Source organism: Mugil cephalus, chromosome 2 (genome assembly GCF_022458985.1).
Source record: "Mugil cephalus isolate CIBA_MC_2020 chromosome 2, CIBA_Mcephalus_1.1, whole genome shotgun sequence".
Lineage (NCBI taxonomy): Eukaryota > Metazoa > Chordata > Actinopteri > Mugiliformes > Mugilidae > Mugil > Mugil cephalus.
In genome coordinates this window covers 9,404,378-9,476,466 of record NC_061771.1, presented here as the reverse complement: position 1 = coordinate 9,476,466, position 72,089 = coordinate 9,404,378, and the positions used below count along the sequence as shown (strand labels likewise).

The window sequence follows — 72,089 nt, the reverse complement described above, 5'->3', positions numbered from 1 at the left end:
TCTAAATCAGTCAAAATTTGAAATATTTCGCTGTAGCAGAAGGCAGTTTGTTCAAGAAAGAGCTAGAGTGATACAATAAACAGTGAAGCATGGTGGAGGTTCCTTGCAAGTCTGGGGCTGCATTTCTGCACATGGAGTTGGGGATTTGATCAGGATTAATGGTGTCCTCAATGCTGAGAAATACCAACAGAAATGTATCCATCATCATTACCATCAGGGAGGAGGATGATTGGTGTCAATTCTGCGGCATGACAAAGACCCCAAACACACAGCCAAGGGCATTAAGAACTATCTTCATAGTAAAGAAGAACAAGAAGTCCTGGAAGTGATGACATGGTCCTGATCTCATGGTCCTGATCTCAACATCATGGAGTGTGTCTGGAATTACACAAAGACACAGAAGGATTTGAGGAAATCTACATCCACAGAAGATCTGTGGTTAGGTCTCCTAGATGTTTGGAACAATCTACCAGCCGAGTTCCTCCAAAAGCTGTGTGCAAGTGAACCTAGAGGAGTCGATGCTGTCTCGAAGGCAGAGGATGGTCACGCCAAGTATTTAAAATAAACTATTAACTCTTCCATTTTGAAAGCATTCTCAGTTTCCAGCACTTTTTTCACATCTGCCTAAAAGTTTTGCACAGCACTGTACATTAAAAAGAATGCCTGGCAACACAAGTTGCTTTTGCTACCTTAATTGAATTTAAGATCAATACATGACAATGAGATGAAAGTAGAAACTCATTTTATCTCTTAGATGAAAATTTCACAGCTGTGCTGCTATATACTGAGCAGCATACTGTATTTGTGTGCTATTTGCATCAAATCTAAGCCCCATCTGTACATTGTCTCATTGTCAGATTTAGATGCCTAAATTGCAAGAATTCATGTATTTCACTTGACAGTTTATGTACTTTTGAACGGCACTGTGTAAGACAAAGAAAAAAAAAACTGACGTGACAGCCAATCTTTTATATTTCCTCTTGTGTTCGTTTCTACATTTGACTTAGTAACGTCTGCACAAGGAACAGTAGTTATGGACCAAGTTATGAAATTATTTTCGGACAAAGGTGTTTCACTGCAGTCCGGTTTGTGGTTGCTAAAACACTTTGTTCAGGATGCTTCTTTTACTTTCTCACCTGTATAATTAGATGATGGCCTATGCAATGGTGTGATACGAGAAATGTCACTGAAAGGGCACAAGCCTTAACCAAGTGCAGCAATTTGTCCATCAAATTCTATGTAATTGCTTTTTTCTAGGGCACTTCCACTCTGCCACTTGAAAAAAAAAAAAAAAGCTAACTGCAAATAGATAGCATGTACTGAATATCAAACCCCCAACTGTGTTGTGTGCAGGTTTGGATTTTGAGGCAGGGGTGAACGGGTCCTCTGTGGCAGAAGTGTTGTTGTTAGCCAACATATGGTGAGGCCAGACAGCTTAGACCCTATTTGGATGAGTAACGGGGTCCGAGTCAGGTCAGGATGCCCAAGCACAAAGATTGTGCTGACATGACCTCACCAAGCAGATGATCCTAACTTGAATGCTCTCCTCTCACCTCGGTGCACACCCCTCCTACCCACGCACACACAGCATAAGGCGCTGTTGCGCTGAACACACTGTACGTTGTCATGCAAAGGATTTTAAAACCTGACGTAGACTTTTGTTTCCTGAGGTGACTGGGATCAGACAAATCGGATGAGGTGGGCGTTGTGGTCCAAAGTTGTTGACGTGTATGTATGTCCTGTCCACAGTTGTGTGCTTATAGGGAGGTAATTGTATTAAGTGATTGCATTAGTTAATTGGGGTCAGCTGAAAATGTAGTTGAAGATTAGATTGCAGTTGGTTAAATTAAAGTCCACTTAATGGACTAACAGCCATAAAGTCCATTATTCACCCGTTCTTCAATTTTCAAAATGTGCCTCTTCAGTACAGAGGTGCTTCAATAAAAGGAGCTCAGTGCCTCTGGATTCATTGTTTTTGTCAGTAATAATAGGTAAATTTGAACAAACAGATGTTTCCTGAACATAGTCAATGGACTGTATGCTACATAAAGTACAGAGCTGCACACACCGTTCAATATGCACACAATAAGGACCCACTGACAGAATTCAACTAAACTACAAAGTCATCTCAAGGTTGTCTCAGACAAAATGTAGACTTTTTGACTGTTAGTCCCTGTCGCAATCTTGAGTGTAACGCTGGTGACAGGCGATGTGATGATACTTAAGTCAATGCTGGCTGGTCAAAGCCTAAACCAACAGGTGTGCAACAGTTAACCAACAAGTTAAGCATTAGTCAAACTTTTGAATAATATAATTTCACTGGTGATTATTGGCACAATCAAGAGTTTCTTTTTCCAGTCTTCACATCAGTGCTTCAATGCATGTCTATGCTTATGAAAAAAATATTCAAAGAAGACTTTTGTGGCTAGTATGAGTTGCGAACTACAAATGAAAACTAAAAATGTGAAGTTAGAATGAAGTGAGCTATCAGACTTCATGGCCCACTGCTCTTATCTGTTTGAAGCCAGAGGTTCAAGGCTGGATCAGCTGCTGCTATCATAATGCGTCGCATCTTGGACGAAACCATGGTAATTAAGTTGCATTGTGGGTCATGTAGCTGTCATGTTGTGACAAGGACGAAGAATGCGAGGGGTAAAAAAGAGAATATCATTAGATGTGCTACACTGATTTTAATACTTGTTTTGAGCTGTCCATTGTGAGTCATTGCTACGTTTGTATTAAATTACCACATCAGTGGTTATCAACTAATACCCTTAATGTTTTACAGGTTTCAGCTCTCAGTGTCAACGCCAACATAGCGAAGCTTAACGAGTTTCTGGTCTATCATCATCCTCTTGGAAATGGTAACCACAAACTGGGCTATGATTTTATTTTTGTGATCAACGGTGCTTTTTTATACATTGTGAATGGAACTGGAGAGGTGAGCGTGTGCATTCCTTATGGGAATGAATAGATGTATTAAACTGAGCTGGAGCACATACCTGAACAGCTGTGTTTGATCGCATTTATTTAACTATTCAAGGTGCTTTTGAAAATTCTCTCCAAACTTGTGTAGTATGCTTGACATAGTTGGAGAAACAAAACTTCCAAGCACGCTGGTAGGGTCTTTCATGACAGGAGTCTTCATATGGCATTGATCTAATACTTCCACGGATTACTTTTTTCATCGGAATAAAAGTGGATGAAAAGGTGCAGAACTAAAATGCTGCAACATCTGAGACCTGGAAGTGATTGTAACAAATATGAAACTCAGTTGTGCTCGCGAGAGAGGTTCAGTCATTACCTCTTACTGTTAAGGCTGTTGTCAAAGCGTTCACGTAATGTATTATGAATTTGTAGCTCTGCGACGAGAGGCCTTTGTCTTCATTTCTATTCGCAGTGTGCTTCTGTGTTCAGCAAGGCAAATACAGCCAAGCTGAGAGACCCTCTCCAGCCGCTCCTCATTTGGCTCCGTACGACAAAGGGAGATGAGTTGCATTTTCAGATGCATTCATTATTCCTCTTCTGTCTCTCTTTCTCCCTTCCTCTCACTCTCACACACATACTCCGTCCTTGCTATTAAAATCTGTGGGTATTTTTGTTCCCATTAAATGAATTATACCCATTACTCTCTCTGACAACTCTGCATTGAGTGTGTGCACCCCGATTTAACATTGTTCTAATTCCTCTCACTATTATTGCAATAAAACATTCATCATAATAATTAACCATTTTGACATCTAATTTAAGCTAATTAATTTGAGAGGAAGAATGCTTGTGTTATATGGTGCATGGTGAATTGCCATGAAACTTGGGCTGTGGGGACGGAGAGAGCCATGATGAGCTTCACGTGCCGTGAAAGTGCAGAGGTGGGCGCACACGCATGTGGACACACACAAGTCCACAGGTCACCTGTCCATTAAAAGACGATGACAGTGATCCATCTTGCTAATGGCTCTAATGGGCGATGCCAGTGAAGATAGCTGAGAGTGGCCATTCTTCTGTGTGCAAATGTAAAGACGCTCCACTGAAATGCTCTATTCTTAGATTCTTACTATTTGGATAGATCTTTTCAAAATCAGGCTACTGGTTCTCTCCTATTGCTCTTCTGTTATAGTTCACCCGGGCAGCACGTGGATATGCTACAATTGCGCGACTTCATGCTCTAATTTTATTTATTTATTTATTTTGTTCAGAGAGACATGCGAGCACTAAAAACAGTGGGCAGATATATTTATTGGCACACTGTTGTATTTATGATGAGGCACACTCTTCTATGAAATGCATTTTGAATTCCTGTATTGATTGGGTCTTTGAAACAAGTCACTAGTGCAAAATATATGTGATAAAAAAAATACATAGATACGTTTTTATTTATTCCTGCACATCAACAAATCTCTGTCTACCCACAATCCACTACTGGTCTGGTACTTGGCTTGAGTACGCCACGGTGCTTGTGTTTACTGTAATATTGAATAGCACAGCCTGCATCTTCCACCACATTGACAACATTAGATGATATTTAATATGGGACATCCTCAGCATCTCTGACAGGTATATTTATCATACATGCTAATAGAGTGTGGAAACACTCATTTTGTCCCACGTAGCCCTAGCCATTAATTAAACTCTCTTCCTAAGCGATTTGTTAGCATATTGCACGGCAGCGTCCCAGTGATAAATACTTATGTCCCAAGCAGAACAGATTGTCAGGCTGCATGTATAAATACCTATTAACGGGTATGAGAGTGAGAGCTTAGATAAGTGCTTTGTCATATCAGACAGGCATATAGATTGTGTTGTTGAGGTTCATGTGCTCATTCCCGTGCTTTGGCTACGACTGAAATTCGTCAATAACTTTTCCACAAATTTTACTTACCTTTACAAAACCTAGTGAAATATTTCACCATCTATTAGAGAGATTAAGAGATCATGAGTCTGGTAAAACTTGGATTTCAGCCTATACGGGAGAAAAAATACCTCTGCACAGAGTTAGCTAGTCCTACAACCAATCAGAGTAAGCCTGTTACAATAATATGAACTGTACTTTGGACCAAGTGCAGTCCAAATGTGTTCTTGCTACACTCGTTTCATAGAGGAGGCATCAGGACTTGGAACAGTCAGGTATCCCAGAATGCAATTTCTGAGAATTATCTAGTATCCTGCTGTTTCCAGTTACCGTATGGCCATCATCCTGTCCTCCAGAGGAACTTTGAACTACCAGTACACAAATCCCAATCTCGGGTAGTTGGTATTGATAAATGTCCAAATTCTACTCCACTTTCCCCTGATGATGTGGACGAGTCACTGCATTAAGACCCTCCAAATCATTTGATTGATGTGGCAGATGTTTCCTAGCACATATTTGCTTCCCAACTGAGTGATCCGGCAGATAACATTTTGGTTAGACATTCATGATCCCCAGAAGATAAATCTTGCAAACTTGAGATCCCAAGGCTAGCTGTTTGGTGAAATGATCTGTATGCCATTGGAAACATTTGGTAAATGTATTCAGGGTGTCAAAAAGATAAATCAAAGTTTTCTTTGATTGTGACATATCTCAGTTTACTTGACAGATCAGCAGTGACACTCTTGTGCTGAAATTCACAGTACCCAGATGATGTATCCTAATGACTTTCATAATCCCTTGGCTTTGATGAGTGAAATGAGTGAAATGAGCCAGCATCTGTTGAACAGTCAGCAACATTCAGATTCTCATCAAGATAAGTTATAATCATTTTGGTTTTGGCTTTGCATAAATAGTAGAAGCACATGTTGCAGTCAGACATATTAGCCTCTGCTGCTCTGTGTTTATTGCTAAGTAGCAAGGTACTAAATGAAGATGGAGCACATTATACTTGTTAAACCTTATGTTATACCTGTTAAACTGTTCAGCCTCACAGACTCACTAGCATGGCGATAAGCTCTCTCATGTTTGTTTTTGTAAGGCACTGCCTTTGCCCAATGTGTTGCTCATGCGTATGTGGTGAAATTTCTGATGTTTTCTCCCTCAGAGATGGAAGGATTGTAAAGACACCCAGATAAGTGAAGCTTATCTGAATTTGAATGTTATATTTACCTCCATTTTTTTTATTTTTTTTTTTAGCTCAGAGATGCCTGAGCAGCACAATCTTTTGAAACTCTATCACAAGCTGAGAGGAATTTCAACCAGTTCTCTGTTCAGAAGTGATGAGGAAAATTGCACACAGTCTTGTGTTTGTTTCCAGCTCCTAGGGTATAATGTCGGGACGTCATGGAATGCAATAGTATTCTCATTGCCTGCACAAAGAATTCAGAGATGGCGTGCCTTAAATCACAGGAATCCTTATACTGAGTGCTACTTGTATTGAACCAAGAAGTGATTATTACTTGAAGGACGTGTGTTAAAACTCTTTATTCACTGGAAAAAAAATCTGAACCATTGAATGAAAATATATAAATAAATTCACCTTAAGCTTGCCTTTGTGCTCGTTTTGTCTCCTAGATGGTTTTCTCCTCTCGGTGCACTGGTCCTTTATTATCTAGGTTTGCTCTTGGGCTGTTTTGACACCCTCCTCTTTTCCAAGTTCTCAGTTCTATTATTGGTTTTATTTTCTCTTGAGCGTTGAAATATTTGTGGAACATTTCTCCTCTTGTGGTTTTATTCGTCGAAGGTCTCTTTGGACCAAAACATTGAGTTTCGAATGTAGTTAACAGCTAAAGCCTATTACTTATTATTATATATTTTTTTTTTGCGCACACTGATTTACATTTAAAGGTCAGCTATCTCCCTGTGTGGAGCGCTATTCCCGTGAAAACAGTTGTATAATCTGTTTTGTAGTTGTGGGGAAGCTGTGTGGAGGCAAAGTTAAACTGCTAATGTCATGGAGATGTTGTCATGGAGACTTCAGATAGAAATTTGTGTTGCGAAGTGTGATGGACGTGGGCTGTCAGTCAGGGCAACTTCGACGAACATGTTGGTTGCAGTGGAAAGTTGTTTCCATGTTTGACCTGCACTAGAGATTGGATATTCTTGGCTCAGCTGCTGGGTTGATTCATTTTCCCTCTTATCTCCTGTGAGTTATCTCATAACTTTATAAACTATAACCCTTAGTTGTTCGAGTACCCCTGAACGGAGTCTAAATGTTTCAGGCATGATTGTGCAGTTGTGCTCTGAATATTTCCATTTTTCTTTTTGTGTGTGTGCATCATGCTTGCCCTATATCACGCCTGTTAACCATAAACCGCTCTTGACATTGGCCCAAGTGCCCCTCATTTGAGCTCAAATGCTGTTCTTGTTTTGCCTTAAGGGGAAAAATCGCAACCTTGCCCCTAATTCTGCACATCGGAGAGGCAACCATTTTTGTTATTGCTTCTTTGAGAGTCTGTGCACACCTCTGTTCCTGTCAGTGAATCTTACTCATGCTTTCCTCTGCAGGTTCAAAATCAGATAAAATACCCCGGCAGAATACTTGCAGTCGTGACAAAAGTAAAATTCGCCACACTTAAATTCGCCCCACACATCACAGGAAAATCTCTCATCATGTCTCTTTCAACCCAGTGTCCTGTTGCCATCTCCAGACATGCTTATCCATTAGTGGCAGGGAAATTGATGGGATGCACACAGAGTGTATGTGTGGGGTGGGCACGCACAGGTACAGCACTAACGTTCATGACTCTGTCTGCCAGACTTCCGTGGCTAACTGCATTAGTTCTGCTTCAGTCACAGTTGGAGACCCCACAGAGGAAGAGACTTAGCCGCATTGAGCCACCCAGGAGAATGCGAGTGATCAACGGTGTTTACTTCGGAACAACATTTGTGCGCGTTGGGAGAGGATTCTGTGCATACATGTGTGTTCTGTATCTGTGTTTACAAGTGTTTGTTTTTGTACCGCCGTCGACGTCTGTGGGTGTGTGTGCAGGTGTATTCTTGGAAGGCATTTGAGACGAGGTGTATTTCTGGAATAGGAATGGTTTGGCATGCATATGCAGAGATGTCTCGCTGTGAATGTTTTTCAGGGAGATGATTAAGGTTTATTAGTATGGGACTGTACAGCCCTTCTACCTGATAGTCAGATGCCACAGCGGCTGTTGCATGAAATTCATTGACTTTATAAGGAGGGCATGCTGGGTTTTTGGCTGGCAGGGGGGCACCGACAGCTTTGTAAATGTTTGAGAGATAAAAAGCTGTGAGTCTGTGTGTGTTTGTGTGTCCGTCTGCGTGAAGAAATGTGTGTGTGTGTGTGTCTGGCTGGGGTGTAAACAATGGCTAAAGAAGTCTCGATAAAATGCCACCTGGGCATTTGACCTTGTTTGACAAATTAAGGAGCAAATAAATAAATCGGCTTGGATTGCATCACCACAGGGGAGTAATACACAAGCACACACAGAGAAAGGAGCAAATAAACACAAATGCAGAGCTCCAGGTGGCTGCGAGGGTTTGATTCAGACAAAACCGGTTGAAAAATACTTGGATATGCTAAGGAGGCTACGAGGTCAACAAAACATCTACATGGGAGGCGTCCACCGTCTGGTCTAACGAATGGTAGTCCTCAGGGTTGAGAAATTAAACCAATGTGGAAGTCCCTAAAAAAGCAGTTCTTCCAACTACAAGGCAACTACAGGCCGGCTCCAAGAAGTGACTTAAAAACCATAGACAGCCATCTTAAAATGTCCAACTTCACAACATTTGCAAGTTAAAGCCTAGGACAAAAAGAGTTTTGGTTTCAATTCACCATTCATGGCAACTGGGGGTGAACATTTATATCGAGTCAGGCTTAAAATCCTTTCAATTTAGTGGCTGAGCTGAGTTGTATATCAGTGTATTTGTGGCTGCTTTCGTGGGTTAGTTGGTTGTTTCAGTTGTTATTGGTAAAACAAAAGTGAGGAACATTCTGGTTTCTACTCTATTGGCTGCAAAGAATGCTGATCTGAGTACCCTAAGACAGGTTTGTTTCATAAAAAAACTTGACAAAAGGTCATCTTCATGACAGACCAAACGATGGTTTTTCTCAAAGCCATCATCTCATATATCACATCATAGTAATGTTTGTAGTTGCAATAAGTGTTTAGACTCCTGAAGCTGGAGTTGAGGTTTCGTGGTTTAAGCTTGTCAGTTTTGTAATTGATATTTCATTCAACGCTTCTCTCTTTTATGTCATTCTCAGATTGTGTGTACTGGCTGTGAAGGCTAATTAATCAAAATTGTTTTGTTTTATGCCTTCTCGGACAACAAACTGCCATCTGAATGTCTGAGTAATGTAGTTAGGGTTATTGATATTCCACAGGCTTGTGTAATTTGCACGTATGACTGTGGGGCTTGCAAGAAACATATTTATAAAGAAAATTGTCAAAAGGGACAAAAGCAGAGGCCAAGGTAGATGGATAGATCTCATCCCAGCACGCAGCAAGCTCGAAAATGATGGATCTTAGACTTCCTATAATGCGACTTGCTCAAGCCAAGATAACGGATGTAGTACTCCTCTTACAGGATGTGATGCAAAATCACCCAGAGTTTGATAAGTGAGAAAACGTTTTAAAATCGTTCCAGATATTGTCCTAATCTGGCAGCGCAGCTGTTAGCTTTAGCTTAGCATAATTAGTAAAAGTGATAAATAAACTCAAGAATTTTCCTAATTACTTCTTGTGACCTGTACATTCACATCAAGTACAAATGTCAATGCAATTAACACGAACGGATTGCCTAGGGCGGATATAGACTGCTTGGGACTGTATTCCAGCAAAGCACCAGCAAAGCACCGCTGACAGCCACAAAGACACCACGCAGCACCTGCACACCAGTCACGGCGGTGTGTTGACGGAAGTTCAAAATATGGAGTGACTAAATTTGACACCTAAAGTCACTCCATGGAGCAATACTTTTGCATAGAGATCACATGCTATCCACGAGCCGAGACAGTTACCCTACACTCTGGCTTATAACTAAATCACCAAGCTGATTTGTCTTTGAAAGAGAAACTGTTAGATGGATCCATCCATCCAATGTTATAACACAGCGTACCAGGTGCTCCCAGGAGTATCACCCTTAGATTTAATCAAATCAGACCCCAATATTGATGCTTTTTAGCCTGTTGTTGAAACCAATAGTAGTTAAGAAAGTAATTGTTTGGATTCAAGACTTCTGAACCGTTCAGTTGCTTATGACACTGTGATCCAGTAACTGTATATACAGTATGTATGTAACTTGTATTATAAGGTATTTTAAGAAAGTATACCCATTCAAAGACCAAGGTAAAACCTGGATAAAATCTGCCTTTTACTTCTCCTAGAGTCTCTTCTAAATTCAGTTCCTGCGTCTGACTCTTAAACTTAAGCTGTTAAACATTTCAAACTGTGGAATATCAATATTTTCTAATAAAAACTGTGGGCAGAATGTTAACATCAATACATCTTTCATTTTGAAGACATGGTTTAATGGCCAGAGGAAATAAAATGAGGTTGTTTTTTGGTAATATTGGTTTCTTCCTGAAGATGTTTTCTCTCTCTCTGTTAGTCCACGTGGGGATAATTTGGTGAGATGTGTGCCGGACTGATTTAACCCAAATGGAGAGAACTGTCTACTTTTAATCGTAGCATTTTAAATACATAGATGGTCCAGATGCTGTTCTGTCCCACAGTGCCCAACTTGGTGTGCAGCATGAATGTGTAACCAGTTATTGAAAAAGAGATACACTTTGCTATCCAGCTGCACTTTAGTGGGTAAGCTCTCTGTCCGTCCGTCTGTCTGTCTGTTTTAAACGTGTTAGCTCAGTCTAGCTCTGGCATTCAGTGACAAAATTATCTTTTGTCTCACATAGATTAGAAGCCACGGCCTTTTATGAAATCCTGCTACAAAGGAACTTCAGACACACTTCAAACTTCAGAGCATGTAGATCCTTGATGAGCAGCTTAATGAACAGTGGGACAGAACATTCATGTTACACAGGTCTATCTGAGCTGAAACTTTCAAGTCTTCCACGAAAGCCATGTCTCTCCTTTGCAGATCAGTGGCTGAGACGGTTTTCAGCTCTGTGGTAATTTCTTTCAGATAACATCTCATCTCAGGCCCCACACTGTTGATTGTTGTGAATAACCTGTTGATTATTTTCTGAGAAATCAAGGAATCGTTTTGTTAACTTGATAATTATTCAAACATTTTGTCATAAATAATATTAATAAAAAAGTCCTTTAGTTTCATTGGTTTATAAATTGCCTGGCCAAACGAAAAATGGATTTAACTAAGCGAAGGGTTATGAGCATTCACAAGCAGAGAAAACATCTAAGGAGATTGAAGCAGAAACCACTAAAACTGGGTCCAATGCATTAATAAATAAAGGAAGGATATGTACAGTGAGAAAAGAACTGTGACTGAACAGCTGTGTAGCCTTAAGAAAACCACTAATCAGTGAGACTAACCAGGGAAAAAGGCTTCAGTTTGATAGGGAGCATGATGATTGGACTCCAGATGATTGGGTTCCAGAGTGATGGGGCATTAGGGTAAGAAGAGAGGCAGATGAAGTGATGCCCCCATCATACATATTATCTACTCTACCAGCCTGTGGAGGCAGTGATATGATCTGGGTTTTTGCTGCAGTTGCTCAGGTTTAGGTTCATCAACATTAAGAATGAGGTCAGCTGACTACCTCAATATACTAAATGATGATTTTTAAAACAATGATGATTGATGATTGTTTCTGGGCTTTCAGGGGTAAAGCGTAACTGTCAGCAGTAATGTTGCATTCGTAATCAAGACACGTTTATCGGTGTGCTGGTATTACTTGGGATGACTCCAGCACGATGTCTTTATGCCTGCAACAATTATTTATACAATATGAACACTGCAGAAAGGCCCACTTACTCTTTATCTGATCTTAGATATATCTCTGCCCTTCTTTCATGGCTGTTTGTGTTGCCATCCCTGAATAATATTCAGTAACATATTCTTGTGTATTGATGGTGCATCAGTACCAAGTCTCACCAAGTCCAGCTGTAACATTGCTGTGGGCTCCAAAGAAAAACTCCATCATATGGTCTTTAAATGCGTATATTTTCCACGCACAGCCCATGACTTCCCCTGTGAATAACATAGAGTGGTGAAAATTTTAGATATTTTGTAATAGGAGTGTAATCCAACCAGTGCATGGTTCATTGAAGTGTCAGCATCTTTTGCAGCCATTGGGATTGGATTGGATTGGGCTTCAACCAAGCCTGAAAATTTGTATTCATTTGTTTAGGTCTTTCATAAACCAGAACTGATTAAAAAAAAAAAAAAAAATACATCTTCTACTTGTGTTTTACACAAAAGATAGCTAGCATCACAGCTGCCAAAAATCAAACAGAATAAAAAATCATGTGACTAAACACGTCTGATGCATGGAATTACTTTATTCTGGAAAATGAAGTCAGATAAACTAAACTAAATGCTTAATTAATCAATATCCTGACAAGTTTGCAGAAAATGTGTGTCTGTAGTTGCAGGACCTGAATAGTGAATTCACAAAATCACAGTGTATTGGTCTAAGGATCTGTTTATCTGAGCGTTCGCCAGAGCCGTCACACCTCCGTGCACACTTTCCTTCGCTTTTTTCAGCTGTCCATAGATGGGAGAAGACACTGTCCATCAATACACAAGAAGATGTCTGAATACCAAATACCATACCCAGCACAAGACAGAATACTATGTTCCTACCCCAAGGAACATAACAGAAAAATGGAAGGTGTTGTTTGTGCAGGATATCAGATGTGCCAAAGCCAAACAATGCGTTCAGTGCGCAGCATTCTCATCACATAATGATATACTGCAGCGTGGTAAAGAACTTATTAAGCGCGTCAAATTTAATGAAAAATCTATTTTTCAGTTGCGTGTGGAAATGCTGAAGCCCTGTGGGATATATTTGCAGTTTAATCAAATTTCATCTCTTTGAATATGGTATAAAAGTGCTACATTCAGCCCCCGCCCCCCAAACAAAAAAAAAATAAAATAGATTTACCTGCAAAGTTAACTAACTCACAAATAATGTACTGACACGATACAGGCAGATAACTGCCAGCGCTGAGATTAGTTTAAAATGGATTGGATGTTATAATTACTTCAGGTTCAGTACTTTAGAGAGACTTAAGATGCTTGAATAAAAAGGAGTGGAGGAGCACATCCACCGTAATTTGTACCATCTGTGGAATAGCGGCCTCTTTGAAAACTACAGTGTAAATTATGCACAATCTTCTACTCATCTTTCAAGTCTGTGAAGAAATATGCTCCAACACACACACACACACACACACACACACACACACTTTCCCAGAGCTTCTCTTCCTTTATCTAATCTGTGTTTTATTGAATATGGTAATTATAATGAAAGGCCTATCTTGCACTTGGTTTAATTTGTTTTTGTGCTTTTTTTTGCACTCCTGCTCACTCCTGCTGGTGTGTGTGTGTGTGTGTGTGTGTATATGTGTGTGTGTGTGTGTGCCGCTTGTGTGCTAATGAGTATGTATGTGTTTGCATGTGAGACAGTAGTCCCTGCTCTGACACACTGTGTTACAGTGGGACCTTTGTAATAGGGAAATAAGACGTGGCTGCTGATGTCACTGGGATTTAACTGTGGCTCAAAGCAAGAAGACACGCACACACACACACACACACACACACAGACATGTGCACACAGACAGCCCAAGACATCAACAAAATTCTTCCAACATCAAGCCTACGGGGGGTTCAAGGGATTAAATACAACATGTAACCTTGGAGACCTGCCTCTGGTTGGCTGAAACATTTTTGCTCTCAGCACTCCTGTGGGTTTGTTTTTGTTTGTGCGCTCGTGTTTTGTCGATAAAACCTAGAATGCTTGATTATGCTTAAAAAGGCTGAACCGTGCGGCTCTGATTCTGCCACCCAGGTGTGCACGCGTTTCCCGCTCCTTGCTCCTTCCTTCTCGCTCCCTGTTATTCACTCATCAGGACCTCAAAGGCAGGAGTGAAATTAGATTTGGAGCAAAAAAGGTTGTCGGTTTCTTTCCACACAATGTCACCGAAAAGTATTTCCCTCGTTTTCACAAGATACCGAGAAAGTCAGTTCCGCCCTTCTGCTCCTTATTTTTCGACCAACGCGTGTTTCCAACAAAAACAACCTCCTTTCAAAGAGCTTCTTCGAAATCCAGGCGCTGTAGAGAGATCACCTTCTCACCCTGCTTCTTGTAGCTATATATTTTAAGTGGCAATACAGTGAGCGGAAACAGTGGGAGACGTACAGTTACTGTAATGGGGGAGTCTTTGATATACTGGCTCCGTTTGACTGGGGTCTAAGGAGACTTTGTTTGAAAGCATTACCTTTAATGTTGAGCTGCTTCCATTCACTTCATCACCTCCGATGCTAGTCACTGTTAAGTAGTAGAAGTAGAAGAGGGTCTTTTCGTTTCTCACCGCAAGTCCCACTGAATGAGTATGAAACCAGTAAATCCTGCAGCTTGGTGTGCGTGAGGGAGAGGGAGCGAGAGAGAGAGACTGTAGGGAATATATCAATGCCTTAGCCTTTAGTATGGAATTACCGGTTCTGATTTCCAGACTGCACAATGCGCTCTCACATATGTGTATATCTGTTCACATGGTGTTGTAATGAATACATGTTGAATTTTAAACTAATTACAAAATGAGACCTTAGAGCCGGGATTTATTCATTTTTGAATTTGTTGTGTGGCTGTGTAAATGAAGGACTCGCGTCATGCAGGTCGTGGTGGCTGTCAAGCCATTAATAAACCAGGGTCTGGCCTTGTGTCATTGTGCATGTGTGAGGCATAAATTGTGCTTTAACCACTGTCTGTGCCAGCACTTGCCCACCACTGCTCCCAGCAACAGGTCACGTCCTGTTCTACGGTTTGTTCCTCTTTAGGCGCATTACTGATTAAGGCACAGACACAACAAAACAACGTCAAGGAAATACCGGCGTCGCCTCGCGGCGCCTCTACCAGCTGTAGTTTGAATCTGTCATTTAAGGGCAATCAGGAGGTGCTGCTGCCTTCGATTCTGGATGATCATGTCGTGGTGATGAGTGCTCTAAGTGGGCTGAGAACTGTCTTTTCACAACCAGTCCTCACCTTCCCTTATTGATTCACAATGGCGCAGCATGTCGCTTGCCTCTTTCTGTTCTCGCTGTTGTTACACGGCGCTCACTTGCGAAAGTGTAACGTGAGACAGTTACACATGCCTTCTCTGATCAAGTCACCTTGTTTTCATCACCCACCCACTGAGTCCTTCATTGCAGGCATGATGCCTTCATTGCACCACACACCAAACTCATTTTAAATAGTTTATGTAGTGAAAGGTTGTTGAATATATTCAAGTTCTGTTACTGAATGTAACATAATTATTTGCCTATTTTTCCACTGGTTGTTAAGATGTTTGTGTATTTGGGCGTTCAAATGAGATGAAGATGCGTGCCCTGTGAACTTCTCTTGTTTTTTTTTTTTTTTTTTTTTTTTTCTGGTTCTTTACGCTCAGCCAATCAAAGTGACCTCTCTAACTGTTTCGTCCTGCTGCCAATCCTACGTGTCAACGGTGTGGGACACACCACAGGTGCTCCCTGAGGGCCCGAAACCAGTGTCACAATCACTAAACATAATGATGCAATGGCATGGAAACGATTTGTCTGTTCATGTGTGTTTTCCAGCATGCTCACTTCCCATGTGTTGTTTGCATCCTGTGTCGTTTTCCGCTCCCACATGCCGCATCACTTAACTTGCACACTTACTCTTTTTCTCTCTGAGGGCAGACTTGACTTGTTTACTCTTGTCTCCTTTTGCGTCGTGGGAGTGAAGTGCCACAGGGGTGTCACACAAAGGGCTTGTCCATTGTGACTGACAGCGCTAGATTTCAATTTCTCCATGCACTGCGACTGTCTCACTCTTTTTTTTTACGTTTTCAGTGGGTGAACCTCTCCTCGGCATATACTTACCCCACCTTTCCGTCAGAAACGGTTGTCGAAGTTAATTTACCTCCCAACATAATCACTAAGTAAACAAATGTTTCACTGAACAAAGATCTGCTTTAATCTCCTCTTGGCACTGGTTAACATTATAGAACTCAGGGGGAATAAAACATAAATAAATGCTCATTTGCTCCATCACTTGTACCTCGCCGCGCTTTTCCATCAAAGGCACGCTCACGACACCTCGGGTTGGAAAGTAAGAGCCCGCAGCTGAAAGCCTAACAGCCCAGGAGGAATTAGATCTCACAGAACACTGTTCACAAAAGGGAATGAAAAATACGAAAGAACCAATCTACTAATATCTCACAGAAATCTTCCATTTTGCAGAGGGTGTGAGATTTTACCGAAAACCATTTGGAGGAATGAAAATATCATTTCATGAGACTCTGTGGATCATAAAGATCGAACTGTGGCTAACAGCATTTCCTGCGGGTTTCAGAGGAGCAGAACACCAGTTAAGGCTAATTTAGTGAAATGCGTTTATTCACACAATCGTGTTGCCCGGATAATAATGTTGTTAGTCAAGGGTGTTGAAAGGATGTGGTCAAACAAAGGAGCAACGTTAATGAGATTTAGAAGTGCTTCTGTACCTTGAACCTTGATCTCCTTGCTTCAAGTTCTTTATGTTACGCCAGACTAAATGCTTCCTGGCTCTAGCTCTGCAGTTAATGCACCAATATGACATTATTATCAATCTTCTCATGTCTTCTGAAGACAAAAATGACAAAAATAATAATAATACTAATAAAAAAAATGCAATAGCACTGCAGTTTTTTTTTATACAACATCAATCCCCGCCAACAAAAATGTGTTCATCAAGCGATATCTTTCTGCAGGATGCATTTATACTAAAAACGTCATCTTACGGTGCCCACAGTCGATCAGAAATTAACAGCTTGTAAATATGAAAACAAAATAACTTTTATCAGTATACTGACTGAAGCAGCTTTACTTCTGCTATATATTTTGTTAGCAGTGCACATAAAGGCTTTGATCAGCTGTGAGGCATATATTTCAGGCTTTGGGTTATATTACTTCTGACGGAGCCATATCATCAATAGCGCAGGTCCTGTTTTTTTGATGATTGATTAACAAGTATGTACTGAACTTTCAACACAAAGTTTAAAGTCGGCTTTCTTTGATCTTGTCAGCGTGTCATGCTGATAATGAAGGAGCTGTAAGCTCACAGGTTAGATGCTCCCTTGTGATCTGAGGAATCCAAGTCTAGCAGCAGAGAGATTAAAAAAAAAAAAAGAACGAAAAAACAGCGGTGTCAGAGAAGTGAGTTTGTGGGTATAAACTGTGTTCATACAGAATTGCATATTTTGTCGAAATTTGTAAGAATGGCTCAATGTTGTTACAAATATTAGTCTACTTGCCTGGAGGGTTAAATGAACCCATACCAAAAAAATCTATACTACTTCCATATCTGATTACATGTTGTGAAGCCAGCTTAGCTCACCTTAGTTAACTTTAAATAAAACACAACTAAAACAAATAGTCTGGCTTCATCCAGTGGAAAAGGTGCTACTATAATGAGTTACAAGCTGCAATTCCTTGGCAACCAATGACTTCCTGGAATCTTGCAACCTCACAGTGTTTCATAGCCAGAAAGTCACTACAATCAACTAAGAAATGGTCCTAGTAAAACAACTACCTGTAACACTACAATTTGCACTATTTTACATATTAGTTTCCATTTTAGAGGAATTAATAAAGTTGTTTTATTTTGTTTTTTTTGTTTGTTTTTGTTTTTTACACACCCTCGCTGTCCTTCTATTCCTAATTATCTTGATTATTTAAAGGACATAGACGAGTGTGTTGTTGAGGTTTTCACCTGTTCTTTTTCTACTATTCTGTTTTGGAAGTTACGGACCATGACAAAAAACATCTAATAAATACAGCTAGTAAACACAGTTTAGTATGCTGCATCTTTAAACGGAAAGGAAATGTTTCTTTTCTTCCCGGGAAGGCGCTCATCACTGCATCACAATTATGTTTCAACCTCCTCATCCAGTTTTGATTGCAATCAGCGTAAAATATCGCTGTAGATGTGCGTTTTTGTTATGTTTTCATATACGTGTAAGTGTGGCGCCGCTGCATGGGAAGAGGGTGTAGACATGTAGGCAGATTTGCAAATGTGACAAATGCCACTCATCTGAGCTACAATCACCAGTTTACTTTAAGTGATGGTTATGTCATGATATGGAGCAGTTACACAAGTTGTGCAGAGGACTGCAGGCATGGACTCGTACACACACGCTCAATTTACCGGTTATGTTTGTGTCTGGAGGCTGCCGTTCTTTCTTGCCCATCTCCCTAGGCAGACAACCCTTGTGCCGCCTGCCATTTCTCAGTCTGACAGCTGAGAGTTGCACTGCAGAACAGCGGAGGGAAAAGAGGGGCAATCAGAATGTGTGGGGGTGGAAAGAAATTGGTAAAAGGGGCAAAGAAGTAGACGCACAGAGGGTTTAGCTAGCGCTAGGTTTCCATCTTCTGCTCCATGGGGACCAGGTGTTCCCCTTCTGAGAGGGCATGACTGGAAAGAAAATACAGCCTACCCTCATGTTCACTTGGCATCTCTGCACCTGCATCTGCAGGGCTGGGAGGAAGGGAGGGGGCAGAGACAAGGCGTCAGATAAGGTTGGTCTCTAGAGGTTACTAGCTTTGTTGTTACACCACCCTACAGCAGACCTCTATGCCCTCAAGAACACGCTCTCCCTCTCTGCCTGACACATCTCCTTGAAATGAATGCCAGGCTTTGAGTCAGCAACTCAAGCGTTTCTCTTTTTCTCCGACCTCCTTCTTTCTTTTCCAGATTTATTTATTTATTTATTTTTTTCCAGCTGGTCAAGTATTTTCTGCTCAGATTTTAGTTTAGTTTTGTGCTGTCTTGTGACAGCCGGGAACAAAACAGGTATTTTCTGTATTTGTATTTTATGTCTCTCTCTCTCTCGCTGTTACTATTTACTAAGTTTTGCCATATTGTGCAGGAGTGTGTTTGGCGCCAGATCAAGCTCCAGAGCTAAACATGTTATGTTGTCGATTTTATATATGTAACTAATTATATTTAATGCGTTTTCACTAGAACTTAGTACACACCAAGGTTGAATTAAGACAGCCTTCCTATTTTCCATTGCTGCCTCTCGTAGGCAGGCAGCTATTGCTGTCAGTGATGTTTGTTCTTTTACGGTAGTCATCCTGGCTCTGCAGTTAGCCTGTTTGTCTCTGTCAGCCATGTTGCGATAGCCTGGCGCTGGAGGCTGAGGTCTGTCCTCCACTGGGTTGTTCCCCCCCTTGAGGTCAGGGCGTGAGTCAGAGGCCTGATTCCGTCACCCCAGGTTACCAACTCACTACTTCCTGTCCAGAATATGGAATGAGAGGGTGGCTGACGGCAAAACGTTTCGGGCCCTGTGAGTGTTGCTCTGTGGTGTTACTTGAAAAGTAGAGCCATTGTGATCCAGGCTGAAAACATTTTTTTTTTTTTTGCCATGAATTGACAGATCCATTTCATGTGTTACATACAGTTAAGTATTTGTCTTCAACTGCTTGGTCTTAGTTGTTACTACAGAATTAACATCAACACATAATCCATAAAATAAAAAAAAAATACCGTGTTCTTCAAAGTTTAAACAAAAACCAAAAAGGTGTTAAAGCTTGAAATTCAACACTCATTTAAATAATACATGACAGACACGTTGGGAAGGTGTTGCGCATAGTATTGGTAACATTCCCTGCCACAGCTACCTCAGTGCATCTTTTATATGTCTTGGTCTTGGTTTACAAAAGTACACTGACTTAAAAAAAAAGGTCAAACACAATATTTTTTCAGTGTGCCTTGAGGGAAAAGTGTTTGCCTCCTTCCTGATTTATTATTTTTCTGAGTGGTTCTCACACCTAAAATTTTCAGCAAACAAATTTAAATATAAGAAGAAAAAAAATAACACAAGTAAGCACAAAATGCAGTTTTTTGTAATGAAGGTTTTTATTATTAAAAACATCCAAACCTACATGGTCCTGTGTGCCCCCCAGTTAAAACAAATTAGAAAAAAAGTGTTTGTTCTGTTAGTCTGGAGAACATTATTAAGCCATTTCTAAAGCTTTGGGACTCTGAGTCTTTACACAAATGGTGAAAACATGGAACAGTGGTGAACCTTCCCAGCAGTGGCCAGCCGACCGAAATCACCCCAAGAGAACAGCAACGACTCATCCAAGGGGTCACAAAAGACCTCACAACAACCTCCAAAGAACTGCAGGCTTCACTTGCCTCAGTTAAGGTCAGTGTTCATGACTCCACCATGATAAAGAGACTGGGCTAAAATGGCCTCATGGCAGAGTTCAGAGACCAAAGCCACTGCTGAGCAAAAAGAACAGAAAGGCTCGTCTCAGTTTTGCCAGTCAGCATCTTGATGATCCCCAAGACTTTCGGAAAAATACTCTGTGGACTGATGAGACAAAAGTTGAACTTTTTTGAAGGTGTGTGTCCCATTCCATCTGGCATAAAATTAACATATACAATCTGGTGATGGTAGTATGATGGTCTGGGGCTGTTTTGATGCTTTAGGACCTGCAGGACTTGCTGTGATAAATGGAGCCATGAATTCTGCTGTTTACCAAAAAATCCTGAAAGAGAATGTCCAGCCATCTGTTCATGACCTCAAGCTGAAGTGAACTTGGGTTCTGCTTCAGGACAATGATCCAAAACACATCAGCAAATCCACCTCTGAATAACTGAAGAAAAACTAAAAGAAGATTCAGGAGAGGCCTAGTGAAAGTCCTGCCCGGATCCTGTTGAGATGCTGTGACATGAAAAGGAGGTTCATGCTGGAAAACCCTCCACTGTGGCTGAATTACAACAATTCTGCCAAGATGAGTGGGTCCAAAATTCTCCACAGCGCTGGAAAAGACTCATTGCAAGTTATTGGAAATGATTGATTGCAGGTGTTGCTGCTAAGGATGGACTAACCAGTTATTAGGTTTAGGAGGCAATCACTTTTTCACACAGGGCCGTGTAGTTTTGGATTTTGTTTCCCCTTAACAAAAAAAAAAAAAAAAAAACTTAATTTAAAACTGCATTTTGTGTTTACTTGTGTCTTTGACAAATATCTTTGATATTTAAATGAGTGGAAAGGGGGAAGGAGGAAGAGAGGAAGGGTGAAAACAATTTCACATCACTGTATGTGTGTATAATTTGACGTAATCATCTGGACTCAGACCACACAATTTTTACGTGTGGTGTGAATCACTGGCACCGACTCCTACTCATATAAAACACCAGGTAAGAAAAAAGCGTACACTGGCCTGACCTGAATGGATTTTTGGGTAAAGTCTGTGTACCTTAGCTTAGCAGACTGTAGAAGACACTATCAGCACCTCTTAAAAAGAACCGTGAAGCACTAAGAACAGCAAGGACAAAAGTATACATTCCTGCCTTTCCACCAAGTCAGACTGCAGCGTTGTGGTCAATAAGAAATGTTATCATATATGTTTTGTTATGACCGTGGAAACATTCTCGATCGTAAGAGTGATTTAAGGATCTAATTCGATCTCTCATGATGAATCATACCAGCAATATTTGTGCTCAGAGTTTAACGGTCTGTTTCTTGTATGTGGTCTGTTTGTTCAGTTTGGCCTGAAATCATTTCAGTGAGGCCAAATGAAATCGATTCAGGTTGCCTTTCTGAAACTTCTTGACACAGTGACATCATTCGGACAGCCGTTTAGCCCGGGTGGCAAACACAACGTCAAACCCGGCCTACCCGAGGTGAAATGAATAAAATGAACAGTTGTTGGATGGAGTTTGGCAGGTGGAAAGATGGCAGGCATTCCGTTAAATGCACACAGAATACGTCAAGGTCAACGGGGCAATAAGGCCATGTCTCAGGTCAGTAGGTTGTTGCGGACCTATCCAGCCAAGAGATAAGGAAAGAGATGGGAGGAGAAATGGGCATCAGAGCGCACACTGTAATAGCTGTCTGCTCCGGCCTGATGAGGTGGCCGGGGAATACAGCCTAAGGATGCCGGAGTGTTTGTGTGGAAGAGTGTGCGGTGTGTTGACTGATGGGGGCGGCCAAGAATAGGAGGCCAAAGGAGAATGTCTGCGTGGGCTTGCCGTGTAGTGCATGTGTGAAAGGCATGGTGCGTATGTCTGAAGAGGTAGAGTGGTGAAAGGTGATAGGGCTGAGCTGTGTAAATGATGGCTGATGGGGTCTCTTGAAAGTCTATTTAGCCAGAGTAATGAAGTGCGTCTGCCAAGAGAAGAATATGAGGGACAGGCTGGGAGGCTCAGACGGACAGCTAGGTCACCTCACTCAACCTTGTATGGAGGGAACAGACAGACAAGGTGATTCAGTTGTAACAAGTCTTATTGGCTCTCTCGAAGAATACCCATACCATACCATCACAACGCCACTGATGGAAGGTCACTCACCTCCTGCAGGTCGTCTTGCCTGCCGCGTAAAGTCAAGATGTTTGTCTCTACATTATTTTTTCCCAGCTTGTCAAGCAAAATGGTTCAAGCTTGCGTGTGCAGCCATAGGTCCCTTGCTGTACCACCCCGTCTCAATCCATGAAAGGAAATACGTTGGAAACGCCGGGAACATGTCAGGTTGAAAGTGAATATTTGGGCAGATGCAGTTGTTTTTTTACTTACTGAACATACTGACCAAAAACCAGGCTATAACCCAGATTTTAAGGCATACCTATATTATTTATCTGTAGATATTCTGTAATAGTTTTCTGTTTAGTAAAACAGATGAGGCATTTTTGTGATGTGTTCCTCACTAGGTTTAATTGCTTGGGTGTGGAATTGTGGGCATGGTGTTAGCCCCATATAACAAATTTTGAATCAACACCCGGCCCTCGACAGCCATTAAATTAGATGTCCCATCCTACAGCACGGTAGCACTGTGGTAAAACTAGGGTAATTGCATGTGTACGTAACCTAAAAATAATTTGTTTATATCACTGAGCAAAACAAAATAATTTCACAACGCAGTAGAAAATAATCCAAATGACACTTGATGCAGCAATTATCCGGTGTAGAAGCCGGCTCATTTGGATCTACATTCTAGTTGCAGGTCTGATCTAAGGCAGAGGTCTAACTTTCAAATGTTCTTTTAGGCAAAGTTATTTAACACTGGCACACTGGCCCGTTAGTTTTGTTAAATGTTGAAAGGAAACTGAGACACCGTGCTGAAGGCACTGAAAGTGGAAATATTGTCAAACGCAGCTCTTGGTCACATTTGACATTGCATCTGCAGTAAAGGCAAAGCCATAACACAACGGAGTAAACAAAGCAAAGTCGTGGTATTTATACACACAGCAGCCCATGCTTTCACTGAAAATAGCCTTGATCATTTTCAGAGTACATGTTGATGTTAAGAAGAATTCACAGGGCAAAGTGATGGATTCAGTGCTAGAAAATGTTCAAAGATCTAAATAAAGAAGATTGAATTAAATATTATGTTTTAATGACTAGGATATTCAGGTTATAAGGGTTTTAGTGAGTAATAATAGTCCACAGTAGTAAGTGGGACCCTGTTGTTACTAAAATATCACCCATATTTCACTGTCTGATCAAGCTAAAGCAACCTGTGACTTTTTTTCCACATTTCCCAGTCTACTAAATAATCATTCTCTGTTTTGTTTCTGGGTAAGATTTTAATCAGAACCCTAAAGGCTTTCCATTCACGAAGCCAACCACCAGATCAGTCACATGCACCGTCACGTGTATCCCTGCTCCTTAAAGAGGGGTATCTTGTGATCGACACAAACAGATCATTTCTGTTTATAGGACGTCGAGGCAGGGACCGCTGCGTCTCCCACATGACCCCAGACATCATTTGCGGCAGCACACCCAGACTTCACTGCTCCTCTTCTTCTTCTTCTTCTTCTTCTTCTTCTTCTTCTTCTTTTTTGTTTCTTTGAACTTGTGCCAGGCCATGTGAAGATCACACTGGAGTGAAGGGGTGGGATGGGATTGGGATTTTTTTTTTTTTTTTTTTTTAAGGAGCTATTGAGGTCAGGGAATGAGGAAAGTAGAGCAAAACCATGGTGATTACATCTTGAAAATCCAAGACATTCTTTTGGGATAGCTGAGAGGCGTTTTATGAAAGTTCACATAATATGACAGCAGTAAAAGCAACGGAAGTGTGCTGGAAATATTTTTAAGTTAAAAATTCTTTTTTGTCTTTTTTTACAGACATTCATGGTCCATAAAGTATAAAACCCTAATGACTTTACTGATCCTCTGACCTTTTCTTCAGTTCCACCAGCTTAACATTTTTCCTTTTTAAATGAAACATCAAAATAATTGGCAGATTTTCCAAAAACGTTAAAGAAAGGCGACTGGACTTATAGAGTTTCTTGAAGACGCTTCTTCCACTTCTCCAAGTGGCTTCTTCAGTTCTTAAAGACTGGTGGGGAGTTGGGCGGTAGACAGGGACATGTGTGGATGTCAGAAATATTCATTTTCCCTTAAGTCCCGCTCTCTGCGATGATCCCTAGAGTTTGTACAGACAGTATGAACGATACAGACGCATTTGTATTTTTGCTGTAAAAGGAAAAGATTGTTCAGTGGAAACTAGCAGATGTTAGCATGACAACACACCAGACTAAGATGCTGAACATTGTTAACATGACACAATAGGATTTCCAGGTAAAGGTAACAAAACACACTTTAGAGAACTTCAATGACACTGTTTATTTATCACCGCTTCACCTGTGTGTGGTGTGTGTGTGTGTGTAGTCTTACATACTGCCTGTGTGTGTGTGTATGTCTGCGTATGCCTCTCTAGAATGATTGTAAAACCGTTCTATAATCGTACTGTGATACCCCCGCTTCCTGTACATGATCGGATATTCTGCTAGTAAAAGTACACAACAGGCCAAAACAACTGGTGTTTTCGCTACACACGACAAGGCCCAGCGTCTGTAAACGGTGAAAAGTAACAATCAAATAAGAACATCAACGGAATCCTTGTTTGTTGTGAAGGGGTTTGCTTTTTAGGCCGAAGCTTTCCTCCTCCGTTTTAATCAACACAGTTCTTGATTTTTGTAGCACTTGGTATTATTAGAATGAATGACATGAGGTGTAGAAACTAACCAATGGTTACACAGTTTTCAGAAAAAAAGTATATTGTGTGTATATGTGTATATATATATATATATAGTTATATATATAGATTTATATTCATTTATAAGCTTTTAAAATAGCACAGTAAACACTTTGCACACATGATAAAACCCACTGAATGTGTCTGATTGTTTATGTATAGGCCAATGGCATCAAGGGAACCACATCCATTTCACTTTCTCTGCAGTCAGCTCAGGAAGGAACATCAGAACCGTTGGTCGCTACTTTAGAAATGAGAACATTCATTTGTGGTACTTTATTGACAAACTGAACATGGGGCTCATGAGCTTCTTTTCTCCGCAGTGCGTTCTGTTCAGATCTCCTTCCTGAAGTGGCTAAACGTGAAAGAGGACTGAACCCGGCTCTGGGACACATGTGTCCTGTCTGTAACTGTAAGTTGGAATACTTTAAAGTCTGCACACTTTAACCACACAGAAAGAACAACAGAAACAAAAAAGAGAAGTTATATAAAGACAGTCAAGTCAAAAGACCAGAGATACAGAATTTATAGTACTGCACATTATCGCTCCTTGTCCCCATTTCTTTCATTTTTTTTTTTTTTTGTTATTTTGTTTTGTTTTGTTTTGTTTTTATACCTGTACAACACCTGCTTCCTCTCTCCCTTCGTCCACTTGTCTCTGGCTCAGTCTCTGGCTTTGCGCTCTGGTTTTCAGTCCCCCCTTTCCCCCCCTCACAGTCTCTGTACAGCTGGCTTAGTGGTGACCATAGAAATAGCTAAAGGGTTCCATGTGACGTTGGCTGACGTTTGTACAGAAACATTAGTTTTTTCGTTGTCATTTTTTTTCTTTTTTTTATGTAAACAGGCACACACAAATTTCTAGAGGCTAACTCCTCAGTCAAAAAAACAAAACAAAAAAACAAACAAACAAAAAAAAACACCTCCGTGAGTTATTCGGTCCTTCTTCGTCTCACTTGATTTGTATTCCTCTATTGGTTTGGGTTCCTTTCGTCTGTCTGCTGATGATATTATCATCTTCACATCATCGAGTATTTCAGCCCCCGGTCTCAGTCCTGCTGAGAGAAATAAGGCCTTGGATTGCTCCTTAGATATCTAGAGGTTTACAGCTACTCAGTGTTTATTTCTCCTTCCCTCCCTCAGCAGCCGCTGCCAAGGCTCCGTTACAGTTCGCCACCCGAGATAATGAAGTTTAACCAAGGTTGCTGTTGTCCAGGTTGCCATTTGTTTAGTTTTATTTCGCTGTCTCTAGAATCAGTGTTGGTGGTCTAGTACAGAAATTCACGCAGTATCCGACAGGTCCACGTGGAACGAGCTAGCAAATCCTTTTGCGGGCTGAAAAGACAGAGAACACACTTGTTAAAGACAAATGACACCCTGTCCCTTGAGGCTTTTTAGTGGCACAATCGGCTCGAAATATCATCTCTTGAAGGATACGTGCCACAAAGGACTCTGTGAAGTTATTTATACTCTCTAAAGCCTGGTCCTCGCAGTGTAATTGTAAAACTAATTTGGGAATTGGGTAAAAACATGTCCATCAGCGGAGATAAATGCTCAGAATTTGGTGGCTACATAATGCATGCATAGAAAATACACAGAGCACTAATTGCTTCATTAATTATCTATAAATGGATCATTAAACATTTAAAAATCTTTTATCAAGGCAACCCTGGTGATCAGAGCATTACCGTAGCAGCACACAATGCTATTTTTATAACTAGCACATAAAGTCTATTGGTTAATAGAGCCTCAGCCTCTGGGACCGTATTTTTACAGACTGATGAACAGCACAACCGTTTGCGGTGGCAGAGTGGGCTCCATTTATTTCATCAGGCCACGGGAAAGAAAAAAAAAAGTGGAAGAAATGGTACATCAGAAAAAGTAAATTGAAATAAAATAAAGTTGTGAGTTTTGGACCAGGCGAAAATGGAATGCATTTATCCCAACCCTGCGAGGCAGACGAGATGAGCAGACGTGTAGGCAGCTATATTTGGAGCAAAACACGCTCTAGCACCTAAAGGCTAAATACCAATTATTTTTCACACAGACCTGGTGTGCAAGGAGTAGATTGCCTGGCTCTGTTAAGTCACAAACAGGGAAGAAAAAGCAGGTTACGCCGCTCATCATTTACTTGAGAGACAACCCACACTCAACATGCAGTATCGTGGAGGATGGAGGCGGTTATAACATGGTGGTAACTTGACGGGAAATGAATTCTCTACTGAACATCCAATCCAATCCATTCTCTTAAAGCTAATGTATTCATGTAATGTTGGAGCCACCGCTCTTTTTCTAAGGAAACCCATTCAGCTTCTTTAGAAAAACTGGAGAGTCTTTTTATTCCAAAGGATAACCATATTGTTTTATTTGCCAAATTAAATCTACTTTAGACTGTAATAGCTTTATTTCCTTCTAGCAAAAAAATTATGTTCTTGTTTTTTCCAGCTGAAAAATCCTGACCTGGTGGTACCTCACCCACTCTTTATGTTGGATATTGATCCACAAACAAGTATAGAATTCCTTAAAGAACACTATCGGATTTAGTCCTTGTGAAGAAGAAAAAGAAGAAGAAGAAGAAGCGTGGGCTGTGCGTTTCACCTTTTTGAGTTATTCAGTAGGGAAGTCATTGAGGTTGGCCCAATGGAAAAATATGTCCTTTGCCCCATGAGATGATGTATCTCTTATTTCCTCTCTGTGTGCTCCAATTATGTTCTATCCAGTGTGTTTGAATGTACGTATGTGATGATGGCTTTAATGGGAACGTGAAGTGCGCTTGTGTTGATGACCTTTGCTTGTATGAGCATCAGATAAAAAGGATTCTGAGGGGACGTTTGGAGAAAATGAAAAAAGAAAGAAAAGGGGGCCACAGCAGACTAACAAGAGTCCAATTTGGATGTTGTTTTTTAATGAATAAGTCACATGATTACAGGCATCATTTAGGGTTAGGATGGGGTTAGAATAAGAATTTGGGGTGGGTTTTAGAGAAGGGGAGTTAGCAGTAGGTTACAATTTACATTCCAGAAAAGAAATGATAATTTACAAAAAGAAATAATAATACAACAAAACATAAAGCCGTATCTTTTTCTTTTAAACTCCTTAAAAATAGAAGAAATCATAGTTGATAATCAACATAAAAAGTTCAGATCAGATTCTTTGTCCCCTCCTTTAGTATCTGTACTGGACCAGACCAAAGTCATAGGGTCCCAGGGAACTTTCATACTGATACTCACAGAGAAAGGTGGGTTTGTACGGTAGGGTCCCCCTATCATACTCTTTCCTCTCTAGCGTGCTGGAGCTGTACTGCTGTTGTTGCTGATGTAGGTGATGGTGAAGGCTGTGGTGTGACTGAGACCTTTGGCCGTCCTTGCCAAAGGTGGAGAATGACCTATCGTTGGACGAGGCGGTGGACGAGGTCATGGTGAGTTGGTCGGTGAGGTTGACGGAGGAGGGTACCTCAGTGTCGGGCAGCGTGGCGTCCATGCCGGGGACGTGCAGATTGCTGCGGTAGTCCGGTCCCTGGCGCCCGTCTGACGGCACAAACGACGGCATCCAGCAGCGGTCGGAGTGGCCGAGGGCCTTGCACTCCTCTGTACAGTTGGAGAACAGGTCAGCGCCTGCAGAGAGCACACGGGCAGCATCGGAAGCGTTAGCGAGGTGGGGAGAGCCGGGCGGCGGGAAATGCAGATTGAAGAGTACATAGATATATGGCATGATAAGGAAAAGCGGAGATGGATCATGAGGGAAGAGGTGGCACGGATATTTGGAGTGGAAAGTCGAGGGAGAGACGGAGGAAAGAGACCAGAAGAGAGAACACAAGTTAGCAATCATTTGCCAATGTCACGAGCAGAAAAAGTGCAGCAAAAGCTATTCATCAAAGAGACAAGGCCAACATTGATGAAGCGAATTGTTTGTTTTCCTCCTCACCCCATTCATTCCGAATGAAATGTGCAATCAAAGTGATGTGGTGTTGCGAAAACATTTCAGCCCCCCCGTGCATCAACATCCTCAGACGCACAATTGATTTTGAAACGGCAAAAGACAAAATGTGAATCTATATTCTATCATCCTCGCAAACATGCAAAGAGAAAAAAGAAACGCCAATTATCTAAAGCAATTTGCACCCCCAACCCCCTCAAAAAAAAAAAAAAAAAACGGGAAAAATTCACTGACTGTTTAATCACACTGTAATGTTAACCATCCCTGTGCAAACAAAACGTGTAATAATTGACACGCAGCTATCGCCAAAAACAAAACATCAATTTAAAAAAAAAAAAAATCACATTAACATCTGAAATGATATAACAGAATAACAAACGCACTCACGTACACACACGGCAAGCATGAAAGAGGGACCAGTTATGTTAATTACACTCTCTTAGAGAGTATAAAGAGTGGAGGGGGGGCTGGTGGTGGGGGTGGGGGGAGAGTATGAGAGAAATTATAAAAGAACAGAAGACATGAACAGAGTCATCAGAATAATGAGACCCTGCAGCCCTTCTCTGCTCATGTGCAGATTGGATTTGTAGTTTTGCCCGTTTCCCAGTGAAGCCGGGACAATGCGGGGAAAGCCTCGGAACGGCGCGATCAAAGCAGGAGACAATCAGTTTATGGTGAGAGGAGGGACGAGATGCAGAGGGAGAGAGGGAGAGAAAGAAAGCGGACAGTCTGTAATCTGTGATTCCCCGAGGCTGAGGGGGCTTCAGATCAAAGGGTATACTTACACAAATCTATTGTACTGATCCAATCGACCGATAACCGCCGCTGTTTCTCTTTTACTAAACGCAAGCGTGTGCACACACAAACAATGTCGCGTAAAGACACGTATCAATATACATTAGCCTACACAGACAGAGATGTGTACGTGTGTACAATGGAACGAGGGAATCACTTTAGATATATATATATATATATATAAAATGGTAAACATATATCTTCTCAACTCCTCCTCATATTAAAACTACTCCTTTAAAACATGAGCCACTCATGTATTATGGATTATGTGAACCTGAAGTGAAAGAAGTGAGGAAAGAAGAATGTGTTGCAGCTCATAAAAAAAAAAAAAAAAAAAGACTGAGCACATTTTTTTCACTTTTCTTTCGTTTGCTCTGTCAGATTGAACGCTTCTGCTCTACTGGTCTGTGCATTTCACGCTCCTACACTGTGATGCCAATTTAACAAACTTCTGACTAAGACAGTGGAAAGTTGCCCTATTACCAGCCACTCAAAGCGATGAGCTTATGAACCTGCAGCAAGTGGTACTAGTGCAGACTTCCTCTGTCCTCTGTTTTTCCGGCCCAGGCTACACGCAGCTCAAACCTTCAGTTTTGATTCAGCATTCATCGGCATTCATTAGATTACAATGAATTAGTTCCAGCGCATATGCTTCTTTATAGATGCTTGAGTAGAGCATTAGCATGAAATAATGCGGCGGAGAGCGGATCTTTCACGGCGAAGATGGAAACACAGCATCATGTCTGTCAAGGCAAGTAAACAGGGATTAGGCGTGTAGGGTTAGTGCATTAGCAGTAAAGCTGAGATTTAGACCAGATTATATTTTTTCTGCTTTTTTATCTTTTGTACTGTTGTTGTGGAAAGCCAGATAACCAAGTAAGCAAAGAAATATATACCACTGAAAATGCTGAAGACAGGAACAGGCAGAAAAGGGATAGGTTCCAGCTGACTAAGAAAAGATTGCACACTTTTGAGAAAGCTTTAAAACTAATTAAATGGCACTCAGTGGCAGAACAGCTACAGCTTTGACTGAATTTACTGTAACGTTACAAGTTATAGCGTGTAAATGTCCCCCAGCGCACATGTAAATACCACATTTTATTAACAACGCCAGTGTCAACACATTGTCTGTGAACTACCAACTGTGACAGATTCTCTGTGTGTGTGCGCATTTGGTGTGTGTGTGTGTGTGTGTGCGTGTGTGCGCGCTCTGTGTGAATCTAATCTTGCTGCTAATTCAGGCCTCACAGGGAGAGAGAAAGGCAACAAGACGGCGCAGTGACCACAGAGCCAGAGGAGTCATGAGGCTCGCAGACAGGAGACAGCGAGGGCCAAACAGACGGGGGTGGGGGGGTGGGTAGGTTGGGGGGGGGGGGGGGGGTGCAGATTTCACAGACAGAGACAGCAGGCGGCAGGAGCGGCAAGACTGCAGGAACCATAAGGAAGGACAGGGGAGACCTGGGCTATCGCAGATGGAAAGAGAAGAGGCCAGAAAAGACGGGGGGAGACCCGAGCCTCGCAGATGGAGACGGGAGAGGAGTTAGACAGAGGTGGGCAGTGAGGGGGAGGACCTCGCCGGAAACAACATTAAAAATATCCAGTCTTTTCCCACATACACTTCAGCATTACCGTGCTGACATGTAAATGAGTAAATGTTAGTGAATGAAAGAAAGATATATATTGAGATTGTGTTTAAACTATATGTTCGTCAATATCGGATGAGGATCAAGTTTCCTCGCTAGGCTGCAGGAAATTACAGATTGATGTAAAATTGCATAGAAGCTCTGAAATACATTCACTATTTGACATGAGATTCTATGTTTGATTTTGAGGCGTTTTAGATTTTATATACTGAACTGAGAGGTTTTTAACATTTGACCCACTAGCAGATTTCTAAACGGATAATGAATTTCCCATGAAATGCAAAAATACTACAGATTGATATACACTTAAGCTGAAAAAAAGAAAAGAAAGACTGTAGGAGAATATATGTTTTTTATTATTTTTTTTTTGTATTTTACTGATTGCACTGTGTTTAATTGAGCAAGTTTTAAAGACATCAGGTGTCTTTTCAGTTTGTTTGCCTCTCCCCACACAATAAGCACCAGTCAATGCTTTTGCCGCCATTGGGCCGGTTTGTTTTTATCGCCCCACAGCGCAGGAGGGACGCGGCTCTGCAGCAGCAGCAGAAACAGAAACAACTGGACAAGTTCTATAAGGCTGCTCCGGGAGATGAGTGGCGTTTACTTGAATTTACCCTCCAATTCACCCCCAGAGCTAATGTATATTCATTATGTCTTAAAGGTTGGTGCATATAAATCATGGCATTTCTGTTAATTCCCACCTTGTAGTTAGCCTTTAGCCTTTTAATGGACTTTTCACAAATTAATTTCCTCCTCTGACACGTGCGGGTGTTGACCTCGGGCCCTCCAATCATCTCTTGCGCGGATAAAGCTGCTGCCGGCCACGATGCGTCCGCTCATAAATGTGCAAGCAAATCAGCAGAATGACTGAAGCGCAGGTGCAAAAAAAAAAAAAAAAAAAAAAACACAAAAAAACACACATGCAACTCTGCAGAAAGCGCGTTTATGCACGCACCTGCACACGGATAAAGAGTTAACGCTGGAGGATTAAGAGAAAGCTCTGCTCCATATTTCTCATATCTCTATTATTAAGCAGGCACATGGGCGTATTGTACTCTGGAGATGATGTGTAAATATAGTCTGCAGCAGTCACTGTTTACCGTATATCAGGCTTGGAGAAAGTCATGTCACAAGCTTCCAAACTACTCAGTGATTTTTCCCTGCCGGCTCTTGAAAAAAAAAAAATAAAGCAACATCAACACGTATGTTTGCAAACACACACGCACTTCAAAACACTTTCTTAACGTGCAGCTATGTAAATATACGCGAGAAAACAGACAGACGGGCCTTGCGCACATGACACATAGTGGCTGTTGATCCGCGCGAAGCACCTTTTCTTCCTCGGGCAGGAAGCAAAACAACAACCAAAACAGTGAGTGGCAATGACAGGCCCTGCCAGCAGCCCTATCTCTCATCGTGACCTCATCAGGCAGGAAGAACACACATCCACACACACACACACACACACTCTCTCTCTCTCCTCCTCCTCTCTCTCCAGCACACACACACACACACACACACACACACACACAGAGAAAGACACATGAGGAGATGTAAATGATGCGCACAATACAAACACAATCTACTTGCTAATAAGCAATCAGCACTCCTCTTCTTTTTTTCCATTTCCTTTTTTTCCCCCATTACATCTCTGCGTGTTTCTGAAATCCCTCATCGCTGTGATTTGACTAATTGCGCTGTCTGACATACATCCAGCAACTGGGAGCAGGCAAACGGAGGAAAACAAGAAAGAACGAAAGAAAGACAACGAGCCCCGTGTTTGAATTCACTTTGTGCGTGTATTGTATATGTCTACACCGCTCCTTCCTTCTGCTCGTTCGTCTTTGTCTGTCTCCGTCTCTATTAGTCCCTCTGTGTCTCTTTTCCGATCTGTCTCTTATTATTTTCTGTCACATTTAATCGTCTCTGCTCGTTTCTTCCTCTCCCTTTATTTATTTATTTGTCTCTCTTGCCTCTACAAAGAACACACTCCTCATCCCCCAGGTAGACGGTGTCTTCAATCCATACCTCTGTTTTTCATCTTGTCTTCCTCGGTTCCAGAGAGGATACAGACACAAAACGTCAATATTTGGACAGAAGCGCAGGACGGCAGGGGAGTGTAGCATAGCTTCCTTACACGAGATGGCCAGTGAGGCTGTGATGAGTAAACCAGAGACCTCCCAGGGCCAAAACACTGCAAGATGGCTCCCACAATCAGCAATGACAGACAGAGAAATAGTTCCCAGCTACAGTTTTCATTGTTTGTTCCTCAGCAACTGGGCTGCGAAGGAGAGCCAAGATGGCCGCTTGCCCTAAGAGTGTCTCCTTGATGAATATCAGCCCTTACTGTTAGCACAAAGGTTCTGGATGCCCTGGCTTGTATGCTTTTCATTACTTTGACCACTCTTTGACTGCAGTGAGCTACGGTACACAGCCTTGACCAGACATAAACATGAACACGCTGAGAGCTCCTCACTGCACCGCACAAACATAACTGCTCTTTTTTTTCTTACGTCTGGCCCTCATTTCTGTTCGTTATCACGAAATGTACTCACAGGAATAATTCCAAGTGCAGTGATGAAAAGGAGGCATTTTATTTACAACCTCGTGACTGGAATATTTTGTTAAGGTTTCGCTGATATTTTTGGAAATAGACAGACACTTTAAATATTGTAATTTCGACACATATATTCTTTGCAACTTCGTGTCTATATTTATTTTGAGAGCTCCATTTTCTATATTAAGTGACCCCGCTTGATGGATTCTAGGCACAAATGGTTGCCGGTGGCAGCAAAGGTTCTCATGACTTGCGGCTGATGTTGGCACTTGAACACCCGGCGCGTTGCAGCCACGAGCTCAGGAGTTTCATTTCAAGACAGCAACAGCTCATGTTAGCAAGGTAGCAGTTGTTACAGCAAACCTAATTTGAGTAGCTAGCTAGTAAATCTTCTGTGTCTGGGGTTGAGTAATACTGACTTAAATCACTTGAGCTCGGAGCTAACGCAGAACACACCTAATGTCATTTACAGCAAAACCACTTAATGATAATAAATCTTAGTGTTCTCTTCCAGGTAATTCTGGCTAATGTGATGGTTCAGAATGCTTCTTTGTGCACTCGATGTGTCCCAAACTGCTGTAGTGCAGTGTACAGTATGTTCTGTATCATGTTGCAGTAGAAGGTAATTGTAGTTACTGGTCACATCAGGCTAGTAACACATACTCTGATTCTTGACGTTTTTTTTTTCTTTTTTTACAGGATGTTTCATGTTAGCTTCCTACCGGCACACATTATACTTCTGTTTTCAAAGGCCCCTTGCTGAGGCAACAAGAATACATCTTTTTCTCTTTTTGATTTTCTGTTTCCAGCTAAATCGTTGCACTTTCAGACACTCCAGCACAGAAAGTTAGAAAGATTTGGGTCCTCCTTTTCATTTATTCCAGAGTTGGGAAAATATCCCGTCCATTCAGAAAGCTGAGGACCAGCTCATTTGTACCTGAGAGGACATTCATTAAGTGGCTCAACAAGGTGTTTCGTTGTAATGGTAATCTTTACCGAACCTCCTCTTATTGGGAGTCTTATTGTCGTCTAGCTTAAGCAAGTTACAAAAAGATGACGAGAAATGTAAATGTAAAATCTGAGCAGTGTCTTTGGTTAGTTAAATAAAATCTTTGCTCGTTCTCTTTATCTGCTCTGAATGTCATTGACGTGATTTCCAACAAACCATTCAGGTTACAAGAAGAAGTGGCATCTTCACCTGGAACAGGCAAAAAGCCAACGGATTTTAATTTCATCATGTTTATTTTTTATATATATATAATAACATATATATATTCTCCATAGTATTTACAATTTCTTCCTCTGCCTTTGAAGCTTTGGGTTTGGGTTTTAGTCTGTAATTTCTAAGAACTTCCACAGCATCATCTCATTCAGAGTTTGTCCTTTTTGCTCTCATTATTTCTGGTCGTGCCATTCCCTAAGATTAATTGTTTTCTAAAGGATGCTGCTGAGTGCTGGCTGATCTAAGCTTTGCTGCCTTTCCTTCGCCTCATGCCTCAGTAAGTGGAATATCTTCACGTTTCGCCTCATTGCTATTTTTCAGCTATTTTCCGTCACATAATCAACAATCAGTTTAACTGAGATCATTATGAACTCTCTACTCCTCTGTGTGCGGACTTAAAATGCTTTTTGTAATTTCATCACTTTGCGAGTGCAGTCATTGTGTTGTTGGCTTTGTCAATTTTCAGCTCTTTTTCCTGCCCGTTTTCTTTTATCATGTATTTTTTTGTTCTTATTGATCTTTGAGTTTTAATATCTCGACCTCATATTTTGACCTAAATCTGTATTTCTGTAATGACCAGTCCTTGAGCTCCTGTCTTTGTCTGTGTAGCGGAGCTGAGAGAATATCTCAAACCTCTGTATGCTAAATTCCTCTGACAGCACACTGACATGGGAAACTGCAACATGGTGCCCGCTACTAATTCATAATCAACCATCTAATACACCGTTGCCACAGTGATTTAATTGTCCCATTTGTCACGGCTGTTGTTCTCACCAAAACAAACGTCATGATAATGATCATTTCCAGTCTCCCACCCGTCACGCAGCCTTCCACAGCTGATCGAACGTTTCAGAGATGCCAAATTATTTCCCAAATGAATATTTTATCCTCTCTTATCTGACACCTTTTTTTCAGCTTCTTCTTCTTTTTTTTTTGCTGCCATCTCCTATTAGGATGACGAGGGAAATGATGTGGAAAACGGTACCTAATTTGGGGAAAAAAAAAAAAAAAAGCAGGTTGTGGGGATCTAAAAGGTGGCGCTCAATCAGTAGCGTTTTGGCTCTTGATGCAGCGGCGCCTCAGTCCCAGCACGCCGCTCTCACAAAAGCCATTTGCCCACTTTTTAAAGGTATCCGCCGGTATCCCAGCCTCACAGGCAACGTCCATTTGATTTAAAACCACGTCAGGAGACTTATTTTCTAAAGTGTCAGACGAGCGGCCGAGCGGGAAGCTACGACAGGTGTAGTTGATGATATGCCAAGTGGAAATGGTTTCCCCTTGATTTGAAATATTCCTAGGTGCACCAGAAGAGAGAGTGTGGCGCGCAGTCCCGCGAGGAAACCTTGCCTGTAACCCTCCTTTGATAATTGCTATGCAAAGGTTCTAGAAATGAATTACTGATCAGCCGAGTGTTGCGGAAGGCCAACGTGTGGGGGAGACAGAATGAAGGATGAGACCCTGCCACAAAGCCAGGAAGAGAAAATGTGTGTTGCAGACAAGCGCGCGCGCACACACACGCACACACACACACACACACACACACACAGAATGCAAGAATATTTATATGCATGGTAAATATGTGCTGCATGTCCACACAGCTTGCGTAAAAGTGCACGGTGGCCCGAGCTTTTGTAGTTTGCCTGTCTACTTGAGAACTCTGCACAAGGGGGGGGGACATGAAAAACAGCACAAGGTGTTGACCTGACCTCCAAATCCCCCAGACCCAAACTCACCAAGTATCTGTGGGGTGCACTGGAACAAACCTAATGTACAGAGGCCCTTCCCCTAAACCCATAGGACCCAAAGGCTCCCACTAACGACATCTTCACCCTCAAAAGGCACAAAATCCATTCTTTGATGAGTCACGAATGTTTTGGGTACCTACACAATATTAGAAACGTGGTCATAATCTTATACCTCATCAGTATATATATAACCAATTGAGCAATAATGACAAACACACAAACCAACAGCACTCCCATCCTTGTGAGTCACACTTTTAGTTCGAGACACAAATGTGCAATGGGTATGTTTAGCTAGAGGGAGTGTTCTACATACCTGGCAGATCGCCAGTAACTGCTACTTCCCTCCTAAAGTGAATCTCATTTACGCTTCCCAAAGCCCTGCCTTAAGGCCTTTACAATACAGATGTCACCAAACCTGCACAAGTGCATTACATACAAGTAACATTTCTATACCTACGACAATCGTTAAGCTTTAAACATGCACAAGCTCCATCTGGTTTTGTTTACAGAAGTTTGAGAATCACTAGTGTCCCTCTTTCCAAAATGCCATTCGTGTGATATTACCTCCCATGGAGTGATAAGCTGTTCCCTTCTAAATCCAACGTGAGGAACAAATGTTTCCTCATATGAAGTATAGAGTACAGCACCAACTGTGTCCGCTCCCAGGCCAGCGCCAAGTGAGCGTGCTCGGAGCCAAATAAAGCTGGGGGAACGTTTTATTGGTTCAGAAATGTAGGCTAGCAAACCGACAGGAACGAACTCAAGACAATTTTCCACCTAAAATAAGTGTTGAGACGCAGTCTCAGGCATGTCCTGGAACATTGTGTCAGGGCTGAGTCCTTACTGAGGACTAAGGCTATATGTATATGTGAATATGTTAAAATATGCATCACATATTCACATAGTCTATGTTTCATGTTATTTCTTCTCCTCATGCTTTTCTTTTTTGGAGCAATGCTTGAAAAACAGCCAAACTCACATTGTGATGGAAAGCTTCCAACTCTGGCTTTATGTTTAAAAATGTGTGTTAATATTTATTTAGCAAAACAATTTATTCCAGATTAAGAAAACAAGGAGAGCTTGGATCTCTTCCAGTTCTGCGCTGCAGTCTTGCACAGTTTGACCTTCCCAGGCTGTTTCATGAGAGAGGGCAGGGAGTGACACCACCTCTGCTGCATACCGGCTCTCTATTTTCGCTCGGTTCATTAATAATGTCAAACACAGTGGAGCCTAATGAGGGGACCATTCACTAGCCTACATCACCTATCTGATCTCCACTATTTGTATTCCCAGCACTGAGATGATATTTGGCAGGCTCTGGTCTAGACAGGGGTCTTACACACAGCGTGTGGAACAATCCCTCAGAAGGAAAGGGCAGTTCAATATGAAATGAGATTTTGTATTGCTCCACTTTTTGTCTGACTCCGCTTTGATCAATAAACAGGTACTAACCTAATAGAATTTTAGAGAGAACAAGGAGAGGCTCATGATAAGACCTAAAGCCTTGTCTGAAGAAATCTCCTGCGCAGCAAAGTGTGTGTGAGAAATGAGAGTCCGTAAATAAACCTGACATGAGAGGGCAGATGAGGAAATGTTCCCTAATTCTGACATTTTACCTTTGATTGTACGAAAGAAAGAAAGAAAGAAAGAAAGAAAGAAAGAGAATTACAAAGCCACTAATGTGCTTGATCTGTGGAAGCTATTACCAACACAATACACTGACTGTGTAGCTGATTGGAATGCTTCTCATTATATCAATTTAGCCTCCACGCGGTTCCCTTTCACTTGAGTGAACCTATTGATTTGTGCCACTAAAGCTCCATAGGCCTCACACTGCCTGACTGCGAGTCGCTGTCTTTTCAGCACCACTCGCGCTGAAACTGCAGCAGGGTTACGAAAGCGAGGGTGAAAGACAGAGAAGTGGCTCACCCCCCAAATATCCCTCCATTTCACCCGGCTGTGAAATACAATCAACACCTCTAGGGCCCGGCTCATACCAGCCCCGGAGCAGGGCCTTCGAACACTCATATTAAGGAAATTAAAAGTCACCGGTCCGCACCAACAACTCGGCATTATCCCATTCACAATCAAACGCGCACTATTGAAAGGGATCAAGGAGGCGACGTGTGGGGACTGAAATGATGCTGTAATTAGGCTATGTGATGCGGGGAGAGGGGGGGAAACTCACCGGCTGAATGACCCCGGTTTGTGGCGTCGTGGTCACTGTCGCCCTGCTCGCTGTCTCCGTGACCGCTGTCTTTGGAGCTGACGATGTCTGCCTCTTGGAATGCCGAACTAAAAGAGGTGTGCAGAGTGGAACGCAAGATAAAGGGAGAGGAGTGGGATTAAACGAGGGACGGAGAGAAAGAAAGAGGGGGAGAATCAGAAATCTGCACCGCGTTATTACGGTCACGGTAGCCGTCAAGACTCTAAATTGGATGATACACATGGCATGTAATGAAATCCAGCATTAGAGCTGTAATAGACGCTGCTCTGTCTGTTATGGGACTGATGCCAAATTGAAGATGAACGTTATGGATACATTGGGAACCATGCTGCGTCTCAAAGCTACAATTAACAATGTGGAATATACGGGATTCACACTGGGTATAATATTCGTATCTGTGAGGCCTGTTGGATGTTAGAGGTCCTCTGATGGTGGATGATATGTGGCTCATTAAGCAGTAGTGTTTGATGATAAGTCGGTGAATGTGTAACAGAATGTGTGCGCGTGTGTGTCACTACCTGTTGACACGTCTGGGTCTGTCCACCAGATAGCTGAGTTCTGCTCGTTGGTGTTTTGTCTGGAAAGGCCACAAAAACACACGTTTTTATCACATGCAATGTCAAGTCAATCCACGAGAGAAGGAAGTTCATTACAAAACAAGGGAAACATAATTAATCACGTATGCACACACTGGCTGTCAACGTGTAACTGTGTCAGAACAAGCTGTGGCACGGCAAGGCGGGGCACCGATGGTGCGCTCATCCACTTGGTGACTGAGTGGGCGAGAAGAGACGAGAGCAGGGGAGAGTAGGTTAGGGAGGCGATTGAATGCGTAAATGATTGAGCCGCCCGATGCTGAAACTGAACAACCTTTGTTCACGGTGCTGCCGTGCCGGGTCGTGCGCGGAATACTTAACGCACAGCAAAAGCAGGGCTGTGTGCATAGCGGGTCTGGCTCCTTTCCAGCCACACCGCAATCAACAAAAAGCCGTAGACTGAGCACTTCAGGGCCGTTAAGTCACTTATCTCATCGGCTCTGATATTTGACACCCAAACTTAAAGTACTTTATCAAATGTAACCAAGCTACTGCCAAAGAAATGCTAGCAGGCTTAAGGCGCACTGTTTATTGATCCCCTGTTTAATTATAAAGACTCTACATTATTTTTGAAACGCTCTGACCACAAATCGCCAGGCATAGGAGTAAAATTTGCCCCTAGGTTAAACATGCGAGAGAACCCCTTTCCCCAAATAGAAAGTAAACACATTTATTTTAAAAACAAGTGTCTTCCAACTTTGTGGTATAAAAAATAAAAGGCTTTTCACGCAGTGAAATTCACGAGCAATTTTGGCATTTTAGGAACGATTTCAAAGACGATGTGACAGCAGAATATATCTAAAAGGCCACATGAGATTTAACAATCGACTTGTCCAGTCATCGTGGCGCATGCCAATGATTAAAGGCCACTGTGCAGAGGAACCGAGTCAAGAGCAGATTCCTCTCTTTATTTGTGCGGGACTGGACTGGATAACGGCTTTGATGTAACACAGACGCAGCTGTTGATGTATAAGGATCTTCAGAAAATTGGGTTAACTCTTTAAATTGCAGCAGTTGTAATGCATCTGATGGTGACTTAAGTGGAGCCTTGGGTAACAAAAGCTGATTCAGTCCTCTCTTACCTCATTAGAGAGAATGCTGCCGTTAGATATAATGTCCGGTTGTTGGTCGCTGTAACCAGTGACTATGGCGCCGCAGGGGTTGGTGTGATCTGTGTCAGTGCTACGGGAGGGGCTGCACGGTTTGAGGAACATCAGATCCGTTTTGGCGGACTCTGGTGTCAGACACACCTGGTAGCAGTAAGAGTTCTGGTTCTGGTGGTGGTGGGAGCCGAAGCCCCCTCCCACGCCGCCCACACCAGATTCCTCCACGGGCACTTGCCCCACGGGCCCGACCCCTGACGTCACATTGGTGCTCTGAACTAACATGATGTCGGATTTACTTAGCTTCTTCTGCTTCCGGCCACGAGCCTGCCTGCTGCAGCACGAGCTGCAGCACAGGCAGCAGTCACCGGCGAGCAGGCATGTGTACAGGTTGAGTTTCTTGTCCTTTTGACAGCGCACGGCCAGCACGATCATCGCCAGCAGGAAGATAAAAGAAACTGAGCCCAGAGCGATGATGAGAATCAGAGTGAGGTCAAGGGAGGTCTCCTTTGCCTTGGAGGCCGAGCCACGATCCCCGCTGCGGCCTTCGACCACGCTGTCCACTAGGATTACACTCACACTGGCGGAGGAAGAGAGAGGGGGCTGCCCGTGGTCCCTCACTTCGATCAGCAGGTCGTAGTAACCCTGCGGGTCCCGCTTCGGAGAGATCCTGCGGGCTGTCCTCAGCTCTCCTGTCCTCCAGTCCATGCGAAACATCCCCATCTCGTTGCCCCGCAGGATGCTGTAGGACAGGCGTGCGTTCTCGCCGTCGTCCGCATCCATGGCCACAATGCGCGTAACTAGGTAGCCAGGCTCTGCAGAGCGCGGCAGGTGCTCTTTGGCTGTGCCGTTTTTGCCGATAGGGGCAATGACAGTAGGTGCATTGTCGTTTTGATCAACTATTATCACGTTTACAGTAGCATTGGAGAAGAGCTCGGCAGCGCCCGCGTCCTTAGCCTGGACCATAAAGCTAAACTCCTTCAGCTGCTCGTAATCAAAAGAGCGCAGCGCGTAAAGGTAGCCGGTGTCCTGGTTTATGGACACATACGTGTCAACAGACATGCCCTGTATGTCACACTCCAATATGGAGTAGGTAATAAGAGCATTCTGTCCTATATCAGGGTCCAAGGCGCTCACGGCGTGAATGAAAGCACCGGGCACGTTATTCTCAGTCACATACACATCATAAACAGCCTGCGTAAAACGGGGCGCATTGTCATTCTCGTCGGAGACGTGCACTTTAATGGACTTGCTGGTAGCGAGTGAAGGCTGACCTTTATCTTTGGCCACCACCGTGATTGTGTATGAGTCTGTGTTCTCTCTGTCCAGCGGCCCGTCGGTTACAATGGTGTAGTAGTTTTTAAAAGACGATTTCAGCTTGAAAGGGACGTCTCCCAGTATCTCGCAGCTCATTTGCTCGTTCTCACCGGAGTCTCGATCTGAGACACTGAAAAGTGCGATCACGGTGCCCGGAGCGTCCTGCTCGCTCACCGATTCGGTCACAGTGCTGAAACCGATCTCTGGTGTATTGTCGTTCACGTCCACGAGCTTGACCAGCACTTTGCAGTGCGCCGGGACCGCATTAGCTCCCATGTCTTTAGCTTGAACATAAATCTGGTGCGTGCTGCTCTCTTCATAGTCCACCTCACCCGCCACCTCTATCCTGCCCGTTCTGGCATCAATGTTGAACAAGTCTTTTATCCGTGGGGTGTTATGATTGCTGAAAGAATAAACTATTTCCCCGTTTTGTCCCTCGTCAACGTCCGTGGCGTTCAGCTGTATGACCAGAGTGCCCACGGGAGAGTTTTCCTGCAAGTTAACCGTGTACACAGAGTGCTCAAAGGTGGGCGCGTTGTCATTAGAGTCCAGAACTTTAACGACCAGGAGAGCCGTCCCGGTCCGCTGCGGGATGCCCCCATCCACAGCCGTCAGCACATAGCGGTGCACCGCCTGCTGCTCTCTGTCCAGCGGCTTTTCCAGCACCAGCTCCGCGAACTTGTTCCCGTCGCTCTGAGTCTGCACGTCAAGGTAAAAATAGTTATTATTCGTAATGGCATATGTGCTGAGCGCGTTAGTGCCAACGTCGGGGTCGAAAGCGTTCTCCACAGGGAAACGCGTGCCGGGAGTAGCGCTCTCAGAAATTTCCACGGAAATGTCTGTCTCGGGAAAGCTGGGTGGATTGTCGTTGATATCCATCACCTCAATCTCCACGCGAAAGAGCTCCAGCGGGTTCTCCAGAAACACCTCCAGGTGCAATAGGCACGGGACGGTCTGCTTACAGATTTCTTCCCGGTCAATTTTCTCCTTTACCATGAGCGCACCGTTCTCTAAGTTCACCTCCAGATAAGGTGTCCGTGAACTAGGCACCGTCTGGAAGCGGCGAGCGGAAAGTTTGGTAATGTCCAGCCCCAAATCCTCAGCAATATTCCCAACCACGGAGCCAGGTTCCTGCTCCTCTGGAACGGAGTAACGTAGCTGAGAGACAGCTCCATCCAGGATGGAGAGCAACAATATTAACCAAATCATCTCCTCTGCCTCTGTCCAAGTGCACTTAAAGACGAAAAAAAAGTGTTATTCCTTTTTCTTACGAGAAATGAACATTTCCCATTCTCTCTGTCCGTAAAAAGGCAGTGAAATAAACAGCAACAAGGCTGCCCGACTCTGAAATTCCTCTCCTCTGCCTCAGGTCAGTGGAACATTGTGTCGTTTCAGCTGTGAGAAGCACAGCCATTTGATCCGAGCTTCTCTGTTTTAATCAATTCTGCACCGGTCTGTGAGTTTTGGCGTCAGCGCAAACATCGCAGGCTGGAGCCAGGACGCAGAGCCAACACTCCCTGTGCACAGAACAGACTGCTCCTTCTTCACAGAAAAGTCAGGAAATTCCACACGAACAGAAGATAAGATAAGCAAAAACTCCTATTTTACACCGCGCGAGAACCTGTAACTAAGGTTACGTTTAAAAAAAAAAAAGAAGAAAGTGTCAAATATCAAGACTTTCTATCTTTCTCTGTGAGGATGTAATCACTGCGCCTAAGCGCTGAAAGCGGATGATGTTCTCAGCTCGGCTTCTGTAAGGCGAGTGTGAGCAGCGGGGTTGGTTTTGCGCACAGCTCCTTTCCCCACCAGCCAATGATATTCTCAAACACCGGGTGTAATGGCACCTGATTGGGGCTCGGCAACGCCAGCCAGAGCGCACATCGGACCCTCATAACAAAACCAGTTAAGTGCCTCCGCGCTGCTCGCCTCTCCTCCTCTGCCCTCTCTCCTCCGTGGCCCAGCTTCAGTTGTGGCAGGGAAATTAAATGTTTTACACATCGAGCGAATTAAGAAAGTTGAATAATAGTGGATGGCACTTGGCAGCGGCGGAGCTGCGTGTATATAATGTTGCAGTTTCCGTTCAAACGCTGGCGTTTCCAACACACTATATTATAAAATTCTGCTTTTATTGACTTTGATCACGGTACTTTTGTTTTGTTTTTTTTTTGTTTTGTTTTTTTTTTCAAAAATGTACATCGCAAATTGCTAAATGAAGGAACACGATCCTCACGAGGTTGCTCTTAACAGTTATTCCACAATTATTCCAACATTTTGCTTCTAGAGCTCTGATGTGACCCCAGTGCATGAGTCAGAATGTGCCGAAGATGCCGAGAGCCAAAGACCACCATGTAAAATGCCTGCGCAAGTACAGACAACTACTGACGCAATACCCCACAGACCCCCTCCTCCCCCCGTATCCCTATGTGCGTGTGCGCGTTCATATCTTGGCATAATAAAGGGGGAGAGGGGGAGCATTTTAAATATAGTCATATTTCCAGTGAGCATCAGTCTGATACAAGGCTCCGCCGCAGCAGGAGCGCGCACATGAGCTACTTCCATTCAGTCAAATGGAGCGTTATACTTTAGTCCTATGTTGCTAATAACCTGAAGCCTATTAGTTCCCCCTGTCTTCTCATTCTCATCATTAACCCCCTCGCATGCTGCAGCCACTAACTGTACCCTAACACAGTTGCATCATTTGATAATTTAATTCATAAAGCATGAGTTAAAGGTGCAAATGAGAGGATGCAAAACGCGGGGCTCTAACTTGCGCACCGCTCGGCGGACGAAGACAAAAAAGATGAAAAACTGCGTAATTGAGGCTAATTAACATAAGTCCCTAATTCCAAATGTAATAGACGGCGCGCAACAATATCGGCCGTAATGCAAAACGACGCGCCCATTGTGCACTGGATTAAACAGCGAGTGATACGCGATTCTGCATCTCGCCATACAAGTCAGAAGAAACAAAGAGGAGACGTTAGATGAATTTCCACCCATGTCTGAGCCGGAGCTGTGTGACTGAATCGAGCTGACACTGGAGTCGGATCTCAGAGCAGAGCGCACAGCACCCTCTCTCTCCCTCTTTCCCTCCCTCTCTCCCCCTCTCTCTATCTGTCCTGTCAGGGCGTTACAGAGACCAACGTCGCCCCCTTGCGTCTGCCCACTTTCTTTGAAAATGTCTGGAGTTGAAGAGGGATCACCAGAACTCGGGGCACTGGTGTTGTTTTAATTCTCCGACACACATTTTTATTTCTAAGAAACACCAGATGGAAGCAAGCAGCATATTAAACAGTTGAACACTGTCTAAATACCCACTTTACATTCCCTTTTACAATGATGCTCTACTGCTCTCTTGTTTAAGTAAAAGCAACAATATCACACTGATATCACTCTTCACGTTCTGCATTCAAAGGTAACCCAATCGTATCGGTACTCCCACGTTAATGTGCAGGTTCCATTTTTAAAGTTGTGCTTGGAGGAGATGCACTGGTCAAGAGGTTAAACTGCAGGAGATACTGCTCAGCCTGTGCCATGTGCTAGTTTAACTTAGTGCATCAAAAATGAATGCACCTGTAGCCACAGATGAATTGCATAGTCAAACCCAGTCCTATGGGTATGTCTCCAGTCTTTGTTTTTTTTTATACGCCTCTTCCAGCACACTATTTAGATATTTACCCTGACATGTACCAATACAGCAATATGAAGATAAAAGTTTAGGTTTAGTTCCTCCAAATGATGTACTATTATGTTTGTCTCAAGGACTTGGGTCTGCCCTTATGACCTTGGCTATTTCCTGGCCTCCACCACTGTAGTGGCTGCTCTGGTGGTTTGAGGCTCTATGTTTTGGAAAGTGTCTACAGAAAGTGTGTTCTGTTATTGGCGCTGTATGAATTGAACTGCATGGAATCAGTGTGTATGCAGCCTGTGAGGGTCGTAGCTGGTGGAGATGGAGCTGCAGGAGTTTGAAATACTGTGACGGTATATTTAAAAAGGAACAGATCGTAGACTGAAATGTGACCCAAAATATAGATGTCTTACCTTTTGTAGGACATCGAAAAGCTTGTTATATTGTCCAGCTCTCAAGTCCCCATCTTGAATGGAACAAAAGCTGACAAATAAGTGAGCATGAAGAAGTATAAAATGGTAAATAAAGTACTAAGAGGAGCAAAATTACACTTAGCTACAGTACCTGATATACAGTGGGGGAAATAAGTATTTGATCCCCTGCTGAATTTGTAAGTTTGCCCACTTCCATAGAAATGATCAGACTCTGGTTTTTATGGTTGTTTACTGGTTATGGGTATAGACAGAATATCAGTCGAAAATGCATAAAAAACACACAATCTAAAAGTTATAAATTGTTATGTATTTTATTAAGGGAAATAAGTATTTGATCCCCAAGCACAACACAAGTCAGTAATTTGTAGAGAAACCTTTGTTGGCAAGCACAGCGATGAGACGTTTCTTGTAGTTGGTCACCAGGTTTGCACACAGCGCAGGAGGGATTTTGGCTCATTCATCTTTACAGACAGTCTCTAAATCCTTCAAGTTTCTTGGCTGCCTCTTGGAAACTCGGAGCTTCAGCTCCCTCCACAGGTTTTCGATCGGGTTAAGGTCTGGAGACTGACTAGGCCACTCCATGACCTTAATATGCTTCTTCTTGAGCCACTCCTTTGTTGTCCTGGCAGTATGTTTTGGGTCATTGTCATGTTGGAAAACCCACCCACGAGGCATCTTCAGTGTTCTTGCCGAGGAAAGAAGGTTTTTGTCCAAGATGTTACAGTACATGGCTGCATTCATTGGCCCCATAATGCGGTGAAGTTGCCCTGTACCCTTTGCTGAAAAACAGCCCCAAAACATGATGTTTCCACCTCCATGCTTAACCGTGGGTATGATGTTCTTTGGGTCATACTCACGTTTTTTCATCCTCCAAACACGGCGGGTCGAGTTAATGCCAAATAGCTCAACTTTGGTTTCGTCAGACTACAGCACTTTCTCCCAAGCCTTCTCTGAGTCATTTAGATGTTCACTGGCAAACTTAAGGCGGGCCTGTACATGTGCCTTCTTGAGCAGGGGGACCTTGCGGGCACTGCAAGAGTTCAATCCATAACGGCGCAGTGTGTTGCCAACTGTTTTCTTGGTGACGGAGGTCCCAACTGCTTCCAGATCATTAACAAGCTCCTGCCGTGTTGTTTTAGGCTGCTCCCTCACCTTTCTCATCATCATCCTCACTCCATGAGGCGAGATTTTGCGGGGAGCTCCAGACCGAGGACAGTTGATGGTCCTTTTATGGGTCTTCCACTTGCGAATAATGGCACCAATAGTTGTCACCTTCTCACCAAGCCTTTTGCTGATGGTTTTGTAACCTATACCAGCCTTGTGCAGGTCTACAATCTTGTCCCTGACATCTTTTGACAGCTCTTTGGTCTTGCCCATGGTGCTGTAGAAGTTGGAATGTAAGAAACTGATTCTTAGAGCAGGTGTGCTTTATATACATGACGAGTTAAGATCAGGAGTATTGGTAATTAGTTGACTGAGCACAGCTCCGTGCCACATGCGCACCAGCCAATCTGTAGGAGCCTGAATTCTAAGTGAATTGTTGGGGATCAAATACTTATTTCCCTTAATAAAATACATAACAATTTATAACTTTTAGATTGTGTGTTTTTTATGCATTTTCGACTGATATTCTGTCTATACCCATAACCAGTAAACAACCATAAAAACCAGAGTCTGATCATTTCTATGGAAGTGGGCAAACTTACAAATTCAGCAGGGGATCAAATACTTATTTCCCCCACTGTAAAGTCGTTGGTGATTTTACGCCTCTAGATCACGATCACATTATATGACTCCATGTAAGTGTGACAGTGAGCGCGAGCCGTGGAATTTAGCCAACGATCAAGGTGTAGAATTATGGCTCTAGATTGAAGTACATGTCATTCATTAACAGAGCAGGTCTTTAGGGGTCATCTAACCAAAGAAAATTACTAAATACCATCAGTGACAGTGTACCATTGTGGCGCCAGTTGTACTAAAGCTGTGCTATTGAGAGCAAACAAACCAACTGGATCACAGTTTGGTATTGGAACTCTGCTCGGCTTCTGTAAGCACCGCAGATGTGAAAACTGTCCAACACATGATCAAGTCTCCACTCCCTGCCATCAAAGACATTCGCAGCAAAGCTCCCTGTGAAGAGCACGCGAGATTGACAACGATGCTTCCCACCCAGCACTATAACTGTTTCCCTTCCTGCCCTCAGGTAGACTCTACAGGTGCCTGCAGTCCATAACCTGCAGGCCCCACAACTTAACACTACCTCACACTAACCCCCACTGCACTTCTGAATCCCTCCAGAAGTTCTATCCTCCTACCACTCTTGCACTACTGATACTTCACTGCCACTCATAGTCATTAACCATAATTGTGTACATATGTTTCTATTAATCATATTTTAGTAAATATCCTGCATCAGTTGTCATAGTATCTATGAACCATAGTTGTACACTGTCAACATCCTGCTGCTATATCTGTGCATATCCTCATGTCAGTAGTCATCATGTTTACTGGAAGACTGTATGTTTTCATTTCATTTAGATCCATATGTTTATCTGTACACATGTACACACTCTCTACTTCTGGTTAGATGCTCATTGGATTTTGTTGCTTTTTACTTAAATACTGTCACCTGTGTCTGCACCAAAAACTGTTCTGTATCTACATGACTGCATGAGAGGAAATAATTCTCCACATAAAGGGTGGTTGCTCTCCATATTCAGGTTTCAAAGAAGGATGCCGGGAGAGAATTAGCTGGAAATCTAGGAAGAGCTACAAACGGTTGCACAAAGCTGGCCTCTCTCGAATTATGCTAATCGACTGGTCTACATTTTATTATTATTCTAGATAAATTTGCTGTTGTGGAAGTATTTACTTAATGAAATTCTTAGACAAGGTCACTTGTGGGTGCTCCCCTGGTTTTGTTGTTTACTTATTTTGCTTTTTTTTTTTTTTTCACAAAATGCACTTATTCAGGTTTAAGAATTAGATAAAAGGATTGAAAAGACTTTCAGCTTAGCTTAGTTAACACAAAAGAGGTAGAGGGAACCAGCTAGTCCACCTCTTAATATATATATATATATATGTGTATATATGTATATATATATATGTGTGTATGTGTGTGCGTGGGTGTGTGTATATATATATATATACATATATGTGTATATATATATATATACATATATATATATATGTATATATATATATGGCACAGTGCAAAAAGCATAAAAATGTGATGTCATTAAAGAACTGATCATGCAGTAAGCCTTGACAGTGAGCCAGCATGATCAGCTCCTGCCCCCTGGAACCAGCTCAATAGAATGGAATGCAGTCATTTGTACTTGTATCAAATACATATTTTCTTGCTAAGACAAACTAAAATGTCAGCTCTGGAAAAGGTCAGTAAGTGAGCTTTGCCGATGTCCGTAGGCGGATTGTTTCATCTTTGACAGAACCAACTTTCTGTTTCCTGTCGTTATACTAATCTGGTGATGTGTGTAGCTTTGTATGTAATGGACAGCCATAGAGAGGTATTGATCCTCTCATCTAATTCCCATCTAACTTCCACAAATGTCAGACTGCTTCTTGTAAATGGCATTGGCACAATACCACATTCCATGAATCTACACTACCTTATACACCGATCAGCCATAACATTAAAACAACTAAACGACATTGACCATCTTATGACAACACGATGTTCTTCTGGGAAACTTTTGTTTTTGGCATTCATGTGAATACCACCCATCTAGCACAGACCAGGCACCCCCACCCCATAGCAATGACACACACACACACACACACACACACACACACACAAATATCTGTGGGATGCACTGGAACAAGCCGGATCTACAGAAGCCCTCAGCCCTCAACCGGATAGGACCCAAAAGCCCCCACTATCAACATTGTGTTGTCAGATGCCACAGGACACTCCAGGTCCTTGTCCATTTCTAAGACACAATATGGGGAAGGTGGCAATAATATTACGCCTGATCTTTGCATATAAATTCATGTTACCATCAAAAAAATATGCATTGGATTCATAAAGACTTTGGTGAACTGCATTTAGCTGGTTGATTCCTCATAAGAAGGAACAACAGTAGTGGTCACTGCTCTTTCAGTCTTGCTGCGTTTATAATTTAGTGGCTTCAAAATGACAAATGGGACATAATTTTTGACAAATGATATAATAACCAGCCATGATGTGAAGGTCTAACAGACTAAGGCCGGTCTGTAGGTAAAAGCTCAGCAGGCCATTAAAATTTCATAATATGAACAAAAAGGCAATTAAGATATCATTAAGGAGGTTTACACCCAAAGGATATACCTCAAGCTTATTACAGTGTCCTTCGACAGGCCTGTACCAAAGCACTACTTAAAAACTACACGTCCGAGACTGCAGTAGAAATGAGTTGTTTCCCAATGACAAATTGGTGAATGGGAGGTATAGTCCTTTAAATGTGTCACCAGGAGCCTGTGTTGTTTGGATTTAAGTGCACAATCACAGCAGGAAAATTACTCTGAGCCCGGTTTAAACGTACTCTTGCGATCAGTACAGAAAGAAAATAACCTTGTTAATTTTTGTGATGTCAACTCATTGGCTCATTGGAGCCCCAGGGTCGTAAACGCTGGAGAAACTGTAAAAGAGAAGAGAACAGTTCAATAAACAAACAATGTAAATGCTCAGACCAGAGCCAGCCTTTCTTTTCTTTTTTCTTTTTTTTTTTTTGCAATAATCACAAGTGAGAAGAAAAAACTGATCGATAGACAGCAAATAGAATTTTCAGTTAATAATTGTCCCAGTCTTGCTTGATAGATTGCATTCAGCCATCTCAAAGGGCTGTAAAGTGGGGATGCTGTTGTGTATTAAAAGAGCAACGTATTCGCACTTTAACCTCAGATGAGTGTGATCAGCACCATTTGTACCATTTGGGTTCCTGTAATTGCTTTAGCCTTGAAATTGCAGTGTGCTGCAAGCTGGATGAGACCATGTACAAAATGGATGGCCGTGCCCTCAGCCCAAAGTGACTGTGCGTGTGATCAGTGTCTGTCCCAGACAGCTGCAGGGTGAGTCCCTGCCCTGATGGCCATTACTCAGTCTGATGGATGGAGGGGTAGTGGAGGGAGAGGTGGGGAGAGAAAATACGGGGTGCTGGGAAGGAACGAGGGCTCAAAGGAAGGAGTGGACAGTACATTAGGGCAGCGTGAGCGAGAGAGCGTGAGGGAACGGAGGTCTGCATGGAGGCACAGAGGCCTCGGGAGGTTGAGGTGTTAAAGTGAGATGGGCGGCGGGCGGGGGGGGGGGGGGGGGGGGGTGGAGATGATCTAGACATGACAGCAGCGAATGGTGCTAAGAAATGGGAGAGGAGGAAGAGGGGGGATGCTACTTTAGGTAATTGGTTTATTTTCATAGAGAAAATCCATCACCATTTTTGTAAATACACCAGTAACTGGAAGTGATAATTTAAGCTCTTGCATCTTGGCATGATGCTAAAAATACAGACCATAAAGAACGCTGGCATCATTTAAAGCAATGAAGAAAACTAACTTCGTACAATATAAGCAAAGTGCGTAATGAAACAAGTGCAAGCAATGAGCTTTGGTATTTTCAGGACAATTCACTTATCAGATGATATTGGAGAAAAAAAACATATCACTAGGAATAAAAACCAATTTCAGCTGAAAAGCATTATTTATTTTATTTGCCCTTGTATTTTTAAACTAACATCACATAGCTACATATACCAGCAACTGGCTCAACCGAAAGTGGTGCTACCATCTGTGTTATGTATTCAAACTGGCCCACCGCTATCTTGTCCTTTCACAAAAGTGCTTTTGAAGCCTTTAAGAAGCGAGGACTGATTTGCACCCCTGCAATAAATCTTATCTTCATGAATGTGCTGGTATTCAGCATTTGTTTAAAATAACTGACAGAGCTCTTGATTAAACTGTGTTTTCATTCTGGAGGCTGTGGTTTGTAGCTCTATTGAATTGCATTGTGTTGTTTCTTTTATTTTCACAACCCCATTTTAGTCAGCAGGCTAGACCAAGTTGGGCATTGTATCAGTCATGAATACATTGGCTTTTACAGGTATATCTAATGTTTTGACAAGTGGCTGTATGTTCTGGCCATTTGGGGCAGTGGAACCTAATGATTATGGGAAATTAATTATACAGTCACCTAATGATAGTGTTTTTGTTGAAAGCCGCTGCCTGCTTAAGCTGAATGCAGGCTTGGTTAGAGCAGTCAGACTGAACCAAAGCATTGCTGTCGCTTGTTGCTAGAGTTTGATGGCCTTTTTCTTCTGGTTCGTCTTCACAAGCACCGTCTTTACACATTACACATGGTCATTTAACGTGCAGTTAGTATGAAAACATTAGTACAGCTTTAAATGTACGCACATAGCCTATGCTGGTGCCAGCTATTAGTACTCATCAGTCTGGCTCACTCTGTAAAAACCCACATCTGGGCTGCATATTTTTTTTGGCAGGGTTAATTTTTGGGTTATTTTTTGTTTCTGCTTCCTGCTTCACTTCAAGTGAAACTTTCAGCAAAATTTCGTCAAAAGACGAGTCGTCCAAATGTTTGTGTTTCTGAACCTCCTCAGTTGAACTTTCCTTGATGTGTTCCATATTTATTGATCCAAAACAGTGAAACTGCGGAGAAATATGCTACTACCTGGCAGACCAATCACAACTCTGTGTGTCAGGGTACAGTGTTAGGGTCTGTTAGGGTCTGCGCAGAGAAGTAAACAGTAATAAACCATCAAAGCTAATTTCCATTCGACTGTATATACTGTACTGCACGCCAATCAATGCACCATAACCCCATAGCGCTTCCCCCACAACCCCCCAAAGACTGTAGGAGCCACATGAGCTATTGTGAGAAAAAACACTTCTTCTCGGCCATGAGCTGTTAATATCGTCACTCTAAAAACAGCTCAATAAGCAATCTGTATCTGTCTCAGCTTGGCCCTTCGCTCTGATGTGATCCGCTCGGGGTCTGTTTGGTTATGCAGTGATTGCCTCCTTTCCTGCCCTCCTCACTCGCTGCCTTCAAGACTTGCAACTTCGGCGCACACAAAACTGCATTTCTGAGTCTCCCCAGACAGTCGACCAATCTATATGCTCATATTCATCTTAGCTGGAACTGATCTGTTCTCTGTCTAATGCACTGGCCTTTCCCCAGAGGTTAGGTGAGCCCCCCCCTCCCACCGTATTCCTCCCACTCTCTCTTTCTCTCTGTCTCTCTGAACCTCTTGCTCTCTGAGAAAATGAAAGGTTCAATCCAGCGCAAGACGGCGCAGGCTGCTTTAACAAATACGATGGTCAATATTCATGCAGATGTACAGTAACTGTGTACGCTGCACCTGTGGGCTCAAATAGACACAGATTGATTGACAGCGAGGCGGTGAGTGAGGTCTACCTCCTAGTCGAGAGTCGAGGGGGAAAATGGTTGAAAGATTCACAAAGGGGGATTGGTTTCTATCAAATCCCGTTTAAAAATTGATGAATCCTCTAAATGACTCCAGAGGCCGGCAGCCCCGCCCCAAACCCCCAGTCAGAAAATAGATGTTTATGTTCAATATCCTTGCTTTTTTCCCCACTCCAACTCTACTCATCCCCCAACCCAGACTCGTTCAATTCTGAAATTGTTTTGTTATGTGGTCGGCATAATGAGTTATGATCGATCTCTATTGAGTGTGTGTGTATGAGGGGGTGGGGGTGGTGGCTATGGGGCCTATGTCTTGGGGCTGTCCATATAATATCAGCTAAGCACTCCATCTTAGCTGGAAGACAAGAAGATAGAACAATAAATATAACCTGATACTCTTGCCGCCGAGATAATTGAAGGATTCATGGTCTAATGGATGTGCAAGCTACAGCAGAGATAGAGCATTTAAGTTTGTGTTGTTGGTATTCAGAGCATCTGCCAAAATACAGATGCCTTTAGCTTCAAACTGCTATGGTGAATGTTTTCTCTTTCCTTGGGGCTTTTATGAATGTTTGAGCATATCTTTGTTTATTCAAGCAGTGTTGCATTCGAACTTCGTGACATTGGATTGGTTCTGCAAGAATGTGCTGTATGTAGTGCAATATATCCCCAAACCTCATAATCACCAAGGTACAGCTTGCTTCTTCACCGTATTAAAGACTGAAAACTCCTGGCAGTCAATTAGGGGCCGTTGTGTGTGTCAACGAAGCGAGGAGAGTTTGCTTGCTGATATTATGGCTAATTAGCTCAACTCAGCTCCCCCAAGACGGAGAGGAAGACACCGAGGTATTGTTGTGGTTTCACTGACGTTCCAGGCGGAATCTCTCAAGTCTTCGCCGCATAATCCTCTCCTCGACATTTCTTCAGCTGAAAAAGCAGCGATCGTTTGTATGGTTGAGTCTTGGGTGTCTCTCGGAGGCGGAGGCAAGGTGAGATGTTTGGAATTCAACAGTACTGAGTAGATTCTTTATCTGTTCCAGGATTTTCAAGAAACCACAAACACAGACGAAGACCAGAACTTAGCGTCGACTTTCCCAGAGCTATCGATGGTTTATCGAAAAGTCTGTCAGTTTCAGAGCCCTTCTCAAAAGCCCAGGCAGTGCGCTTAAGTATCACAATTATTGTCTGACACGGGAAACCCTGAAATGGAAGGCCAGGGAGGAACCTTGTTTTAGGAAAAGAAACAACTCAATTCCTGCTCAGAGAACGGATTTCCTATATGTTCTCTGTGGGTCTTCTGGTGCTTGAATCTGAACATATGTGTCAACAGTACTGTGATGAAGTGCGGTAGCATAACAATTAAGATTATTTGATGAAAAAGTATGTTGTTCTCCTTGTGTGCAAAAACTGTACATCAGCTGAATCTAAAATAAACATATCTAAATATGTTGATCTCTCTCCGGGTTGAGCAGCAGGTTAGCTCTAACATCAGAGAAACTGTGCTCTCTAATGACTGAACCTGTCATCTCTGCACTGTCAGCCAAAAGGCTCCCACCAATATTAAATCTCTCTAAGCTGCCGTTTCATATATAACTAAATGGGTTTCTTATTTTAGACAAACTCGTATTGTATCTAAAATGTGTCGGCCTCGGCTCAGGATACACCATGGTGTTGGGATGGAATCTGATAACATGCCAGTTGTGTGTAACTGGGGGTTTACTGTAATCTGGCCTTTTACAGGACTATGCAATAGTTTTAGGCACTTGAAGTCAACTGACGTGGCTTTTCTTTTTTTAAGTTATTGATGTGGTAAACAAAAATAAATTACACCAAATCAATATGTGGTCTGAGCACCTCTTTAAAACAGCACCAGTTTTCCTCAGTACAGTTGCGGACAGTTTTTTAAGGTCCTTAGGTAGGTCAGGTAGATGAGTATAAACTTGCCACAGTTTGTCTGTGGATTTATACTCTCTGTGTTAGTGGACGCTCCTGCCAAATCTTCCAAGGGGGCGATTGTTGTGACGGCGATTGGTAGTGACAGCAACAACTGAACAGGTGAACTGTTCCGTGGGTAAATCAACAGCAGGTTTACCATCACACTACATTGAACAACTATTTTTTGCTGTTCAGCCACCTGCTATGAGTACTATTTTCTACTTGTAGTAATAAACAACAAATTGACTCGTCACAATCAACTATATTATGTATATTTTATTTTAAGAGCAGCAAATGCATAATAAAGACACCGGGGCTGATAATGCGCAATGCATTAAACATTTACAATTCAGTCTTTGTTTCCTCTTGTGTTTTGCAGGAATGTCTTGATCACCACCTAACTGTCTGCTCAGGAACTTAAAAACTAACAAGAAAACCGGTTACATATGATAAAAAGCATACAAGGTCTACAGGAACCTATTCCTATTGAATTGCAGCAACTGCAACTCCAAAGTGAGGAAGACAATCTGGGCAATTTACAATCTGTTAGAAGGGACAGGCCAGCAGTACTCACATTGAGGTCTTCCTTTTGGCTTCCTTTGTGCCATTTGTTCATATATTGCTCATGCTGTGTCTTTCTGAAGTATATGATTCAATTTTAATGCCAACATCCAGAGTGTAATGTTCACACTCACAGCTAGAGGAGAGGCTGGATTATACATACAGCACTGGAACCACAGGTTGAGGTTTATGCTGTAATTAGTTCCAGCTTGTAGTATATTTTAACAATGACTATGATCATCCTATAATTATCACCAAGCAATTGTACCCATCGATTTATATAATAAATATTTAGTATGCAATTATTATAGTGTAGTTCTCACACTTGGTTGTTGGAATAATCTATAGGCAGACGTGGAATGTGACCATTCAAGAAGACTAATTCATGTCCATTTTCAGTGTAGCGGCTCTGAGCTTAATGCTTGCGGGCTCACAGTGTTCACATGCTGATGTGTTATTGTTCTGCGTGGCTATTGTACACAAAAATGTGATTAATGACAACATCAAGAACAGTATTTTTTTTTTTTTAAAGAAAATGCTGTGTACTGCTTTGCTGTGCATATTTAACAGTAGATGGTACTGCATCAGTGCTTTGCTGCATTGTGTTACTTTGTAGGATTTGTGCATTGTGTAGGGCATGCTTATTTGGTTTGTGCCTCTGTTGTGTTATATTTGTATTTGTGTCTCTTTGGTGGTTTTTACACATATTTTAAAAGGATTACACTAAAGTCTAAGTTTCTAATACACATAACCAAAAAAAAAAAAAAGAAGCTGAGGGGACACTCTGATTAGATCTGTAGACAATCACACTAAAGGCTCACAACAAAAAAATCTCTCACTGCCTTTATGCTTATAAGTACATTTGTAAAGCCTGCCAACAGTTCTCATCTCTGATCACATCTATATTAAAGACAGTCAGTTAGTATAGATTGGAGGCAGTGAATGAACTCTGATTATGAATCAAGCCAAGAGACAGTTTTTAGATCCCGAATCATTCTGTTTACTGCCAGGAGCTTTTCCTTTGGATCTCGAGATTTCTCTCCCCTTATCAAAGCAACGCTCCATGAGAAAGTATGATTGAAGAAACTCCACTCTTCTCTCCTCTTCCGATAAAGACAGAAATAGAGAAAAGGAAAAAAAAAATAGAAAGAGCGTGAATTTGTGAGCTTATATTGGAAAACCATGTATTTTCACTCAAGTGTCTACAGTCACACCGCATTGCCGAAGACTAATGTTAAATGTATCATCTGCAATATTAAAACAAAGGCTCAAATTTTCTGTAGGCTGATATCAGATCAGTGTCTGTGTAAATGGCCTCGGTGTGGCTCCGAGAGGGGAGCAAGAAAGGGAGGAAAAAAAGGGATCTTACTTTGAAATAGAGAAGAGAAAATGATGAAACGGGGCTGACACACTGTAGTTTTGGTTGGCTGAGTGGGATGAAGGGAGGGTAAGGGATAGAGTACAAAGACACAGGTAGACAGAGGGCTGTTACGTGTGGGAAGGATAGGGAAGTGAGCGCACATACACACACACATTTAAAGGATAAGGATGGTATTATGCCAGTAAGCACATATCTTTTTTCTTTTTTTTTTTTTTTAACTGAACACATAATTACCATTCCACACACTCCTACATATCATGCACACCAACCTGCGCAGCTGGCGTCACCATTAGCAAACCACAGCTATCACTTTTTTTTTTCTCCTCACTGCTCTCTACTACTTTGCAACATGGTGTGAATGGACACACCTCAGTGTCTCTGCCATGTGCGCGTGTGTGATTACCACAAAAGTAACAATCAACAAGAGGGCGATCCATCAGCTGTCAGTCCCGCTGTGAAGTTTTAATTAATTACACGGAGGGAGACAAGGTCAGCGCTGCACGCCGCTGTGGACTGCTAGTCTCGCCTCTCTACAGGGGATCAATAGGGCTTTACACGCGCCTCTAGACTTCTTCTATACACAGAGTTATTAGGGAAGTGGGACTGGTCCTATTGTGTCTCCAGCAGCCTTGTCAGAGGGAACCAACGTAAAGGATGTCGGCTTGGTTTAAGTTCACAGCGGGGGAGATAGTGAATGGGACTTAATGGAGCTAATGGATCTGGGAAGGTGGGAGTGTTGGAAAAGAGAGGCCAGGGAAGGAGAGGGACAATGGATGTGTTAATGTCAGGTGTTGCGAGGATTTCACATCAGTACGTGCGGCTTGAGTGTTTCTTTCCCACATGTTATCCAGCAGACACCTGAGAGAGTGTAAAGCATAAATACTTGCTTTGTGTTCGTTCTAAGACCGTATCATTTTGAAAGGGCATATCATTGACATCTCTGCCGCACGCCCCTGCCGTCCTCATCAGTCAACCCGGGAAGATCATTAAGAGAAAATGAAGTAGCACTCGAGGAGAGGGATCGGGACCTTCACTTTATTATGAAGTGCAAAGGTATGAAAACACTTGAGACATCGTATGCCAGCGAGCATCGCAAACACAGAGCAAAAGGCGAGAAGAGTGAGGAAGGACGGGAGTGAGGGAAGCAGGTTTGAAGGGGCGATGCATTATTCATTGCAGTAAAGCACACAGCTCATTGATTTAATGGAAATACGATTCTTATCTTTAGATCTCACAAGACAAAGGCCTTATTTCTCACCATATGTCACTGTCTGATTGGATAATGCTCTGACCGACAAGCAGAGACAGTAAATGTCATCCCGGTGTGTGCTGCTCCGGCCTGTAACAGGATAGCTAACTTTAAAGTCTAACTCATGAGCACTTACTCCAGAGAACTTACGCATAACTTGGTCTATTTTTATCTGAAGAAGTGGAGTTGTAAAATGTAAAATTGTACACAAGTCATACTAATAAAAGTTATTGTCATAAATATATTGGCACAAAACCAGGCTGCGTTTTGGCCCCTTTTTTCAAATGCTCTTTCTTTATATAGTTCCTGGAATGGTTAGTGTAGTTGGTACACAATTGCACAGTCACAGTACACATGCACTGACTGCTCAAAGTTTGAAAAGCCCTGCTTTAGATGCATGAAAAGCCCACGTATAACAACATGACTGCATGCTTATTGTGTAAGAGAACACCTCAGACAATTTGGTTAGGTCAAGGATTTGTGTGTGCCGGGAAATAAGAATGCGTGTCGGTTTAAGCGGTTTATTCCAACATGAAGTTTTTGAACACGAAGGATTATATTCTGTAACGGCGGGTTTGGAGAAAGTGCGTTTCGTCTGTGTCAATATTGACAGATCCAGTTAGATGTTTGGCTCCGGGGGGCTTAGCTAGTCTGAGATGCACTAAAGCGAGAAGAGCCAGGGGGCGATGCTCAAGTGTCTGTCTATTTATTGCAGACAGAAACACGTACACACACATGCACACACAGACAAATATACTTTCTTACAGACACACACACACACACACACACACACAAAGCGGGTTTACACACTCATCACCAGTCACACACACTCACACCGGCTCGCTGAGGCGAATCAGACCTGCATCTCAACCTCAACGGAGTGAAAGTTTTAACCCGTTCGGGACTGCAGGGGAGCAGTCTTTCACTCTGTCTCCTCCTCCCTCTACACAGCCCCTGGGCTGTCCACAAAACCCTACACACTGAAACCCAACATGCCCCGGAGCGGTCGCTGCGAAAACGTCTTCCTCTGATTCTTCTCCGATGAGTTCTTCCTCACGTGGGTGTAATTCTCTGGGTGGTAATGGCATCGGAAAGTGGCGCGAAAGGTGAAGTTGTAGGTGGAAAGTAAATGACACTAGGGGGGTGGAAGGTGGGCTAGGGATATAGAAAGCTGCTGGTTAGATTTGGAGGACACCCTTTTTTTTTCTTTGAAAAGATGTCAGTAAAGCAGAATGGAAAAGATGGAGGTTTCCGATTTGGGGAGCGTCAAGCCTCCTTGAAGTTCGGGTAGAGAGAATAGGTGCTTATTTAAACACTGACACAGGCTCCATCAGAAAAGCAATCAGCCTTAAGAACATGATTAACAACAACGCCAGAGCTTCACTGTTAAAAATGAACCAGTCTCAGCACAATGTACCCGGCAGTGAGAGGAGCAACATGCCCTGGCTGTTCCTCTGACGTCCTCTCATCTGCCGCCCCTGAAGGTTGGATGAGTGTGCGCGCTGGTCGACAGCGAGACATGAGAGAACGTTATCAGGCATTATTCAAAGGTCATTTCAGCCTGATAATCTCACTGTTTAAAGACACACTTCAATGATTTTTGATAACTCCTCATCTTTCCCCTGCCCTCCCCCACAGTTCCACCTTTGAGATTGTTAACAGGGTTTTTCACTTTCTTCTGATCTGGAAAGTACTGAAGACAATGAAGCACCGCTCCATACAAAATGTCACTTCAAACTGCATGAGCGAGACTTTGAAAAGGGGTGTGTGTGCGTGAGTGGAGACTTTTCTTTGCAAGAAACAGTCGCTTTTGTTTGTTGGTTGCAAGGTTTATTATGATCGATCTGATCTGTTTTTCCTCCATATTAAACCACAAATTAATTACGTATTTGTTTGTAACTGTCACTTAAAATGACATAGAAAAGCATTTACTACTTACTGTTTTTTTTCTTTTGGCTCTCAGAATTGCTACACCTTACTGTTAAACAATGAAATAATTATATAAAAAAATTATAGTGATATCATGCAGCTACAAAGGTGTTCTATTATATGTATGAGAAATAAATAAAAGGTTGATTATTTGCAAATATAACCCCTCCGTGCACCTGTCACTCTAAGACAGGGTTAATATCAAACAGGAAATGAGGACCAACTCTAACTCTAGACTCGATGAGGAGACTACTGGTATCTACTCAACTAAAGTTTGATTTAGATCTGTAATGTCTACCCCAAATAACACACAACAGACTGAAAGTTTAAAGGAGGTATATTATACAAAGGTCTTTCAACCACAATTGAACCCAAAATACAAAAAAAAAATATATATATATATAAAATACAAGTAACAAAACCTCTGAGATCTCAGGTACTGAAAAGCAAACTGGCCCAAAAGTTCAAATGAATAAAAAACTAGGAAAACAATGGAAAAAATGGGCCCAAATAAATAAAATAAAACGAGTGCACTCAAAGTCCTACCGCCCTCTTTAACAGTGAACGTCCAATGGTAAGTATCACGGTGAAAATGAAGATGTGGATGGAGATATGGATGACCTCACGCCCAAGGGAAAGTAGCCACTGGGATGGAGATGGGGATGGATGACAGGGTAGGAACCAAGGACTGAGGACCCAGGCGAAGGACTCAAAAAAAAACAGCCTACAAAACCATGCAGGAAAATTATCTCATTTAGTCCATAATAAAAAGGTCAACCGAAAGTAAATAAATAAATGTCCTACTTCTCAGTGTAAATTTCACTTTTCTTCTACTACCATTTTCCATGAATTTTTAATATCTATCTTAACTCATAGTAACCAAAACATGAATTCACATAAACATTTCAAAATAACTCTGTTTCCCTCCCTCTCTTTTTTAACATAACTCATATTATTCACATGAATTACATTAACTTTACTATTCACAACAGTACAAAACACCATTTTAACTCAACACACTCACTAGCTTAGCTGCATGAATTTTTTCTGCCGAGGCCTAACACTGATTACATTAGCCTGCACCAAGCCTACTATCAAGAGTTTCACTCACAGTAATAAAAATAACAACACAAGATTCATAAAGCACAAAACATAGTCTTCTGACACTAATACATTACTCCAACCTGTTTCGAGTTTATCCCGACTGGTTTTAGAGAGAGTTCAAGGCTAACTTAAGTTATTTTCAGTGTTTAGCACTCTGATAGCAAATTAGCATGCTAATGTAAACATCGATCGTTACTCACCGGGAAATCAATTGTTTACACATTGTTTACGTCGTCCTACTCGAACTCGCAGCTCGCTGATAGTCTCTTCTCGTTTAGTTTCATGACTTCTGAGTTTTTTATCATTTCAATTCTAACTTTTCCTCTTTTTTCTCTTCTCACATCTACACACGCACCATGCATCGGTCAGTGGACTTGCAAAGATTTGCGCTAAAGTAAGATGCACACACCTGTCAGCTTTTCGCTCACTGAAAACAGCGCTCAACAACTGCCACCTCTGTTAAAGGGGCAGTAACACATAAACAGTTTTTTTTTTATATAGGAGATGTTTTTACTGCTCCACTCTTGTGAAAAATAGTCATGCATTTAATTTTGAGGGAAACATTTAGAACATAAATAGATCATATAAAAATACATTTCCAAAGCAACTACAATTAACTGGGGTTTAACTAACCCTGGTTACACAAGTAAGAGGCATCTGTTCAAACAATGAGGCAGGCAGAGTTACTGGTGTCAGTGGAGCACAGTTTTTATCTGTGTGATGATGCGCCTGAGTGTCTCCTGTTGGTTTGTTACATGGGATAGTGATACTGATAGGTGGGTTCCATCATGGGTTTTCAATGCTGTTTGTCTTTTCTGTACAGACGCATTGAAATAAGGTGGCGGGATTAGGGTGAGTGACAGAAGCAGAGGTGGTACTGTGAGGTCATTTCAGCAAAGTAGTTGGACGTTATTAACACTCCACAACCTTATACACTCACTGGCCACTTTAAGCACCCGGTGTGGTCTTCTGCTGCTGTAGCCCATCTTCTTCAAGGTTCAACGTGTTGTGCGTTCAGAGATGGTATTCTGCATTCCTTGGTTGTTATGAGTGGTTATTTGAGTAACTGTGAGCAGCCGCTCACTGGATATTTTCTCTTTTTTGGACCATTCTCTGTAAACCCTAGAGATGGTTGTGCATGAAAATCCCAGTAGATCAGCCTGTCTGGCACCAACAACCATACCATGTTCAAAGTCACTAAAGTCCCCTTTCTTCCTCATTCTGATCCCCGGTTTGAACTTCAGCAAGTTGTCTTGATCACCTCTACATGCCTAAATGCATTGAGTTGTAGCCATGTGATTGGCTGATTAGCTGTTTGTGGTAACAAGCAATTCAACGGGTGTACCTAATAAAGTGTACGAAAGAGGTCAGTGAAGGATAGGTTTGCAGAGGCTGAGACTTGAGATTTGAAAGGTTTATTTCGTCCTTACTTCTGGGACTCAGTGATGGTTTCTCCACATCACGATTCAGTAAACTTGGCTAAGTAGTTCCTCTTTTAAGTTGAATCATTCAATTTATTCATTCTTTAAAAAAAGAAAGAAAGAAAGAGAACGGCCTTTTCATCTGCTGGCCAGTAGTGTCCATTCATATCCAGGCAGATTTTCTCTTAATATTCTTCACACTGTTACTTTGATGATTCACTCATGCCTACACCATATGTTCCTGGAACTCCGTCCATTGCTTCAGCCCTCTCCATATTGTCAGTTTAGCTAAAACCTCAGTGTGGCTCAGGTAGTAGAGTGGGACATTCGCTAAACACTGGATTAGCGGTTCATCCCTTTGCGTTTCAATATTCAGCTAACATGTCTAAGTGTCCTTGGGCAGTTGCTCCAGATGGGCCATCCAACACCTTCCTTGGCAGCTCCATTGGTGTGTGGGAATGGATGGATAAAATGCAAAATTATGAAATGCTATAAATGTCACCATGAATGTAGCCCATTTACATTTCCACTGGTTGAACGGTGGTTATATAGATGATGTATGGGGGAATTACCTGGAGCGTTTTGGTATAAATTGGCAGTTCTTCAGTCTGAGATGGAATTGAAGATGAAGATTAGATCTTTCTAAGAGACAAAAGCATCAGATCAAAAAATACCATGTCTAATTTGCCATGTTGTTTGGAGGACTTGTTGAAATAATGCGTTGTTCAAATGTAAGGTGGATTGACCCTCATTATGGCTTGGGGAAGCCTACTGGTCTTTTCTTTTACTTTTCTTTTTCTTTTTCCTTCTACAGTCAAATAAAAAACTATCATTTCAATTAGTACATTGGTGAAAAAACACTGCCTTTGTTCATGTCATGGTGATGATGAGCTGAAATTAGGAAAAGATTAAACTTAGGCTACAGTCTGCTAACTGGGAAAGATGCTGTTAAGAGATAGAAATAATGACACCCTGATTTTCTCTTTTAAGCCCTGCTTTGTTCCTATTAACCTCAATCTGCTCTGCTTCCTACCTCCTTGTTTAAAACATAAAATTACCTTCCAAATAAGACCAAAGCAGAGTAGAAAATAAACCCTTTATTTTTGTCTGATGTGGTGCATCAAACCACTCTGACTAATTGTATTTGACTGGTTTGTTAGCTAGTTAGCTGAGCAGAGTCTACTGCTAACAAAAGAAGCATATCAGTCCCAGGCAACGCATGCTGTAAATCAGCATGGTCTGACACGCTGGCTAAAAGACAGTGCTGAAGTCCAGGAGGACTCGGATAACGCAATCAAATAATCGAACACACACTATTTAAAATCTTGGAGAAACAAAAGAGACTAGCCTAAGGAGGTGTATTAATTTAATGAGGCCGCATGCATTACTTCCTATCACCACGTTGCTTCCATTTGATATGGATTGCTTTTGACTACACAAATATGTTGATTAGAAACAAACACATTTATACAATTCCTTAACAAAGCTGGTGTGAAATGAATCATTTCATTTGAATCTCTTCATCTAAAAGCCTCACAAACAGCGGCCAATGGCATGTTGCTCCACTGAATTAACCGGCACATCAGGATGAATCAGTGTTGTTGCCACTTCGCACCCTTTCTGTTTCCTTTCTTTTCCATCTCATCTCATCTCTTCTTTCATCAGGAGCAGATGTTGAGGTCCACTTGACAGATAAACAGCATCTCTCATCGAGGCTGTGAAGAGTCTAAATCAGCCCCTTCACTGTCACTTTGAATGTTCATTATCATGCTTTATCCCGGCTGTCACTAGCAGAACGCAGTTGTCTTTTCAGCACAGCCTATTAAAAACGACAGCCTTAGTAGGTCCTTATGTGATTGCTAGCTGAAACAGAAACCACCTCAGAGTACACTCTCCTGATATGGGATGTGTGTAGATTTTCACAATTTGACACTTAACAGCTCCTTGCTAATGGTTTGACGGTGGAATTTACATTTTACTGGGTGTAACGCAACTAAAATAGTACCAAAGCGATACTACCTGAAGTTGTATAACGTGATAATGTCTGATGTAACTTTTAGTCTCTGGACCAACTTTCCAAAGGAAGGAAAGAAAGTTCAACCCACACCTGGAAGATAATCTCCTGTACTTTCCTTTGGGAATAAAACATAACATTTCTTAAAAATGGAGCTTAGTAAATCTCTGTTCTAGTTCACCAAATCCTCACACAGCCTGTGGTTTGAAACACTGGGATGCCTTAGTTTTGAGAGGTGTCACTAATCAGAGCACCATATTTGCAATCCAGCCTGAGCGTGCAAAGGCCTTTAGTACTTTTAGTTAGGTAGTGACTTACTTGAGCATTTGATGCCAAATATGAGATTTATTTTGTTTTGGGGAAAACAAAGGATTTAAGGTGCTAATTGGATAACACCTTTTCTGAGCAAACACTGAACTCATGAGACCGAACTGCAGGTTAGCTCGTGTGCATTTGCTGTCTAGTTGTGTTTGCTGCACACATTAGAATCATTGCATTTCTTTCTCATACTTTGTCATACTCAATATGCATTTGTGTCTTTACTTATGTTCTTGTTGACTTGTGAAATGTCATCAGCTTCTGCCCAAGTACTGTTCCTGTTAAAAGTAAGGATCTGACAAGTACTGTCCAAATACCCAAATGTGCTTGAGGATGCAATGGGAGGTAACTTGTGTAGACTTGATGCAGCCAAGTATCCCTGAATGCATTTGGTGGATATTATTATTCTGTCCTCCAGACTTTGTTCTTCAGAGTCAAACTTGTCAAGTCCAAACTAACAAGTCCAGACTTAATGTGCTGCATACCCCTTTTCTTGGTTTTAGCTTGGCACTTCTACTTTTTCTGCATTTATTTTTTTTTTTTTTTTTTTTTTTTTTGTTTTGCTTGATAATTACATGGTAACATGCCTATTAGCCACATGTGAAAACCAGACACCAAACTGCAAATGGGAGCAGCCATTAGTAACCCAACCCTAACATTTGGAGTTTCCTTTGTATCCATTCTGTTAAACCAATAGCGAGCCACACACTGGAGAATGCTTTTCATCTAGTGACCAATTGTAATACTGTGGCATCAACAAAACACATTGGCTCAGGTCAATTTCATGTAATTGGTTATTTAAAAGTCCAATAAATAAGAAGCTATCTCCTTATTAGTGTGTAGAGGAACATTATTAGCAGTTCAGGGTGCCTGGGAGATAAACAAACACAGAACTAGGCTCATGCTGCCTGATGAAAAAGGTTGAACTCTCTTCTGAAACTGATCTCCAACACATTGGAGCTCATTAATTATGGTCAGCCAAACTGATTGTATGTGCAAAGTGCAGCAGGGATAGAGAATTGATAGGGGCCAGTCTGCTTGTCAGCACTTATGGAAGACTTACATTTGCTTGATAAGAAAGAATGCTAAGACATTATTTAATAGTTTTAGAGTTATGATAGAGGTAAAGGATCAAGAACAATGTTTCTTCCAATCTTACGTTAACTGCATTTTTTATTTTTTTGCTTTAACACCTACGTTGCCTTTATAGTTATAGCTATATTTTCTTATTGTCATCATAACAACCTTTACTGTAGTTTCAAGGCTGCTGCTCTGTATTTGTGAACATCAAATCATTTCATTTAACAAAGTATTTCCAAAGTAGTCTGTACTGAAATTGAACGTTTTAAGTCTGACTTCTCTTTGTCTTCTTGGACAAAAAATATGACATATGCACAGCTTAACTGCGAGAAAAAACATTTCGTCAAATTTACCCCTTCTAGATACACCAGTTCCAATGCTCCAGCTGCTTGTTTGTTTGTTTGAACACTATGGGGGCATGCTATAGGCCATTAATGGGACACAGAGGCCTCCCAGATTGCCTGTTGACTCACAGATACATTATTGTAGACTTGATGTGTTTGTTTACAGATTTCAGTTACAGGCTCATGCACATACAAGACAAAAACACGCTGCCTCTGATCTGTGTTCCTGGAAGCTGGTAGTTGCAGGATGCCACACACATTGTGGGGTTAATTGCTCAGGCAGATCTGAGAAATGGATATGTGAATGCGAGACAGCAAGGATCTGTGTGAGCGAGCATCAAAGTGATTAGATCCATTGATGATAGTAGTAGTAGTTTAGCTATGGAATATAGATGGCCTGTCAATACGTGAGCTGTAAGAGTCCATCAAGTGGCACTGCAATCTGCAAATGCATAACATATAAAATGTTATTTTTGAAGTGAGGGGCGCCAGTATTTACCCAGAAGAGGTTGCATGACTATACATGTTTAGATGTAATTTGACTTCAAGCATTTTCTTTCTTCTATTAAACACTTGCTGTCAAGACGCCCTTTGTTTATAAGGACTTATAAGCTCTAATAAGTCGCTTTATAAATTGTTTGTAAAACATTTCCTCATGCTTTATGTATTGGTTATATACCATTTCAAAGATTATTCATTAGGCTGCCAGGTTGTGACATTTTTTTTTTTCACAGCATTCATTAGGTAGACCCCATGCTGTTTTATCATGTCTTCTGTAGAATGCCTGCAGTGTGTCTGGATTGAAAGGAAGTAAAGAAAATATGTATTTGTAATTGTTTCACACTGTAATTGTTGGTAAAGCTTGTTGCCCACCATGTTCACCCCCCATCAATCGTGGGTTTCTACAAGCAAAGCAAGTCTGAACCTGTATATGTCCTCCAGCTCCTTTCCACAGGTCTGCTCTGTTAATTAAAAAGACATGCAAAATGCCATGCTGGAGGGGGATTTTCCACCATCTGGCAACCCATCCACTTTACTCATTGGCTTGTAACTGATAAAGCAATTTATGTTGATTTAGTATTAACCGTTAATAAATAGATTTGTTATAGCACGCAACATTTGTTATGCTTATAAGCTCATTATAAACAAATGTTTCAGTGGAGACTGGTTCCAGAATATATACTGATTTTACTCCTGTAGCATTTCCAAAAAAACACACAAACGAACAAACTTAAACACCATAAAGCATAGGTCTTCAACAGGGGGAGATACCATAGGGGGGGTCGCGAAATCTTTGGTTGATTAGACATTGTTCTATATTTTTAAATTTTGGCATATGACGTTATCTTTCAGGAGCTGTCTCAACGGCGCATCGTTTCACACGGAGCCGAGACGTGTTCATCAAAGCCTCCTGTACACAGTAGGACCCGCCCCCTATTCCGTCTGAAAAACGTTGAACACCGCTGCCATAAAGCACAATCTCAGCAAGATTTGTCCATCGTTTTCAACAAAACAGCAGTTTCTATATACAGAGTTTAGAGTTTTCTTTGTATCCCAATCCTTTTCTCTACATCTGGCTCACACAGTGCACCTTTAAAGAAACAAAGCTACTGAGCTGTTGGAATCGGAAATGCCTGTTACAAACAGATGTGGAAGAAAGTGCAATCATGATCAGAGCCAAGCCAACTGTTGAAGTGAAAGTAATTTAAAACTGACTCATTTTATTTTTATCTCTCTTAAGGGGAAATCTTCTCAATCTGATTGTTAGTGGGGCTTATGGCATGACCTGAGCCTCATTGTGCTGCAGTGGCACGCTGGCGTCGGTTGTTAGCGCTGAAAGATATTTATGTGATAGAGGGGAAGTTTTATTTCGATAAAGCGGCAACAACTGCAACGCAGCTGGAGATTTGCTTGTTTAAATTGTCCAGTCGGAGCTGAGCCTCAGTTACATGTAGGGGATCGTTCTGAATCAAACTAACAAGCAATGATATTTTCAGCCGTCTCTAACAACATGAAACATCTACAAACACGGACTGTTTTTTTATCATTCTCTTTAGTGATTGTGAGGTCATAAAATAACTGTAACTGGGCAGTGGTAGATTGTATATTGTGGGCAGTGGATGTGTGACTAATTTGTTCCGAATTAAGACCACACATGTCTATACATGTGTGTAATTTCTCCCATGCACTTGAAGTGTTTCTTTTATTGTAGGCACTAAGCAAAGTGAATTTGTGTAATTCTTATAGAATTCAGTTATGTATATACTGTATATATATATACATGTATACACAGGGCGACACAATGACTCAGTGGCCTTTCTAGGTGTTTCCATGTTCTCCCTGTGTCTGTGTGGGTTTTCTGCGGGTACTCCGGTTTACTCCCACCGTCCAAAAACATGCTTGTTAGGTTAATTGTAATTCTAAATTGACCCTTGGCCCTTAGACAGACCTGTCCACTCCTGCCCACTCGAGCAACCCCTGTGACCCTAGTGAGGATAAGTGGCAGTATGAGATGAGATGAGATGAGATGAGATTCATGTATTTAGTTTAGTTATATTATTTTTTTTCTTTCATTGGGAGAAAATGCGGCACCCTCACTGTGTGAATTTGAAAGTTGAAATGTTATTGCAAAGCATTCCCTATAATGTCAGTATTACATGTAGTCCAGATATTGTATTATTTGAGTTTACCCCTACACATCAAATCTGTTGCAATATTATTAGTATAAAAAACACAAATGGCACATTTTTCACATCTTGTGCGTCATGTTAAAGCATTTAACTCCTCCTGTGTCATATTACTATATTAAAGAGCATAAAGATCATCTTTATCCTTTGTCCTTGGCAACACGGGAAAAACAACAGAATATGTATGGATGTTGAGTTATTCGTATGTCTACCTCAACAAAACTTGGTGGGAATAATACCTTTTATTGATGCCCCGCTACCCACATACTTTCATCTCTACAGATTATCAGGTTACTGCTACTTAAAAATAATACTGAGTGGTCTGACTCACTCTGCCTTGCAGAGGCAAGGGAAGCCTCACTGAAGCACTCAGCGAGCATGCTGTCTCTTTTTTGTCGCGTAAATTAAATGAAAAACATGTTAATCACGGCAGTTTATCACACTGTTACTTTTAATCGTCTCTGTGATCTCAGGCTAGTTAACTCTTTCGCAGCTGTTTGTCCTCGTCTGCCTAATTTAGTTCACCTTTCGCTGCTGCTGCTGTTTCATGCTCATCTTTGAAGTAAGCAATGGCAATTTTCCCCCCATCGCTTTCAGTTGGGTCAAAATCGAAGTCAGATCAAAACAAAATCAGCTGATTAGCGGCTGCATCGGCGCTGTCACCTACGCCATCCTTGATCAGCTTTCACCTTGCTGCCTTGTCTTTCCGTCTCCTCCAAACAGAACTCACTCCCACTGGTATTCCATATCTGCATATATTCATTTACTTAGTCCCTCACTCTTTATTTTATCTCATTCATTCTCCCCTTTCTCCTCTACCACCTACTGCATTATCTGCTAATAACCTGAAATTAGTTTGTCACTGCGGAGATACGGAGTGGCACTGCCCATCCTATTACCCACACCCACCCCACCTCCCAAATGTTGCTTGCTTTATAACACCTCTTATTGGCTCTGATCAAAACCCAATTGAATCCTGGTCAAATATTTGTATTTCCCCCTCGTCTGTTTGATTTAACTGCCAATGCTGTCAATCCTGCCTTTGTTGCTACCTTCCTGAACCCTGCTACAGCTCACTGCCCTGCAATCTAGTTTCCAGATTTACTGTGTAACAGCTCCTAATGACAAAGAGAGTCCCTGGATCCCAGAGTGGTGCATTCAATGCCGAGGCAGTCAAGGTTATTCCGGAATATAAAGCAGGGATTTGTTGGAACAATGGGCTTTATTGAATGAGTCTAAAACAATGTGCATAGTTTACCAAAAATACCAAACGAGGAGGATTTACGACCGAGAAGCTGCGATGTACACAAAGAAAAATAAGGACAAACTACTTTTTTCATGAATATTTTTATTTAATGTACCTACAAAATGCTGACGCAAATGACAGACAAACATGAAGCTGTGCAAGAAATCCGTGTTGTGCGCACGAGTACATTAGAGCATCCATACGTGAAGTTCACACGTTCCTTTTTTTGCACATGTGTTTGTGCATGTATACTGTACGCGCATCCCTGCTGTTTTTCCAACTGCTCCTCAAGAAAGCAGCGACAGAATCCCACTGCTATTTCTCAGGTGGGAATGAGTGTGCCTCAGTTTTGAATGGTCCTCATCTGTTTCTTTTACGAGTGTCAAGGCTGCGTTGTTACCCCCTGGCCAGCCGTATCACTACTCTCTATTACCCTCCAAACTGGATGGGAAGGAGTGTTAAAGTCTGCTGGTACCTGGTGCTACATGGCTCCATGGCCTGTTGCAGTGGCTGTCGCCGTGGTCAAAGACACCCGAGGGAAAAACCCGTACACACTTGCATGTGCACACATTGTGCACATAGAGGCTGACTAGTGCTGTTTGTAGTGCAGGACCTCATTCTTTTCTGTACACCTAAAACGCCATTCCCGTCTCACTTTTGCAACCCAGCATGTTTTCTTTTTTGTTCTCAATCTGCTTTCAATTTACCCTCTGCATTCCAAATCACCTTTTACTCCTGCTCCCCCACCTTGCCACGCTCGCTCACGTTAACATTTCTTCACTTGGTGCCACAGAATTTCTCTTGTCTGTGGCCCCACACCACGATGCTCTGATCCAAGCCGTGCTGACAACCGCCACATGGCTCAGGTCAATGGAGACCGTCACAGCCCCGTAAGAGACCTCGCTGCAACTGTTCACTGACCTGACATCAGTGTTGGAGCAGACTATCTTACCACCACTGTTTTTGGCAAATGGTTTGGGCGCAGGGTGCTGACTTGTCATTTATGGGACTCCCGTGAATGAGCACATTTACTCTCTGTGGTAGTACCCACCCCCAATTGTCCTCTGCTTTGTGTTCGTTGATACCGAGCAGCAGAGAATGTTGGAACACT

The 72,089-nt window shown here is 42.1% G+C and overlaps 1 protein-coding gene across 3 annotated transcripts; it reads right to left on the bottom strand.

The window, feature by feature from the left end:
• Positions 1 to 24,643: 24,643 nt before the first annotated feature.
• pcdh10a (protocadherin 10a) lies at positions 24,644 to 44,127 on the bottom strand. Of its 3 annotated transcripts, none has more exons than XM_047578547.1 (5): positions 40,875 to 44,127; positions 39,715 to 39,773; positions 39,158 to 39,264; positions 28,525 to 28,685; positions 24,644 to 26,406 (listed from the first exon to the last, which is right to left on the bottom strand). In XM_047578547.1, the coding sequence occupies exons 1-5, from the start codon at positions 43,419 to 43,421 to the stop codon at positions 26,353 to 26,355; spliced, it is 2,928 nt and encodes a 975-aa protein (XP_047434503.1). In that variant the 5' UTR covers positions 43,422 to 44,127; the 3' UTR covers positions 24,644 to 26,352. The 3 variants fall into 3 exon arrangements, with proteins under 3 accessions (XP_047434503.1, XP_047434502.1, XP_047434501.1); XM_047578546.1 differs by having other exon boundaries at positions 28,302 to 28,685; positions 40,875 to 44,124; XM_047578545.1 differs by lacking the exon at positions 24,644 to 26,406 and having other exon boundaries at positions 27,950 to 28,685.
• Between the last annotated feature and the right edge of the window lie 27,962 nt (positions 44,128 to 72,089).

What these genes read in the sequence shown, in the direction of transcription:
- pcdh10a (XM_047578545.1), bottom strand. Translation starts at nt 43,421, where the DNA reads ATGATTTGGTTAATATTGTTGCTCTCCATCCTGGATGGAGCTGTCTCT. An exon ending in AGACCCAGACGTGTCAACAG is followed by an intron (nt 39,265 to 39,714) that starts GTAGTGACACAC and finishes CACCTCTTTTAG; the next exon opens with TTCGGCATTCCAAGAGGCAG. An exon ending in AAACCGGGGTCATTCAGCCG is followed by an intron (nt 28,686 to 39,157) that starts GTGAGTTTCCCC and finishes TGCTCTCTGCAG; the next exon opens with GCGCTGACCTGTTCTCCAAC.